The 72,089-nt window shown below is 47.3% G+C and overlaps 1 protein-coding gene across 1 annotated transcript; it reads right to left on the bottom strand.

The window, feature by feature from the left end:
• Window positions 1-24,130: 24,130 nt before the first annotated feature.
• LOC146796796 (uncharacterized) lies at window positions 24,131-28,528 on the bottom strand. The gene is made up of 2 exons (XM_085631373.1): window positions 28,243-28,528; window positions 24,131-24,747 (listed from the first exon to the last, which is right to left on the bottom strand). The coding sequence occupies exons 1-2, from the start codon at window positions 28,526-28,528 to the stop codon at window positions 24,131-24,133; spliced, it is 903 nt and encodes a 300-aa protein (XP_085487499.1).
• Between the last annotated feature and the right edge of the window lie 43,561 nt (window positions 28,529-72,089).

The following is a 72,089-nucleotide window of genomic DNA, read 5'->3' as shown; positions in this document are numbered from 1 at the left end:
CAAAGTATTGCTGCTGGTTGCACGGTTGTCCCTTGGGGACCTTTAGTTACCCAGCCTAGGCTCGCGGATACGCCCGAGATCACCCCCACACTTCACATGCAGATACAAGGCAGTCCCAAGTCAAGACCGTAGCCTCAGAAGAGTTCTTGATGAGTGTGTGCTAATCGCAGTGTGAATGCAACACAACCTCACTAACCCCATAAATTGAGCCACTTAAGTGAAAAGCTACTCCTACCACATAATTTTTGTGCATCGCTCAACTTTGTACATAGTGGAGGCGTGGCATGAGCATGGGTTATTCTGGTTTGCCACCTGTAGTCTCTTTTCTTCCACATCCTGTGCAACCAAACATGATGTCTATCAACATACTAGATGATGCAAGGGGCTCCCTGAAATATCAGACATGCATCTTACACTGAGGAGAACATGCACTCCTTGTCCCTTACATGCTTCTTCATCAACTCAAAAAACTATGTGCCCACAAGATGCTCCTGCTCATCTCCTATTACCACCACGGTTGAATGTCAGAGTTTCAAGGGCCCACGTGTGCACACGCGCACTCCCATAGCCTTCACATTACCCTGTGAAATGTCTAACTTCTGAAGCTGGTTCTATCCCCAGAAAGCTGCTGTTTACAGGTCCAGATTGGGGCAAACTCAACACCGTCACACACAGTTGTAGCTACTCGCCTGAATGGCGTCATCACCTCCGGCGCAGTCATGGTTCCTCAACATCCCAAAAATAGACTATTTTGTGAGCTGGTCACAAAGCTACCAGCACTTTTTACTCCTGTTCTATGGCAAACCTTTCAAGAAAGAGAGACTAAACACTTTAAAAAATGAAGACACCATCATTTTCAGCCTCAACTTGGCAGCTTAGAGGTCTGCCCAGATCTGATGCCCTGTTACCATCCAATCCACTTCTATCCCTGATCTCATGCACCTCCCTGAACATCAAGGCACCCAGGATCTTCTGCATGCACAATTCTCACCCATGACTCCACATCTCCCATGTGAACATCTTCACATGCATCACCATATTTATTGTGATTGCCTGTGGGTGCTTCACTGCAACCGCATCCATTGCATGCTTCCATGTCACTGGGATGGATTCTGACACTTTTAACGCAGCCGCAGATCTAGAAATGCTTCTCATGGGAAACGGGGTGATACCACCATCTACAAAAGATGTTCTTGGCCACATTCTAATTTCTATTTTTAGTGGCACTGCCAATTTAAAAGCCGAACCAATGTCTCTCCACAACTTTGCAGCCATTTGCCGATTAATGCTTCTGCTCAGATGCCTCCCATTTCATATCTGTCGAGTTGATGGAGGTCAACTTCACATCATTGAGAAGATGGGTGGCCCTACATTCTTGATGCCACAAAATAAGTTGCTCAAAAGTTAAAAACCAAATGGTCAGAGGAGCTATGGCTTTACATGGATGGGAAGTCCATGAGCAATAGGGGCAGAGGTTCTGGTACGATATCTGCACGCATTCAGGCCATCTCGGCAATGCCTCATTAGTGCTTAATTTGTAAAACAATGAGTACCAGGGCTCTTGTCAGGATGCCTCTACAACTTGCACCGCCTATTGCCCTGGGTTGCACTGCCAATGACAATACCAGTGCATCTACTATCACACTCTACAGGTGTGACAATTCAGACTATTCCAGGCCCCCTTAGGCTTGGGCAGCAGAAATTAGTCATGTTTTTAATGTATATTGTATAATTTTTAAACAACTGTTGTTGTGTTCATCTCTAATTTACCCAAACAGCACCGCCATGGGGCAGATTGTCATTAAGTGCCGGTGTTGAGAATTAAGTGCTGGTGCCGAGCACCAGAAACCAAGGCTCAAATTAAGCACTGTGCATCATGCAGGTATCAATTTTACTTTAAGGAGAGAGACTGGAGGGTGTGGAAGATAACCAGATCTATCAGAATATAGACCACCCACCTCAGCTTACTGAGAATGAACTTCTGGGTTGACCTATATGCTTCCAGGGTACTTTTAGAAGCTGCAACGTATACGCCCAACTCACCATGTGCTCCTTGCATTGTGATATGTTGTGTAATTGCGTTGGTTTTTGACTTTGATTACAGTTCACACACAGCTTCCGTACCATGCACCTTTGTTTGGTTCTTCCTATAGGTTCCCTCAGTTCCCATCTTCCTAGTTCCTTACCATCCACACTTGTATTGTTATCTGAGGCCTCCGCTCTTTTCTTCTCTGTATGCCTCTTGCAGTTGCTGCCGGTGTCCCATGGTTCCGTAGATGCTGGAAAGGCTCCCGATATTTTCAGCATTTGTCAGCTGCCTCCTCTATTTGGAGATTGGTAAGAGACAGTTCAATTGTCCTAATAATGCCTCTTTGAAATGCTGGTACCCTATTAATCCATTGTACCTCATTTAATGGGAAGACCTGCATCCTCTGTAGTGAAGCCCTGCACTGAATGAGAGAGATGCCTGTGACCATACCAGTACCATAAGCACGTTTTCCCTCACCCCCCCAAACACCCACCCCCAACCCTATTTTTACCTGGTTGTTTCTTCCAATGGCAGTTCAGTGTACTGCCAAGTTAGGAACCAGGGGACGGTGAGGAGACTCATCAGGTGTACTGATTGTCATCTAGAAACCTGACACCTCTTAACAAAACCATGAAACATCAACCCCACAAATCTTCAATAATTGACAATATAATTGTAGATGTTACCAGGGGCCAGGCATCTCCAAACTGAATTTCCGTGCTGGGCACCATCTGCTACTGCTTCTTCCACAATTATTCTATATTATGGTGTTAAAATGTTGACTTGAGCTCATAATCTAACTTCAGTTTTATACTCTCTTTGCTTTCCAAAAAATATGCAAAACCATCACAGAACTCTTAGATGTTGCTATCAACATAGGAGATGACATACTAAACCTCAGTGTTTCCTACAATGACCACTCCCGACAGCTTTCTTCCATAGTTTCTAGGAGTATGTCCTTCTGCTAACCAAGAACAAGTGTAAAATTCTTGCCAGTCACAATGTTTTGCCTACATTCTCATGGAGCAGTGTTCCCAAATCAAAAGTTAACCAATGCCCTCGTCAGAGAAGCACAGCTTCCTTGGTCTGCCCAAGAACAGTACACGTGTCATCGTCAGCCTGGCGACAATCTTTAAGTTATTATGGGGGCTCACCAAGGACTGCATCCAGTGTTACTGGATGCTGGAACACACACAATCCTTCTTGTCCTTCAAGTTCAAAGTGGTGGAACACACGAGCACAGTATAGTTTCACCCTTGGACAGGCACAGAACTTCTGGTCAATTCTACGAGATGTCTTTGATAGACTGACTTTATATCCGCTGAAGCGTAGATTAGCAGCACCCTCATGATAAGGTAGCAATGATTTTCCAACGTGTACATCACAGGCCACTCTTTTTGATGAAAACAGATCACATGCCTATTACACTCTTTTCAAATAGTGCTTCATGAATGTGATCTGTCAGGATTTACTAATGGATGCTTCAGCTCCAACATAACTGGTTTCATGTGCTGTACAGTTTTGTCAACACTCAACACTCCCCATCCAAGATGCCAGGAGACAATGATAACTCTGCTGTTATAGAAGAGAACATGGAGAGAATGTCTAATGCAATATGACCTTTCCACAGCTGTCATGTTGAGCCTGTGCCCAAGGACTGCGGCAATGGTGAAGTTTCACCGCATACGCTTCGTTCCTGCTGATTTAAATCATGGACCACTCTCAAATCCTCATCCTTGAAATGACAGCAGAAGCATTATGTGAGCCTTCAAACATGTACACCAACAGCACACAGTTGTGACACTATCTACCACTCAAGGGCAAACACAGTGCAACAAACAAATCCTGTGTTCTAAACCAAAGCTATATGGCTTGAGAAAATCTGATCCCGATCAATGGCCGAGGATAGCAAAATGTGAGCAGCAGCTCTCTATGCTAGGCCACAAATCATCAGGGCTACCACTAACAACAACAACAATTACGGGACCAGCTGGAGGAACTAGAGTGAAAGCAAAAATAAAACATTATATATCAGTAGTTTTGGTAAATGGAGTCTGGATACAGAGTCAGTCATTTGTAGTATTGTATGTAATTTGAACCCAAAGTTAGCAAATGAAAATCTTCGCAACCCCTGCAAATAGATGCATGTAGGGGCTTGGGGTCACGGTTACAAATATCCTAAAATCCACAAAACGATTAACACAATGGGCATGATTCACAGAGATAAACTTATACTTGTTGTAGTAATTTTACTTTTGTTTTGATATTCACAAATTACGATTGTAATTTTACTACTAGTAATTTTATGAGTGTAGTTTTACTACTAGTAAAATTACTAGTAGTAAATTACACTCATAGTTTGTGAGTAGTAAAACAGAAATAAAGTTACTACAGCAAACCCCAACTGCCCCGGATGAGGAGTATGTCCTCAGAGAGTTTCAGGAATTGCTGAGTGAGGTGGTAGATGTTATTGGGCAAAGCATAGGATTATGGCTCCAGGTCCAGATGGAGTCCCAGTTGGTTGAATTAAGCACAGGCCTGAGTTTTGGCTACCCCTATTGGTAAATGTTTTTAATGGTTTGTTCCATTCCCCATTCCCCAGCTCTTGTACTACTTTCATTATAGCGCCGATTTCCAAAAAGGGGAACCATGCTAAGTCTAGTTGCTACAAGCACATCTTTCTAATTGAAACCACGGTGCAGATACTTGGTAGGGTATTATATGACAGAATTAGAGAATGGGCTGAAGAAAAGTCCATTTTGTACCCATGCCAATAGGGCTTTAGGAATCGAGGTGGAACCATTGAACAATGCTTAAATTAAAGTCTTATTATTGGGAAATATACTGATGCTAAACAATCGCCTCTATACTTGGCTTTTAATTGATCTCAGCGATTGACTGCGTTAATCGCTAAAAGCTGTGGGCAACTCTTCTTGCACAGGGGCTGGATGAAACATTAGTGCACTTTATTGCCTATCTGCACAGAGATAAGCAGGCCAGGGTCCGATGAACTGCAGGTGGATCAGTTAAGTCAGATATAAGTGTTTCTCATGGAGTAAGACAAAGTGTTTTAGCGCAACTCTTCTTTTTCGTTATACACTAATAATCTCCATCCATTTTGAATAAATATCACATCAGATGTATAAAAAATTAAAGACTCCACATTACCATCACTTCTGTGTGCGGATGATGTGGTCTTGATGGCACGCACACCGAGAGCCCTGAGACTTTTATTTCAAGGCATTGAGGAATTTATGGGCTCACTTGGCCTGCAGACTAATTTTACTAAATCATATATTATGATCTGTGTCCCTAAGAAGCTTTGCTTATCTACCCTTTCAATAGGCAACGGCGCCTTCAACTGCACTAGCACATTTTCATATTTGGGTGTTACATTTGCGGCGACCAGCTCATGGTATCGCATATCGCACTTAGTAGGACAAAATTTACAAAGGCAATCGCCACTTTATCTAGTCTCCCTCAATCCAAGGGCAGGGGTGCTATATTTCCCCTACTACAAATTGATAAAACTCAATGCATTCCCACTGCAACGTATGGGGCCAAAGTTTGAGGCATTTGCTCCAGCGTGAAAGGGCAAATTTACATATTCTCCCTATATCACAGACTCGTCATCACACTAACTCATTCATACATTTATTCATTGGTGAGACCCATAACACCAACACTCATACGTCTCACTCGAATCTGTGTACAGGAGAAAAAGCACTGGACATGTGGGGGTACCTTGTTACCTATCGGGAGTAATTCCTTTACATTATATACATTATATACATCTGCACCTATAGAATCCTAACTTTGACATCAAGGCACTCCACCACTTGGTCGACGGACCAAGTAGTTGGACTGGTTGATGGTGCTTTAGAACCAGCTAAAACACATTTTAAAGCCTAGGAAACATTTGTTTAAATTACAGTACTCAGTTAAAGAATCACAAACTCATTTCTTATTAATCCAAATTTTGTTTATCTAATATTAGTTTGCTCTGCATTAGCATTTAGGCGCTACAGAATATAACATAATTCGATTTATTTCCAGAAAACGTCAAATCTTGAGAACATAAGCATAGATTTTGCATTGCATTATATTTACCAAAATCTCGAAATTGGCGACCTTTCGATCACACAGAGGATTATTCAAGTCTCTGCGAAAATCTCTAGGATAAACTGTCCAACCCACGGCAATAATCAAACCATGAGATGGAATCGCCCTCTCGAATTTAAAGAAACCCAAGTTAAACCATGGAAATCTTCATCAGCTCAACGTAGATTCAAAGCCATAGACGATCATCCCAGTGAACCACCCCCCTTTGCAGATCAGAGTCTTTTATACCCTTTTTCCCGCTGACTTCAGATCAATATGCAACAATTTTAGGGGTAAAACTGTTCCGATTGGCTAATCCAATTCAATTTGTAAGTTCTTCGAGTTTTCTCATGTTCGACTGGTTTCCCATGAGACCTGGCATGGCATAGAACAAATGTATATCCTTTTCTTTGTTTCACAGGCAAAAGTTCCAGAGTTATAATAAACTACTGTTCCCTTGGTAGTTCACACCGTTCATCACTTGGCAACCCTCCATGCTCCTATCCTTGACATGGGACATGCCGGTACGGGAACTAAGGTCACTTCGAGATCTCCCGAGCCATCCGATTCTGCACAGTAGACATCGCGCTCACATAACGGCGGCATCCTCGGAGCTCCATCTTAAGTACTGCGGCCTAGCAGGCCCAAATGCCAACTTAAGCAAAAACAGACATAATAGTAATTAGAATATGGAACTGAAGATTATAATGTTTAATCTCACACTAATCCCAATATATATTAGTATTTTCCTAGCTTGTAGCAACATTTAAAGCAATAATACTCACCATTCTGCATGTCTGAAAGCACAAAAACATCACAAAGCAACATGAATCATGCATTTCTCTATTTCACCACAATCTAAAGTTAGTTTGCGTACCATAGTTAATTAATTTAGTTGTTCTGCCATGCAATTAGCATTTTAGTCCCACGTGTATCTTGTGTTTATCAAGGTGTAAAGATTGGTTAGTTGTTCCACTGCAAACTAATTAGTACGAGTTAATGCTTAGAATGATTACGTAATTAATTTCATGCAAATACTGAGGAGGTATACAAAATTTTGTTGTACCTGCTCCATCACATTCATCAATGCAACATTATCCAGATTGAAGAAAACGGGTTCTCTAGAAAGGTGTTAATAGCACCTATTTCTCTTCCCATCGAATTTGTCATAGTGAGCTGGGCATTCGGTATATAGAAGATTATAGTAGAGCTTGCCCGCTATTATTATGGCTGGCTGGCTGGAAAAACAAGGCGGCGACCCTCAACAGAGATATCATTACAGACTGCTTCAGTTGCGATAAAGGTCTTAAGATCACTTGGGTTGCCAGCATGGAATCTAGTCTGTGCTCGGTTAATTTGCAACAGGTCTTCTCTGACCCCAAGAGGCATCTTAGTATTACCAAAAGAGAGTTACGGAAGGCTTTGTATGACTTAGCTATCACAGAACGAATGCCCATTGAGAGGCGGAGAACAATTGTTCACGCCAACACAGAATCTGTATCGTTTGGCCAGATAGCGGGATACATGACCAGGACAACAGGGCACTGGGAACAGAGTCTATTGTTCCGGTACAGATCTGGTACAATTAAATATATATTATGTTTTCCATTGGGTTTTAACACTAACCACGACTTCTTGCCATGCCCCTGTGATGGTATTTCTGGCCAAACAATGATGCATTTTACATTCTTTTGTGGATTTTATGTAATGTATAGAAGGCTTTTTATGATTCCCCCTTATGAGGAAATGAGGCTTTAATAATGTCAAAGAAGCTTCTATGGTTCTTTTCCAATTTACGATGATGTAATAATCCATGGAGGTGCTTTTCTGAGAGCGGCGGTCCGAGTTCCTGGTTCTATGAACACTGACTAGATTTGTTGTGATTTTAGAATACTGCCCTGAACGTGGTCTTCCGGGAAACGTTCCTAACTGTTTTATTGTTTTATTTATCTTGTTTCATCTTATTTTATTTTATTGAATATGCTTGTACGTTTATGGATACTTCTGATATTCGAATAACGTTTGTAATTGAATTGAATTACAGCAAGTGTAAACTTACACAAAAGTGTAACTTTACCTTTGTGAATCAGGCACACAGTGTGGAACAATCCGCAGTTACTGTCAACATCAGATGTATTCGCTGGCTCTACGCAATGTGCTGCTAGACCTCACACTGAAACCTGGCTGTCTGTGCCCAATCCCAGCCCATTCTTGATGAGTCAGCATTTTCATGCATCCCTTTGTCCCTTTGCCTCTGACCGAGGCAGGCTGCCTTGTCAGTAATCAGCAATGCAGCTTTGACATTTCAATGCCTCTGCTACTGCTCTTTCTCTGACAAGTGCTTTGTGGGAATCGCAGTAGGAAAGTTGTTTATTCCCTAAAGTTAAATCTACATACTGATGTATGTATAAAATACCTGTGCTTTAAATTGTTGTTGTTTTACAAGGACAGTTCATAAATCTTTACAGTCTCAAAGAATTGTTTGAAATATATTAGTGGAGTACAAAACACATCAGTGGTAGTGTGCTTGCTCCATGTTGAGGGTGTCAGCACATCAATGTGTTAGACTGTGTTATGTTAAATTTATGCACGCGGTTAAAACATACCCACTATGCAGAAAACAATAAAACTACCCAACTGCCCTAATCAACAATTACTAAAACTACTGGCTACTGGGTAAACTATCACATCTTTACCAGCTTACTGAGGCCTGAGCCTACTATGGAGGGTTTGGCACAGAGAGTAGGGAGAGCAGAGCTTCAGGCATCTGCTGCTGCTTCTGGGAAAGCCTGATTGGCTAATGTGACCCTCTGGAGAGAAAGGAGAATAAAGTGGACCTGCTGGACCAGGGAGAACCACTTGAAGATGTCTGCAAGGTCGTTGGGCGTGAAGTGGGAGATGGCTCAAGGGGCAATGACCTTGACATTGAAAAGCACTGTCTGGCTCACAAGGACCAGTGCAGGGCATACATGACAGGACAGGCATGGTTTCCGCTGGAAAGCTTGGTCAACACTGGACTGTGTGCTGGAAATGTGTTCAGCAATTCATGCAGTACACTCAAGTAAACTGAACTCTCCTAGTCAAAGCTGCACCGCATGAGCGCTTTCAGTACTGGTATCCAGCAGAAGGGTGGATGAAAGGAACTGTGCTTCTAAGTGAATTCAATTGTATGAAGGAAGTGGTATGTATTTTTTGTTGTGTTTAAATTTTTTATTGAATTTTATCATGAAATACAGAGTAACACAGAAGTATGTATTTTTACTAGCGTGTAAAAACATAGGAAGCGCATGTCTTTCACTTACCTGTTTCTTGGTATATTCTGAGAGACCTCTTTATAGGGTCCAAGCATGTCTTCCAGAGCACGCTGATCCCGCGTAGCAACTTTACTAGGAAGAGTAAATCTTTTGCAGTCCCAAACTCCATTGGTCCAAATGCTCAGTGAGGAGAACTTTTCCACAAGAAAAATGGTAATGGCCATGGAAACTGTCATCAGTGGAGACAGTAATGATCAGTTCAGAAGGGCTGCTCCCTGGAATGTGCATCGGAGCAGATGCTGAGATGGAAGGGAAGTAGCTTCCTTGGAATTTAGCCCAAAATATCAAGGAAGCACATGGTCGCTGTTTGCAGAGCCCTGGAATCTAAAGATAAACCTTTACAGGGCTAGATCTACAGTAGAGGAACTAAGAGGATGAGCAAATGATGACCGGGAGAAGAAAATCGATCAATAATATTTAAGTGTACCGGTTTGATGCACTGAGCAGTAACGTAAGATGCAAGCTGCAACATGCACGGCCATGTAATGGAATGTATGCATGTGTGTAGAAGCACTTGTAACACAAGCAACAGAACACTGGAAATGAGGCAGTAGAAAATAAAGTTGTGATGGAGCAAGGTTCGTGGTATCCTAACTGAATGAAATTGGGAACAAAATCAAGGCTTTTGGCTGGTCCGTCAGTGTAAAAGTGCAGCTGACAAGACCTGAAAGTTAGTCTGTGTTTGAGGAGAGGTTTGGCCAATCCAGTGAAAGGGTCAGTGGTGGCAAGAGAAGCAGCAGTGGCGGCTCCTCCGCTATGGCGCAGGAGCGTCGCCCCTGCTTTTTAGCAGTGCAAATAAAGGAAACATAAAATGAAAGTAACTTTGAGTTATTATCATTTTATGTTTCCGTACAGCTATGCGGGCGGGCGAGCGAGGCTGCTCTGCTCTCGGAGTAGGTCAGAGGAGGAGGGGTTTGCCTAGGAGACCAGCCAAACAGTCATGCACACTTCCCTGTTCTCCACGCAGGCTGCATTACATGTCCAGGCCCCCATTCCCTGGCTGAATGTCGAACCACGACGCTCAGACCAATCACAATGCTACATTGCAGTATTGTGATTGGTCGGGGGAGCCTGGGTGCTTACCAATCACGTGTGATTGTTCAGGGGAGCCTGGCTGTGCTTCCTGTTCCTGCTGACCGACGGAGTAGGAGCAGAGACGCGGGAGCCGACGGCAAAGTAAGTGTTTATTTTATTTATTTATTTATTTTATATTGCGCCCCGGACCCGCCCTACTACCCACGAGCCGTGCCGGACGCCACTGAGAAGCAGAGCGGGAAAACTGTAAACATGGCTTAAATGATGGAAATACAGCATGAACAGGAAGCCAGAGACAAGCATAGAACCCTAGAATCATACAGGTTTCAGGGGAAAGTCTCAAAGTCAATCAACACCTAGGAAGACATCCCAAGGCAGTCCCGTGTGGTGAGAGGTCCGAAGTCAATGTTGTGTACTGTGGTTTGATCCATGACAGATTTCAGCATAGGAAACATTTACATAAAATGAAACTAAATGGACATGATTTGCATATTCACTGGTGAACCTGAACGTCGGTCATTGATCCTTCTGCCATGGTCCTGGGTTGACAACCACTGTCTTAAATGAACTCATGACATGGCTTGTGCATATTGTTACCATCATGGGTGCTTCCCCAGGTCCAATCTGACTTATCCATTGGTTTCAGAATGGCGTTAAATCAAGGAACACAAAGCGGTGTGCCGGTCGAAGCAGAGCTGGAGACTGGATCCTTACAATGACCAGGGATATGGCCAGTGTGGTGTGCCTCATGGTCCTCGCCAGCTCTCCACTCCTCTTAATATGAGTGAGGGCAAGCAAGAGTCCAAGAGTGAGATCACCCCCTTTGCAATGGAGGGGAGCCAACAGTATCAAGAAAGGACAGTTAATGAGTCTAATTATGCATGTGCCTGGTGAACTGTGTCAACAAGAGGCGCTTGCAGAGAGACAGATGCCAGCGGATCACAGACAAGTGTTTTTCTAATTATGGAATAATTAGACGCTGCAACTTGATGCACAATGTGCCAAGTGTGACGCGCACAGAGGGTGCATTTTCTGTTAATGAGCACACAGTAATTATTGAAGGCTCGCATTGTTTATTCACCACATCATTAATGTAGATTACTCTTTGGCACTCTCAATGAGCCATCTGACACTGCTGTGCATGCCTGGGAGAGTAAAAAGTACTTTTTGTACATTGTTGAGAAGACATTGATGGAATGAACTGGGTCACGTGAGCAGTACCTGTCAGCCATTACTATATCACTGTGAAATGTAACTCAGCCACCCACTGCCTGGGTCTCAATGGCTTCCAAATGACACATCCTGTCATTTTTTGCAGTCTACTTGTCAAATATATATCACGCCTTCTGATATACCGTAGACCCATTGATTAAACAGTATAGTATACTTCTGGATGTGTGGAGCGCTTAAAAAACACATTCCCCAGTGCAAATGCCAGTGCCATTAAATTGTGCCTATATGGCTTTTTTCACTTCATGGTAAACATTTCTGCCTGCAGGGGGCAGAAGTGTGCTCACCCTTTCCCTCCACTACCTGTTCCATGGGGATCTAGAGAGCAGACTTCAACCTCTCTGGTTCAAGTCGTCCTCCTCATGAGACCACAACTGATGGAAGCCTAGTGACCTCCTGGGGCGAGCAGGTCCCAGAGCGCCTGATAACATCTGGGAAGCTCTCATTGGGGCTTCAGTTGATCTTACATCTGGATGGGTGGATCACAACTACACAACATCTGGCCTTGCTGTTCACCTCGGGAGCACTGCTGCTGGCTCTGTTATCAGTGGATTACTGGACTGGAGGTGGTAAATTACATTGTGCAAGGGGGAGGGGGTCTCAGCGGAGTTCGGCCCTCTCACCATAGCACTAATTCTGTACTGGACCAGATGCTGCCACTTGCGGTGATCTACCACCCACTGCTGGTTGTAACCAAGGACACATTACAAAGTGGGTCCCACTGTGTCTACATTCCAATTGTATTCTTCTTAGATCTCTTGCAAACCAGACTCCACGTCTGAGCATCCTCCTTTTGGGATTTATGATTCATTTCTCTTTTCTTGAGCGATATCCCTGGACAGGGAGAACGTTCATACCCCACCATGTTACTTGGATTCAAGTGTCACCAGTGTCCACTACATACCCGAGACCACTGTGAAGAACCCACATCTCATGTCTACTGTGAAATCTAGCTAAAATCAGTGTTGTCATGATGCTAGGCCTCAGCAGCCCCAAGGCTCACATTCTCTTCTTCCTAGTACCATCAGAGTAGACATACCTCACTAAAGCACTAAGTGAATTACTTCTTTAGAGGCTACTCATGTCCAGCTGCTAGATATGCCATTCACTGGCCTACGGGCAAGATGTTCATTTCTCTGGCATCGTTGTGGATTCTATGACTTTGGCCTCCTTCTGGTATGTGAACTTGCCCTGTTTCTAGTAGATCTTTGTACTGCCTTTTGTTATGTTGTACCACATTGTTTGACGTTGTATGTAGAGCTAACTTTCAAACTGAGTATCTAATCCTTCACAGAAATAGACTAGGAAACAATGTCCAATGTCTAACAAAAAATGTCCCAATGCAGTTAGAAGGATTCCTATTTTAAGGAACTTGTCCATGGTGCAAACATAAAAAGAGACAAAAGCATATTGCCCTCTCAGTGAAGAAAGCCAGTTGATTTCTGCTGTATTACCACATCTGTCATTTTTTGGGATAAACAAATCCAAGCCTGGCAGAGGTATTGGGCTGCTGTTAATCTATATCAAGAACTTAATGGGTCTGCTCCATTGACTTGGTGGAATTCTTGCTTGCGCTTTTGTCAAAATTCGTGTCAGTCCTCACAGTAGCGGCAGTGGAATTCTGATGGATGCATGACTTTCATTGCTAAACATTTGATATACAACTTTGATTTTAATTACTTATTTGTATCACACATTAAATCTCAAAACAAAATCTGGCAAGTGTGTGAGCTTGTTTACAGCCAGTGGAGATGGGAATCCATTGTCTATACGTTATTCCCTCAATGGGAAAATACCAAGTTTGATTGGAGAAGACTTGGGGCCTAGTCTCTGTGGCCCTGAGGAGGAACCCATGTGAAGGATTGCCTTGAAGCCCCAAAATGACTACCAACTTGTGGGCGATAAGATCCCAATAAGTATCCTCTAGTTACCTAACCACCTACCCCAATTACAGCTTTTGCTGAGCTATGCCTACAAATGCTAAGAGGATTTCCAGGACTAGTCTTTCTTGCTTTTGAACCCAGTTAGCAAGAACAATTTAGCCTTCTCTCAGCATTATATGGCTGATGGAAGCAATCTATCCTGTGGTGATGCCAAGAACCAGTGCTTGAGGAACATGGCAATCATCTTTCAAAGTCCTGTTTTTGGTTCCCTTGCAGGGCTTCACTTCAACCTGTCTCTTTCTTATCTCCGTTGTCTCTCTTACATGCCGAGTCGTCCTTCTGTGGGATGTCACTCATACTTCATGGATGCTGGATCACTCTCTTCTTCCTTGCCTCAATTTTGGCAGTCATTCTTATTGTGCAGAAAACTCTATGCCACCTCTCCCTCGTGGATGACATCTCTCGGTTTTACCTAGAGGAGATTACCTCCACATCCTCAGCATCCAGTCCCCAGGCTTCCTTCAGGGATGTAAAGGGCCGTCGACCCTCCCGCAGGAAGATCCCTCTCTGGGGCTGCCCACAGTGACATTTGATGCCTTTGACTGATAGAAAGTCTGTGGCAAGCTTAAAGGGTTTCCGGTTCATGAGACAGTGGAAAGATCTGGGAAGAGCTATATCTGAATTCCAATTAAGGAGACTGGGCTTCCCTGAACAGGTAAAGATGTTGGTTATATAATCTGAGAGCCAAACCCTGAAGGAAGATTTACACAGTGAGAATCTTTGTTCAGCCATTTTAGTAGGAGTTCTAGATTGTTTAGCTAATTTTGCCACTATGGCCTCCATTTCTGTGTAGAAATGTATCAACTGCAGCTGATCTAGAAGCAAGCCCCTTTACTGAGCCCTTGAGGCCACTCTGTGCAGCCTATGCAATTTGATTGGTTCTCTTTCTGGCCTTTCAAATATGGCATCAGACCGATGTGAAATACACTGGTGCAACTTGCTCTGGACAATTTCAAGGGGGATCCCAGGGATGCGAATGTTGTTTCATCAAGTGTGATTCTCTAGGGCTTCAAATTTCCTTTAAAGTATTTTATTTTTTATCGTCCAGTGGTAGCATACATCTTTGGAGATGTTCACAGTCATCAACTCGCTCGTCCATATCACACTCTGGCTCGTCCACCCTGTCTTCCAGGTCACTGATGTCCTTCTGCATCTCCTTAAAACCCTCTTATAGATCCATTTTTTCTACCTTTATCTCCTCCTTCATTTCATGAAATGCATTCATTGGAAAGTATTTCGTGATGGACTGACTTATCCCACTTTGGAGGTCTATGTCTGCTTCGAGGTCCATCGTGCCTTTTCCTCCTTTACTGTTCACTGTTCTACAAATGTCCACATGCTAGAAAATATTAGGGGTGGGTGGAATTACCGGAAGTGCCTTTCGCCAAATATCGCGAAACGGCACAAAATCTCCGCGATCTCGCGATATTTCGCGTGATCGCGGAGATTTTGCTTCCGGTTGGGGTTTCATAGTGGGGGAAAGGGCGGGAAGACGTTGCCCGCCGCTGGTGTGTGGGGCGGGACTTCCATGCAGTTCACATGCCTCTTGTTTAGGGCCAGAGACCGATCAGAGCAGCAGACGAGGAGACAGAACCTCCTGGTGTCAGGAACTACACGGGGATTGCGCTCGAGAAAGTCATGGCTGCACAGCGCTCAATCAAGGACCACAGCTAATTTGTGACGGTAGATATGGAGAGAAAAGCACAGCACACCACGGCGCCGACGGGCCCCTCGAGTCAGCTGTCCATCAGTGGGGGAAAGGTCTGGAAGACGTTGCCCACCGCTGGTGTGTGGGGCCCGGCTTCCATGCAGTTCACATGCCTCATGTTTATAAAGGGCCAGAGACCGATCAGAGCAGCAGACGAGGCGACAGAACCTCCTGGTGTCAGGAACTACACGGGGATTGCGCTCGAGAAAGTCATGGCTGCACAGAGGCCGAGCTCCATCAAGGTAAGGACAGCTAATTTTTGACGGTAGATATGGGGAGAAAAGCACACCTGCCCAGCCTCGACCTAGCTCCCGAATGTTTTGTGCTGCTGATTAATGCTTTACTGAATTTATTTTGTTCAACTTACTCGACGACAATTTCCGTTCCCTCGCGGAAATCGCGACAATTTGACATTTTCGCGTTCTGCGCGGAACGCGAAAATTTCAAATTGTCGCAATTTCTGCGGGCGGAACGGAAACTGTCGCCCACCCCTAGAAAATATCCTTTATGCGTGAGTGTTTTTTGTCCCCGCTCATGACACTGTTGGGCCGTTAGGTAATGCCAGGACAATGCAACTGCCTCCCTTCTCTTCCCCGCTAGCTTTGATTCTACTCAGTGGCCCGATGGTTTATCTCTGACCACCAGTCCCGCTTGTGGTCTCAATGTCCAGCTCAAATACCCATCCCAGGCCTGCAGCACTTACTCTGTGTCTAGTGCGGCTGGTGGAGGACCCAGCAAACTCCTATTCTGGTGACTTCCCGAATTGAATAAAGGGGGGAGTTCTAACCCATTTCCCTTGCATGGTCTATGGGTGAGCTCACTTCCTCCTCCTTCCTGGCGCTCCCTTTACCGTCAGCCATCCCTTAGAGGTAGCCCAGGTCTCATTCTGCTGCAGTTATTAATAGAGGCGTCTCTCCTAAATCCTCTCTGCCCTCGCTGGATCTGGAGTGACGGCCCCCTGTTCAATCCCCGCAGTTGAATGTCACCCACTCAGGTCACCAGTTTTGTGCGAAGAAGTCTGGGTGTCATTAGCGAACCCCAATGACGGGGAGGTTGGGGGGTGCTAGTGAGAAGCACTGCTGTGCCGCTGTTTTCAGCCCTGCTGGCGGCTGCTTTAGCCCTGCTGCTGCTTTTGTTACAGGGGCCGATATTGCAGCACTGCTGCAAAACCAACCCCAGTAACAAAACCAGCCCCCACTGCTTGAAAACCAGGCCCCACCCTTCCAGCCCACCGGGAAAATGCCTGGTGCCCTCTACGGCCAGTCCGGCCCTGCCTACAACAGATGCTCACAAATTTAATATAAATTAAAAATGACCAATACCTGCCACCAGGAGCGGCCCGTGCAGGTAAGAGTGGTGGTTGTGGTGGGGGGGGGAGGGATTCGACAGACAACGCCGAGGGAAAATTAAAAAAATAATTAATTCCCCTCGTAGTCATCTGTCGAATACCCCACCCTCCCCCAACCCGCCTCACCACTCTTACCTGCACGGGCCGCGCCTGCCTGCCACCCAAGGTATTCCTATAGCTTTGGGGGCCAGGAACAGCCTGAATTGTCACTCTTGCGTGTTGTCTAGTGTGTGAGGTACTGTCATTGGAAGCGCTGCAAGGGGCAGTGTGTGGTGCAAGCTGCAGTGGCCTTTTGACGAGGGCCCTGGCGCTTATGTTTTCACAAATTAAGCACTGAATCCAGCCTCGTGGTGACTCACGTGTTGTATATGGTGTAGCTCCGTCACTTGAGCATGCTTTATGATTTGCAGCTGGTGTAGATGACGCTGTTAGCAGCCCCTCTGCGGAGAGGACATCGCTCACACATTAGGGGTGATTTACGCCACGGAGTAAACAGATGTGACTCATTACTTACCGTCTGCTAATGCGCCTCGGCGTCAGCTGTCGCGCTGACACATTTGCACAACTGAGTGACCATCGACGGCCCATTCACCGCTGCCCATTAATCTTCATTGGTGATGACATCACGCGCCGGGGGGGGGGGGAGGAGCGACGACCGGACGGAGAGCGCTCGCATTCCGCGCACTCTGTTTTGTGTACCTATCACGGCTCGCGCCAAGCGCAGCCCCGTGTGAATGGTGCCGGAGGTCACACGCTGCGCCGCCCCCGAGCTCGAAGAAAAGCTAACGGGAAAATGAGGATGCAGGCGCGGGCGAATTATGCCTCGCATTCACTCGCATATTTTCCGACAGATTACGGTTTATGCGAGTAATAATAGATCATCAGATGCATTTGTAGCCACCTGCTGTTTCTTTTAAGGGAACGCTGAAAGGAAATATGCATGTACTTAGGCGCTCTGTAAAGAGCGGTTTCGTGAAATAAGCGAATCCGCTGTGTTAATGTTGTAGCCATTAATGTGAAAGGAGGAAAACGCTTGTGGGGTTTAGCGAGACACGTTCGAGGGCATCTCTGCGACAAACGCGCGTGATTCGTAGATAAAAAGTGGGCCTTGAAGGCCACTAATGTCTCGATCCAAGAAGCTGCTATCTCTACTGGCGCTGTTGCTGTCGCTGTGGTCCAATCGGGTTGATCCATGAAGTGTTTGACGTCATAGAAACACGCAAAAGGGGATATTTGCTAAAATGTTACCGGTGTGATGCAAATCAGTGCAAAATCCTTCTATTCTGATTTACTTTCCAGTGCTTAGGCGCTAAGGGGTGTACCATGGGTGGTGCATGGGCGTTTCCATGCAACCACCCAAGTTTTCTGACCTAAACCCTATTTACTAATTAAAGCAGCAGGGCCGTTTCTACCATTAGGCAAGCCTAGGCGACCGCCTAGGGTGACAAAAGGGCTAGGGCGGCAAAAGGGGGGAAAAATTGTAGCGCCTTCTATCATTCAACATCACCTGACGTCACGTTCGGTGCCACGGGCGGGGCCGTGCGCGCCGTGTCTGTGCGGCCGCAGCGCCAGCATGGCTGCTCCTGCCATCAATCATGCGTGGTCAAAAGCCGGCGCTTGTTTCTCCGTGTCCTACCAAGCCTTTGTGCGTGAGACGGTCCATCTGGAAGTGTGGATGTGAAAGGTAACAGGCCAGAACCCCCTCGGCACCGGTGCTTGCTGCGCTCCATGAGATGCGTGGCTGTTTTATCCGTGTTCGTGAGGTGCGTGTAATGCCTCACGTGCTTCAGCTACGTCAAGTAGAAACAACACTTTTGTACTAGTGAATTGGAATTTACGCAGGTTGTAAATCTGTGTGCGCAGCAAACCTTCATCTTGTGTGGCAGGAGCTTCCGACTTTACGAGTCTTCTGTATGTATATTTTATGCTCCTATCTGGACATTGTGTGATGTGAAGGGGGGTGGGGGGACCAAGGGGGTGGGGGGGGGGTGGGGGGAGGCATTTGTGTTTGCACCCCCTTATGCTGTTGAGAGTGAGACCTCCTTTCTCACCACTGGTTTGGCAAAGTTGTCATGGGCTCTAATGCAAGCAAAGATAACCGTCCTCATTCCATGGTTTGGTAGTTTAAAAAACACACAGCTATGTTTGGGGTGTATTGGGCTCCTCTCGACCCTGACCTCCACCTGCCATATTACAGATTGCTACATCCCTGGCTCTCACAGGCGTAGGCAGTCTAGACCATTTACGAACCTTGCTTTTAATGCCGCTGACGGGCCCAGGATCTTATTTTGCCTACCTAAGCACTGAAACTTCTCATCTGTGTGTACATCACACAAGGGACGGGAGGGGCATACTGACACGGACCCCTAGCTCTCAGCCAAGCATTTTTACCCAACTCTTCATCCCCCCTGCCCGCCCTCTGCCCCCTGTGGAGCGGAGTCCAATATGCGCAGATAACGCGCACCTTGCAGATGGCAAAGATCGTTCACTTGCGGACTCTCCTGGGCAGTTTCACTTCTCTGTCACTTGTTTTTCAAAGCTCTTGTGCTCCGGGTGGTGGGTGCCTGGGATGCTGTTGTTGGAGGAAGCCCTTCCTAAAACTTCAGAAATCGCCCCTCCTCAAGAAAAGGGCCTGAGTTTGTATAATGTGTGTGTCCATGCCCCCTCAAGATAAGTCACAGCCCCTAGTGTTAATATATTTACATGCATGCCGCGTGTCGACTCTGAACGGGGAAAGGCCAGGGTCCTCCTGGGATGCACAGCTGTGATTCGCAAGCTAAGCCTCTCAGCATCTATCTGGGGCTATCTGGGGCTGAACACGGTACCCTGTCTTGCAGGGTAACCAAGATCTTGCTGTAGGTGGGGGATACTTGACCTGCAGATTACATCTCAGGAATTTACAATAGCCTTAAAATGATTTTTCTTGGAGTTGAATATGTCACCAGTCTCTGCAGCACGTGCATGCTCCCTTGTACCGGTCTCACTGGCACATATCTCTGCAGCAGGTACATTTACTCGACACGCTATACAATTCCAGATTATACGTGTCTGCAGCTGGTGCATTAGCCAGACAAGCAATATAACTGATCTTGAAACATATGAAGGGCTGATTAAGATTTCCCCAGCGGGGGCCCAGCCCGATGAGGTATGCTCGTGAGACCTTTAAGTGGGTTTGAAACTTATAACCTTCATTGTATCGCCTTTAAACTACTTTTTAACCTTCATTTCTTAAACTTATAGGCAAAATGAGTTGAGACTCCATGTGTACAGCCCATTGAAAGCAGATTACATTGGTGCAGTTATTAGCATTTTGTTTAGCCTATTACTCTGTTGAGAAATGCTAATTTTGTCGATCGGAAGGATACAAATCCTAGTTGATGCCCCGAAAATTGGAAACTGAGTGTGCAGGTTAAGCTCTCCGATGTGTTAACTGGACTAACTGTGCGACCACAAAGAGGGACTCCCCTGTGCAATCTGTTATACCATTTGCATTTACGTGCACGGTGAACATATCAGAACAGACACCTGTCACTGTGTAAGATCTTCAGTACGGAAGGGTATTGCGCGAGTCGAGGTTAAGTGGCTCTGTGGATGGGTCAGTTGCGTTGTAGAGACTCATCCTTGAGCTGGAGTTGGGGTGCTTTCCAAGAGCGCCGGGTGTTTTGGTTCTTGGAGAGTTGGATGAAATAATTAGCATCGGTGGTGGATCCCGGTCCCAGGCACATGTGACTCGCCCAGTCTCTGTGGTCAATGGTAACTTGATGACTATATCCATGTAATAGGTTAGCTTTATACCTGTCGGACAGTACCAAAGAACTAGTGCATACACAGCTAAGAAAATACCTGTAATACAATACACATGAATCTGTATAACAATACTAATTAGCTATATGTCACATAATTGTATATCATCACCTACGGAACTGTATGAGTAGATGTAGCTACGGTAACTATGGATCTTTACTGTGTAACTATACTGTCTATGCACATTATAATTAACTGTATATTGATACTAACTATGCCACTATACTCCAACTCATTATACTCTGTGTAACTGTCGAACAACACAAACAATGTAACTATATTAGTTATGTGACAACAGTAAAAAAAAACAAATCAACATTGCTAGAGTAACTGTGTAAGGTAAATTACACAGGCCAAGCTGGCTTCAGTTATGGCAGTTGATGACCACTATCATGATGAAGTGTGCTGGAATATAGTTTGCAACTGCTGATGTGGCTTTTTGGATTTTTCTTTTATTCTCGGATATAGAGTGAGCCTGGTTAGGTCTGACCAAGATCAAATGATGTTAGTGAGGCAGCGACAAACAATTGTTTTTGCATTAGTCCGCTAAGGCACCTTGTTTGTCTCATTTCTTTCTCATTGTAGTGCTCTGCAGGCCACAATTCTTCTAGCCTGGATGACAGGGGGGAGAGAGTGATGGTAGTAAAAGGGAGGGGGTGGCATTTTTCAATTCTCGCCTAGGGCAGCAAAACACCTAGAAACGGCCCTGTAAAGCAGACAGGGGTTAGCGTCAGAAAACGGCTCCCTTTTGAAGTAGGTGCAAAAGGAGGGAGAAATGCTTTCATTTCTCCATCCTTTTCCGACTTTGTACGTGTGCTGCACTTTAAAGCGCACATACACAGAGGGGAAAGGGTTGAAGTTAGTCTAAGCATGGCATTCTGTACTAGAAGGCTATCCTCACAGTACAAAACTTATGCTACACTCACGGGGACACCCTTGCACTATGGCACAAAGGTGTGTGTGTGGCGCACGGCAGCTGATTTCAGCAGCAGCGCTAGGGAAAGGGGAGGACAGAGCCATATTTCTGTAAATATGTCGCTGTCCTTTTCCCGCAGCGCAGCATTTGCTTCTGCTGCACTGCGTGAATAAGTGTTCAATCCTGCCCTAAGTATTTCCCTTTCCTGAGTGGTTGTGACTTCTGCTCCCTCAACCCACGGTCAAGGCTACTGGAAGCAACTGAGAGATGACCAGTTAACCTTTGCGAAGGGCCTTGGACTGTGCGGGAACACATGTCGCCACGCTTTTAGGACATTTTGATCCGTTTGAAGTAGAAACATCTTTTTGTTAAAATCTCCAGATTGTGCAACACATGATGGATTATGTGCCAAATGCGGCGAATCTGTTAATATGCGGAAAAAAGCCGCAGTTGCAAAATCGCATAATTCCAGTGGCCCTACCCGTGGTATACTGTGTCTGACGAGGAGGGCAGTGTGATTCTAGAGCAGCAATGCAGGCCCTTGTGCATTTCTTGCAAAGGGCCTAATATACTGGAATACCTGTGTGAAGACACCTCGAGTCTGCCCAAGAGCCACGAAAGGCCCGCAGTGCAGCCGTCTGGGTGGAAACAAAAACATTTTGATTAGCATCATCTACCATCCTTCACTCCTTTCACCCACTCCACACTCCCCTTCTGTACCACTCCATGCCCCTTCCGTTCCTCACCATTCCACAAACCTCCTTGCATCCTCCCGGCTCTCCTCGGCCATTTCACTCACGCCTCCAATACCCCCACCTCGTTCACTCTTCCCCCCCCCCCCGAGGGATGGGTGTGCCCGCTAATGACTCCCCCCACCCCTCCAAAGTACCGCCACCCCCGCAGCCTGTCCTAAACTGGCACGCTTTAGCCAACCCCGAACCCCAACCCTCAACTGCAGGGCGGGTGGGTGGCCTTTGCTAAACCCTCCCGATGGTGCCGAGCGCAGGAAGAGGAAGTCGCCTTCCTCCCCTGCGCTCATATACCCACCCCCTAACTCCACCCCTTGACCCTACCTGGTCCTACCCTCGCGCGAATGACCCCGGGGGAAGACTAGTCTGCGACTCTGCTTCCCCCGGGGCCCGGCATCGCGCAATAAACAGACCACACCGTGTCTTTAGCGTAAAAGGCCATTTATTAGGACCAGGCTGCACAACATTAAACAATAACCAAACATTATCTGAATAAAACTTTCCCACAACACTCTACCATCCTTCACTCCTTTCACCCACTCCACACTCCCCTTTTGTACCACTCCATGCCCCTTCCGTTCCTCACCATTCCACAAACCTCCTTGCATCCTCCCGGCTCTCCTCGGCTATTTCACTCATGCCTCCAATACCCCCACCTCGTTCACTCTTCCCCCCCGAGGGATGGGTGTGCCCGCTAATGACTCCCCCCACCCCTCCAAAGTACCGCCACCCCCGCAGCCTGTCCTAAACTGGCACGCTTTAGCCAACCCCGAACCCCAACCCTCAACTGCAGGGCGGGTGGGTGGCCTTTGCTAAACCCTCCCGATGGTGCCGAGCGCAGGAAGAGGAAGTCGCCTTCCTCCCCTGCGCTCATATACCCACCCCCTAACTCCACCCCTTGACCCTACCTGGTCCTACCCTCGCGCGAATGACCCCGGGGGAAGACTAGTCTGCGACTCTGCTTCCCCCGGGGCCCGGCATCGCGCAATAAACAGACCACACCGTGTCTTTAGCGTAAAAGGCCATTTATTAGGACCAGGCTGCACAACATTAAACAATAACCAAACATTATCTGAATAAAACTTTCCCACAACACTCTACCATCCTTCACTCCTTTCACCCACTCCACACCCCCCTTTTGTACCACTCCATGCCCCTTCCGTTTCTCACCATTCCACAAACCTCCTTGCATACTCCCGGCTCTCCTCGGCCATTTCACTCACGCCTCCAATACCCCCACCTCGTTCACTCTTCCCCCCCCGAGGGATGGGTGTGCCCGCTAATGACTCCCCCCACCCCACCAAAGTACCGCCACCCCCGCAGCCTGTCCTAAACTGGCATGCTTTAGCCAACCCCGAACACCAACCCTCAACTGCAGGGCAGGTGGGTGGCCTTTGCTAAACCCTCCCGATGGTGCCGAGCGCAGGAAGAGGAAGTCGCCTTCCTCCCCTGTGCTCATATACCCACCCCCTAACTCCACCCCTTGACCCTACCTGGTCCTACCCTCGCGCGAATGACCCCGGGGGAAGACTAGTCTGCGACTCTGCTTCACCCGGGGCCCGGCATCGCACAATAAACAGACCACACCGTGTCTTTAGCGTAAAAGGCCATTTATTAGGACCAGGCTGCACAACATTAAACAATAACCAAACATTATCTGAATAAAACTTTCCCACAACACTCTACCATCCTTCACTCCTTTCACCCACTCCACACTCCCCTTTTGTACCACTCCATGCCCCTTCCGTTCCTCACCATTCCACAAACCTCCTTGCATCCTCCCGGCTCTCCTCGGCCATTTCACTCACGCCTCCAATACCCCCACCTCGTTCACTCTCCCCCCCCCGAGGGATGGGTGTGCCCGCTAATGACTCCCCCACCCCTCCAAAGTACTGCCAACCAGGTAGCCCCCTGTAGGGCGGATACCTGCCCCACCCCCTCGGCCAGGACCCATCACACATCCCTGCAACACCAGATTGCCTCATTCCAGAGCTTGCTGACCACATCCCTCATCTCCATCATATAGTAGGCGTTCCCCAGTCTAGACAGATGCACCCCGTCATCCCTAAATAACAGTGGTTCCTCCAGTCGTAGTCCCGGGTGACTGATCACCTTAATGTCTTTCTCCCCACAAAAAACTCGCATAGCTCTGTTCAGTTTCCGTCGCGCCTTTTCAATTGCCCCATGCTTAACAGCTCCCCTCCAGATCCTCCTCGGAACAAACTCAGTCCAGGCAATGCAAGCCCCTGCCAGTCTGTGCTTTAGTACCTCCAAGTCTCTCTGCATCAGCTGTAAGAGCGCCAAACCCGACAGCCGAACCAAATCATTCTCCCCCAAGTGTATAATCAACAGGTCCGGGCAACCCTTCTGTGGGACCATCTTCGCGAGCCAGGGCAGTAGTGCCCCCCATCGCATTCCCCTTTTACCCCACCAGTGCACTTCGTGATGTTGTCCTTTGAGTCCCAGGTTACGGCCGTACACCTGTTGCTCCGCGTATTTTGACGCCCAGTGCACAAAGGAATGCCCCACGATCCATGTGACCGTCTTGGCCCCAGGGCCTCCCACGCAACCTAAGAGAGAAACATAGGTTAGAGACACACAAAGAAAGCCACTCCCATCCCCATCCGACCCCCCACTCCCTGCACCCCACCCTATCACCTCCGCACATACCGCTCACAACACCTTGACCTCCATCTCCCAATCTGACGGATCCTATCCCAGGACCACCCCAGCCGGGCTGCCGCTGTCGCCGCCCCAATCCGAAATGAGTGAGTTCCAAAACCCGCCGGCTCCAAACCCACACGCACCAATGCCATGCGCAACACCACCAACAACTGGCCAGCCGTCACCCGTGCCCCTGACCTGTGACAAAATATTTCCCCTACCCCAAGCTGCATCACACTCACAAACGCCCGCCACTCAGCCACCGGGCACACACCCCCTCCCTGAATCTCATTCAACCAAACCCACTTACCCCGGCCCAACTGGTCTGTCTTCGACCGACCGAGCCAAATCCCCAGACGCACCGCATCCAATCTGATTTCCTCATACCTCCGCCCCTCCCCTGCACGCGTGCCCAGTAATTCAGAAACCCGAAATGCCCCAAAAAACATCCAGACCATACACAAGCGAAAAATCCGAACCTCAAACTCATCATAACAACAGAGCGGCAACGCCGCAACCAACCGGACCAACACCTCAAACGTTATGGCCTCCCTCGGCACAGTGCCCCCCGCTCTCTCCCTGCCCCAACCCCGCAACACCCTACGAACAATCACACTTTTTGTAGGGTCAAAACCAAAAAACAAACAGCAATAAAAGGACACCCCTGCCAACTTTCCTGAAATGGTTGCAGCCGACAACCCCTTATCCACGCAGTGCAGTACAAACTGTAACACTCCACGCTCCACCACCACCTGTTCCCCAGCCTCAGAAACCTCGCTCCAACCCATAAAGGCGACAAACTCTGCCCACGCCAGTCTGTAGGTCCGCCTGGTGGTAACAGCAACAGAATTCTCCACTAGGCCTACCACCCTCACTCCCCCAGGGCCCAAATGCCATCCGGCAGCCCCGTCTTGCACAGATCTGCTCCAGGTGCCAGTCGCCGGAATCGCTGCCACTGCGAACGAGACAAAGCATCCGCAATGTCATTATTCGCCCCCGGAACATGCTTGGCTCGAAAAATCACATTCAGACGCAAACACTTCAGCATGAAACTTCTCAACAAACGCAACACCCTCAGGTCCCTTGCCCTCTGCCAGTTGACCAACTCGACCACCGTCATGTTGTCTACATGGAACAACACCGCCCTGTTTTGAAACTCAGAACCCCACACTTCCAGCACCACCAACAAAGGAAAGAATTCCAAAAATGCAATGCTTCTCCCCTGCTTCCTCTAGTGCTCCGGCCAGGTCTCTGCGCACCACCTCCCGTCCCAGAAAATACCAAAGCCATCCGCCCCAGCTGCATCAGAGTAAATTTGGATTTGCCAAACCGTGTTTTCCTCCACAAAGTCCAAGGAGACCCCATTGAAATCCATCAAGAACAACAACCATGTCCGCAGATCCGCCCTCACTCCCATGGAGATCCTGACCCTGTGGTGTGGAAGCACTGCCCCCGACATGGCCATGCCGAGCCGTCTGCAGAACGTCCGCCCGCCCTGACCACCCTGCACGCAAAGTTCAAGAACCCCAGCAGCCGCTGCACCGCCCGCAACGCGATTCGTTTCTCACCAATCGCCCATTGGAGGCACTCCTGAATTTCCACTACCTTCGCGACCGGGAGCCTCGCTGTCCATTGGATGGAATCCAGCTCAATGCCCAAGAATGTCAAAACGCAACCCGGCCCACTCGTCTTTTCGGGCGCCAAAGGAACCCCAAATCCCTTCGCCAACTCCTGGAACCCTGACAGAGCCCTGTCACAGTCCCCCGAACCTGCCCTCCCAAGGAAGAGGAAATCGTCCAGATAGTGCGTGACATCCCGGTGCCCACTCCGCTGCGTGAAGGCCCACTGCAGGAAGGTGCTAAACATCTCGAACAATGCGCACGAAATCGCACACCCCATGGGCAGGACTTTGTCCACGAAGATGGCCCCCCCGAACTGCATCCCGAGGAGCGCAAAATCCGCCGGGTGTATAGGCAGCAAGCGGAAAGCCGACTTCACGTCACATTTCGCCAATTCCGCCCCCGGCCCACACACCCGCACAAGGCGGATCGCATCATCCACCGACGCATACAGCACCCGGGAATCCTCCTCCGAGATGAAATCATTCACTGACTGTCCCTCCGGCCACGATAGGTGATGAATCATGCGAAACTCACCCTCCTCCTTTTTGGGCACCACCCCCAGTGGAGAAATGATCAAATCCTCCATCGGCCAGTCATAAAAGGGGCCCGCAATCCTGCCTTCCTCCACCTCCTTCAAGAGTTTGGCCGCCACCACCCCCGGCAACTCCTTCGCCGATTTGAGATTGTCGGCCCATCTCCGTGATCTGGGACCTTGATACCCGACCCGAAAACCTTCCGTAAAGCCCCATTGAATATTTAAGGCAGTCTCCCTGTCCGGGTAACGGGAGAGCCACGGGGCCATCGCCTTCACCTTAACCGGTGTAGGGGCCCTTCTGTCCAGCCTGCCCCCTCCCCTTGGAATTCCGCCATTGCTCGGAAGGAGTGGCGAGCGTAAGACATTGCGTAAGGGCGTGCTTCCCCCCGCACTTAGAACACTCGTGCTTGAACTTGCACGGGTACCTGGAACAATATCCCCGATTGTAACTCCAACAGGCCCCCGTATTGTAAGTGCCGGGCTTGCTAGCCTGTCCGGCCCCACTTGTAGTTGCTGTGGACCCCCCCGCCTCAGTGTGGGCGGGACACGACTGAAAAGACCGGTACGTGACCGGTAAACCACTCGCCGTGTGAGTCGATGCGGAGGAATGCGTGGACGCCATCCATTGCATCCATAATTCCTGGTCTACCTCACCCCAGTGCTTCTCGGGGTTCGCACTGATCCGTGCCCTGAATTCCTCATCGTAACTCAGCCAGGCAAAACCCCCAAACTGCATCTGAGCCTTCCTTATTATGTCCATATATTTCAACAATGCGATTGCCCTGTCGGGATGCTTCTCGCAATATATACTCGCATAAATGAGAAAGGCCGAGGTCCAATTCTCCATGTTCACCGGTACCCTCGGCCGCCTAGTCAGCTCCCACTCCTCCTCCTTGAAGCCCTCCTTCGCCTGCACCTCCCTATGGAGTAGTTTAAACACGTCCACGTACTCATGTTTCCAGATCTTCCCCTTAATTTTTTTCGACAAGTGCGACCCCAACGGCATAGCCAGGCCCATGTAGGGCAGCTTTTTCGGGAGCTTACTCCCTGACGCCTCCTCTTTGCCCCCATCCTTCTCCGTCTGCACCCCCGCTGAAGTCACCGCTTTGCTCCCGACCGATTTATCCTCACTCGTGAGCCCGCCCTTAGGAGCCACCAACCCTCTCCCACCCCTACCGACCTACAAGCCTTCTTCCTCCCACCCTTGGGACCCCCGTCCCACACCGACCACCACGCCCGCTCACCTGTCAAAGTCGGATGTCGCTCGCTGAGCCGTCCTCCGGAGGGGGCCGCCCGTCGCGTCTCTACCGTCTCTTTGTCCACCGGTCTCTGGGGCACCTGTAACACACCAACCTCTCTGTTGTCCTCGCCTGCGCCCGTCCTGTCACCGTCATCCCGCACCTCCCCCTCCTCAAGCTCATCACTGTCCGCCTCATAATCCAACTCCACATCTGCCTCCACACTGTCAGGCACCCACAGCACCTCTCTCACCGCTCTCTTCACACCCTTGTCACTCACAGCGCCAGACATGCGTGACCCCTTCCCCCCGCTGCCGATGCCCGCTCCCGCGCTGGAGTGATGGCCGCCGCGGACCGCCCTACTGCTTCGTGACGGCGGCAAGGGGCCGTCTTGCGCCCCACCGTACTCCCCCGAATTCTGCCGACAGCCGCCGGCTTGGATCCCCCCCGACCCCCCAGGTCGCTCGAACCTGAGTGGGCCCCGGCACCATCGGGCCTCAAAGCCGTCCTGGCCGTCCCTGCCTGCTTCCGCGATCCCCTGACAGCCCCCCGCCCGCGACATCGCCTCCTCCACCCTCGCTAACTCCTCTTGCTCCGCCCACCTCTCCTCCTCCGACGTGGGTGACGGGGGCCCCACAGCTGCGGCCTCCCACACCGCCCCCCGCCCGTCCTGCTCTGCCCGCCTCGCGTCAGCCATTAGCGCCAAAATGCGCTGTTCCCGGAGCCTGTCCTCCCACGTCCAAGCGCCCCAACCCGAAAGCGGAGGGGGGGGGCAGGAGTCCAAAAACCCCCCTTCAGGCGGCCTAAAACCAACATGGGTGGACCCCACCAGAGGCGGAACCCCCCCGGACGGAACCGCGACCGCCCCCCCCTCCCTGTCTCCCCACGCCTAAACCTGCCACGCCTGGGGTAGAAGCCCGAGACCCCCGGGACAAATCAAGGGGCACATCAACCGCCGCCCCCACTGCCCCCCACCCCCTCCGCGCCAACCAATGCGCCCTCCTCCCCTCCCGGAGCCCCCGACCCCCCTTCTCCCCCCACCTCCCCAGCCTCAGGCTCCCCGCCCTCTCCAGCAACCAGCAGTCCCTCCCCGGGCCCCCCCGCTCCCAGGCCCGCCGCACCCACCGAATCGCCAGCCCGCCCAGCCTCCGACAAAGCCCCCGGGAGCCGCTCCTCTGCGGACCCAGCCGAAGACACGCCCCCTTCAGCCTCGTGGGCCTGGAAGGTCAGCGGGGGGAAACGAAGATGCGGAGGCAGGCTCCTGCGCCGGCCTCCGCGCGCCTGACTCGCTCGGCCCGCGCCCTGCCCCCTCCCACGCAGACCCAAGGGAACCAGCGGTGGTGGCGGCTCCTCCTGACATGCCAATACCGCCGCCGCCACCCCCGCCGAGGCCGCCCGCGGGGCCCTCTCGAAGCCCACCCACGCCTACACTCACGGGGACACCCTTGCACTATGGCACAAAGGTGTGAGCGTGGCGCACGGCAGCTGATTTCAGCACCAGCGCTAGGGAAAGGGGAGGACAGAGCCATATTTCTGTAAATATGTCGCTGTCCTTTTCCCGCAGCGCAGTGTTCAATCCTGCCCTAAGTATTTCCCTTTCCTGAGTGGTTGTGACTTCTGCTCCCTCAACCCACGGTCAAGGCTACTGGAAGCAACTGAGAGATGACCAGTTAACCTTTGCGAAGGGCCTTGGACTGTGCGGGAACACATGTCGCCACGCTTTTAGGACATTTTGATCCGTTTGAAGTAGAAACATCTTTTTGTTAAAATCTGCAGATTGTGCAACACATGATGGATTATGTGCCAAATGCGGCAAATCTGTTAATATGCGGAAAAAAGCCGCAGTTGCAAAATCGCATCATTCTAGTGGCCCTACCCGTGGTATACTGTGCCTGACGGGGGGGGCAGTGTGATTCTAGAGCAGCAATGCAGGCCCTTGTGTATTTCTTGCAAAGGGCCTAATATACTGGAAAACCTGTGTGAAGACACCTCGATGGGGTGAGCCTGCCCAAGAGCCACGAAAGGCCCGCAGTGTAGCCGTCTGGGTGGAAACAAAAACATTTTGATTAGCATCATCAGGCTCAAAGAGCTGCTCCATTGCCCTTCGACAACGAGATATGTGGGTCTCCCCCATCCCTCACCGATGCCATGCCCGCACGGGACCTGTATCCCTGCTCTTTCTGGTTGCAAAGGGCCAGGAGGTGTCAGATTTTATAGCTCTGACCTGGAGCCTCGTCTTGATGGCTGGAATAATGCACCCTGATCCCAGTGCTGATGCAGTTGTCTTCCTAACCCTTACAGTTGTGGAGATGTAGTTATTTCTATCTAAGGTCATCAGCTAATTCTAAAGAATTAGGTCCTGGTTTGTTCTGGTGGGACCAGTCAGTCTCGTCAGTATCCTTGGTTCTGTGAGTGTGCTGTGAACTGGAGTAAATTTACTCTATTCTTTTTTCAGATACAGGTATCCAAAGAAAAAGGTACTCTGAGGGCAAGCTTTATAATAGCTTACTAGTCTACCTGTCCTACTCATGACCAGTTGGGATCTTAACTGATCGTTGGACTCCAGTGCCTTATGACTTAGGAGTGTGTCCCTCAGTTAACACCAATGACCGGGTGCTAGGAGTCATCCGAACAACATTCCAAGGGTCAGCAGTAGCAGTGGCGGCTTTGCTTGTGTGTGGTTGTAGTTGCTTGGGTATCTGATTTATGGGATACTCAATTCTGGAGGTAATTCTGGTCCATGCTTATTTTTATACGGTGACACGATTTACACTGATTGTGATGCTCGGTTGGTACCCAAGGCCGGTCCAGCACCAGGCTTGAGCCCAGAGTCTGTGTATCTGTATCCCTTGCCCACCGCTGAGGCTCATTTGTAAGGTTCCCCCTACGGACTAGAGACCAGAGCACTTTTGAAGATCTCAGAGTTGATACTCATCAATCCCAGAAACAGATCCAGAGGCTTGGCACTTGCGTACATCACTCCTAAAGTGTGGAATGACTTCCTACCACGTATCAGTGCATTCTCATCCTTTCTTGAGTTCCACAAGAAGCTGAAGACCTGTCTCTTCAAACAAGCCCTACCGTACGTTTGGGTAGGTAAGCATACCTGCTCAGCATAATGAGCTCTACAAATACATTTGCCATAACAGAACATCTCCATAGGATAACATTGGCCAATTAACCCATGCTATTAGAAATCAAGCGCCTAGTTAACATGCTATAATAACATTTGGGGCCCTATCTCATCCCCATAAAGATGCGATCACCTTCTGGCTTTCTTTGAATGTCTTATTCACCTACCCATTCACTTGCATGCTAAATGCAATATTGTTCAAGCAAAGCAAAGCACTGACTGGACACTGACGTTATTTAGTGCTATTTACTGTGTCACATCTAATCAGTTTCTACCCTCTACTTCCAAAGGGGTAAGCCTAAGAGAGTAAAGTGCACAAAAGGAGTAACTTTGATATCCACTTAGTGTGTGTGAGTGTTGTAGTCGTGTTGTAGTCGTGGGAGTACTGCTCAGCAATCACTTACTTCCCCGGAGGAGGCCTCACGGTATATACAAGCATTTTTAACAAAGAAAAGGGAGGATGTTTCAGATTTCAACCAACTGCTTATTATCATTAGCATGAATGCAATATCAACAGACATAACATGGCATGGCCTTTGGCACAATAATAACAACACTTCATTGCTAGGCATTGTTCAGGAGAAACCCAGGTTACATCTTGAGAGCTTCAAACTCAGGTCACATCATGAGTAATAAATACCATGACATAAGAGGTTATAGGTCAGACCAGTTTCAACTAGTAAATGAATTTTTTGATCCAAATCACACAGAGGTCAAGAGCAGGGATATGTTTCTAGGCGACAGCAGCAAAGTAAGAAGGGTAGGGGTGGGTTTTATTGAAGCAAGGGAACTACTGATGAAAGAAAGGGGTTAGAAATCTCTCTCCCACTTAGGGTGTTGGACTGCGTGTGGGCAGGTGGCCCTAAGCCCCCAAGCATAGGGATATGCAGTCTGTTATATTTTTCCTTAACAAAAGTTAACAACAGAGGAACCACAGGCATGCACATGCTGTCCAAGTGGACACCAACATTCACTTATTGAAGTGAAAACACATATATTAACTTTATATGTCCCACACATTAGGATAGGAAATTGACACAGTTACAGGTTATCGGACAGACCTTTACCAATGAGAACCAGTAGGCAGTCTCCCCACGAGGGTGCACGCATAAAGACAATACCTGTAGACTTTATTTCATTATCGGGGCAAGCAGTCACCTCCTATCCTGTAATGAGAAGGCAGAAGCCACCATCGCTTAATTGGGGTGTTCACCAGAGCCAAAGGGTAGGTGAAAATGTAATTAGTAGCCATGTTGCTCATAACACGGCACCCTTTCTGATGCTTCATAGTTTTCAAAAGTTTTTCCTCAAACTTGGCTGTGGTGGTCCCACAATCCTGAAGACACATGACCCTCTTCGCATCCACAAAGTCAAAAAACGATGAACTGGTGTGTGTTGAGAGACCAAAATAAATTATAAGGGAGAGAGAAGCAGAGATTCATTCAGCTTCCAACTTGACAGTCTTGTAATCATTGAAGAATGAATTACTTGTGACAACAATCCAGGGTCTCAAGAATATTATATCGGAGACCCACAACCACACTTTCACAGTGCGCGGTATATGTTCTTTGTCCACTCATGTGGTAAGGTGGATTATTCCTACGTATCAGGCGCAATTGTACCTCCACGAATGACTACAAACTAGAAGCCTCCTCTTTAGCTCACAACCTTAAGACTAGAGGCTACCCACAGAAGGTGATAACAAACTCAATTAAGAGAGCCTTAAATTGTCCAAGGGAGGCACTATTAGAAGTACATGATAAACAACCTGAGGACATCATCACGTGTGTAAGTTCGTTCACACCCAATTCCACGTCCACCAAAAAGATCATCTTGAAACATTGGGGCATTCTAAACACAGGCGACCTGCAGATACCTACACCCAGGTTTGCCTATACCAGAACCAGTAACCTGAGAGACATCTTGATCCAAACGAGACCAAGAAAGCACACTACCCCATCACAAACCACCTTATGGGGCCTCCCACCGGTCAAAGGACACTTTCCCTGCGGTACGTGTACAGTGTGTAAATTTACAACAGCCACCAAAGAAATTGCGTTAAGACCTAATTTCAAGTGGAACATACTAAAACACACGAACTGTAACACTAAACAGTGTATTTACCTGATTACTTGCCCCTGTGAGTTACAGTACATAGGGATGACCATGCGTCCAGTTAAAACTCGCATAACGGAACACAGGAGCAACATACGTTGCCAACGAACAACGACAAAACTATACAGACATTTCATGGAGACACAACATACTTCTGACTCACTACATTGGGTCATATTAGAATCCCATGCCCAGATATCCAAATCCTCCCTTTTCAGACTCGAACAAAGATGGGTACATAGACTTTCTAGTCATATCGATGGCCTCAATGATGACATACCCTGGAGCACATTATTGTAACTGGGTACTGTTTACTCCACTTGCCTGAACCTATTCCAATCTGAGCTCTGGCCTATTTTATGTCCATGATTCATGAAATTTATTGTCCTCGGGGCAGGATACGAGGTTCTTTGTGGTCCCTGTGTGACCTTAGTGCTCATGATCACACTGAGTACAGGACCACTCCTTCACTACTTTTTTATACTTGTTATATTTTTATATATCAATGGACCATTCCACGTATTGTGTGATTATTGACACACCCTCCATACACATGGCCCCTAGGAAGTTGAACTTAGTGAGGACGACAACATTGACACTCACATTATATGTCCATGTTGGAGAAACACGTAGAGTTACATGACATAGCCCTCAAGCCAAGTGCTAACCGTACGTCATTTATAATGAGCCACCACTGTCATGATCGATTTACGACTGTCATGAATCTCACAAGCACATATTGTGTTCTACATCTGACGCCATTCGGGAGTGATGCATTAACCTGAGGCATTCTACAGTGCATGATTATCTCCGTTGTAACGCCCCATTCCCGTTTATGTGTACTCCTACCGTAAACATTACTCTGGTCACGCGTCCTCTTAACCTTGTGCCAGTAGCGCTACATATTGCTATACGCATGGCCATACCATCATTGAGAGACATCATCAGTCCGTGAGACGACGTCATGTAGTCACTTTGTGACAACGACGCTTCACTTTACCTGTGAGTAGACACTTGCTCTTTTAATTAACACGTCACACTAAGGCGGACAGCATAATATATTTTTTTCACTTCACAACTCTACAGCGAGGCACTTCAATTGGCCGAGAGAGAACTTCACTGGGTTACCTAGCAACGTTCACGCTCCCGTTAACCTGGGACCAATCATTTGATTGCATTGCCATACCATCATTGAGAGACATCATCAGTCCGTGAGACGACGTGATGTAGTCATTTTGTGACAACGAGGCTTCACTATACCTGTGAGTAGACACTTGCTCTTTGAATTAACACGTCACACTAAGACGGGCAGCATACTATAATTTTTTCACCTCACAACTCTACAGCGAGGCACTTCAATTGGCCGAGAGAGAACGTCACTGGGTTACCTAGCAACGATCACGCTCCCGTTGACCTGGGACCAATCATTTGATTGCATTCCCCGAACGCGCCTCGTCATGACGCGCCACACACGCGATGACGTACCCGGAATTGATGCATATCTTCTCTCACTCCCCGTCGGAACCTACCACCCCGGTTCCTGGCGGTTTGGGTAGGTCGCTTTCTTGAACGTGCATTCACGTCGGTGAGTACAGATTTTATTGTCCTAATTATATTGCCCTGCTACACTCGAGGAGCCACATCTGCCCATTGTCTACCGGAGCCCTCCGGGTCTATTCCTACGGACTCGTTGTACCGAGGCCAGCGCCACCTGACTCGACCTTGTGTCCGCACCGGATGGATCGGGTCGGGACCTGGTAACTAAGGCTCTGCCTGGCTGCCTTTTCGAATTTACACCTCCTAATTGGTGGCTCTCTCTCTTTTTTAATATAGATGGTGTTATTTATATTTCCTTCAATACACAGATACTAATAAAATGGTGTTCTGGCAACTTCTTGTCCCCTTCTTTAGGACCCAACTGGGTTCCTTTTTAACCGCCAGCACCGTTGCTAACAATAGTAGCAACCTTTGTAGGTGAGTCCTTTCTTTCCATATAAATTCCTTCCCTTCTTGGATATTAATTCATCCTGCTTACCCTGCACTCCCGAATGGCGTTCGAAACACCACTAGACAATGATATTGCGTGTTGCACGCCCGAGCACGGTGATCACTCTTGACACTATATTAATAGCTATGTACAGTATGAATATCTAATTTTATTTGTTATAAAAAGTCTCTTTTTTCCCCAACAGGAACAAACCTTAAGAAGTGGTATGTAGTAATCACCTTACCACGAATAATTTTGTAGACAGTAGTATTTTGATCCTGATGAATTGCCCTGATCCTCCTGACTCCAGCGGCATGAAACATGTTGATCACATAGAGTAGAGCTCTTGTCTAGATACCTTATTCCTAGCAAATTAGCCACTCTACACATTTTTAATAGGGTAGTTGACCTTTGGAATAAAGTTGAAGTAGGACCAACTGACCCGTTTTAAATTCCACTTTTCTGCTACATCTTCTTACACTAGGCCCCTCACCCCCAAGCACCCTCGGCAGGAACAAAAGATCCCCGACAAAGAGCCCCGATTTCGGGAGCCCGTCAAGGATTGCAGCGCCGACTTGACGAGGGGCAGTGCTCATATGATGAAGCATGACACCTAGCTTGCTGGGTGTGTGAGAGCACTAGTTCAAATTAAAGGAATTTCCCTTGCCTTCATCTGGGTGGTCTTTTATAGTTTTGACCACCTGTGATAAATTTGTTACTCGCTCTTCTCCGTCACTGTACATGAGGAACTTTGTACCCTTCTTTGTTACTAGTCACATGGGGTATGTACACTGGACCTCTCTAAATAACAACACCCCTAGTCCCTACCTTTGATATAAGATTGTGCACGGGTCTTCCCGTGGGGCTTCGATAAAGGATACCAGCGGTCTAGAAATTTCTAGCCAGTCTGGACCACACCCGGGTCAACTACTGACTCCTGCTATCACCTCCCCCAACCCCCTTCTCCCCTATGGATAACCAAGGACTCAGCTTCGGGGACGAAGTAGTGTCTGACATACTGGAAAGAACACCCTCACTTCTAGGCCATGATGGTAATGCCGCATCAGGTTCCCAGTCAGATGACTGGACCTCACTGACATTATTAAAAAGGGAATGGCTGAAGATCACACTCCATGGCGCCCTTATGACAGAATATTTACGTGCCAATATCGCTCCTGCAGGGCTGATTGTTAATAATTTCCCCAGACTATTCTTGGACGATGCAACCTTCAAAAAGGAATGGTCGCTCATCGCATGGAAATGCACCAGAGACCTGCTGGTCCTCATCATTAACACAGCGAAACGCCTAGCAGATGCTCTCCTCATTAGGATACAGATTGCGGAGGGCGCATTGAAATCCACCATTCAGATTACAGTTTACAAGAACAAACTCGCTGAGATCAACGCTGAGATTACCGATAACAAAGAATACCTCATGAAACAAAAGATCACAAAACTGCAAAGAGACATCGATAAATTCGATAAAGAAAAGGTATATCCCTATTTAAAGGCTGACTATACATCGGTTAAGAACAGTTACTCTTCTGATGAAAATTCCGACAGAAGAAGTTCTGCCGACAGTAATTCCAGCACGGGGAGTTGGGGCAGTCTTAGCGGTCGCCGCAACCCACGCGCCAATTATAATTACAATGTACCAGCCTTTCACGGTCCTCCCATGTTTCAAGGACCGCCTCCGCCACCCCCCTATTGGCAATACCAACCATTTCCCCAGGGACCTCCCCAGTTCTTCAACAACGGTCCTCCGCCTACTTTTTTAGACAGAGGATGGGGCAGAGGAAGAGGTCGAAACAGAAGGAACGCACGGAAACAGGTTCATTGGCAAGACCAACCCCCCACTGGGATGGACACGAGGAGCAAAACATTGAACAAAAGAAATTAGTTGTAAATTTATCATCACGTGTCCTTACGGACCCTGAGATATCAATATTACAAAAAGGACTAGGTTTTGTACCTACACCTAAAGTGGATAAATTCAGGGAGGTCTGCGAGGTCCAAAAACTTTTTCGCAAGATAAGACTACGGTCTTACTTTATGAATGAACCACCCACACCTGTGGATGGTTCCGGACTCAGCAAACCATCCACCTTCACTCCTCACAACGGGATGACCCCGGTTGAGGTTCTAACATTTGAGAAGGCAGTTCTTAAAGATCTGGCATCATTACCGTCCCCTAGACCGTTTTACAATTTGTCGAAATCAGAGACAGAAACAGCAAATGCTCTCGCAAGAGATGATTCAATAATCATTAAACAAGCCGATAAAGGCGGGGCGACTGTCATACAGTCAATTGTTGATTATGATGGGGAATGTAAACGACAATTGAATAACAACCGTTACTATGCCCCCATTGCCACTGATCCCACCCCTCGCCTATCTAACACTATTTCCATGTTAGTCAATGAGGCATTAACCAACGGGTGGATTAACAAAAAAGAGGCAGATTTCCTGATCGCCACAGAGCCAAGGACACCCTACTTTTACACTCTACCTAAGATACACAAAGGCACAACACCGGTCCCTGGGCGCCCAATAGTGTCGGGGATCGGCTCGATTCTGGAACCACTTTCCAAATTCGTAGACCATTTCCTACAGCCTTTAGTAAGAGATATCCCGTCCTTCATCAGGGATACTACTGACGTCCTAAGAATCATAGACTCTATAGAAGATTCATCCTGTATCGACCTCCTCATCACACTTGACGTTGAGGCGTTATATACTAACATTCCTCAAGGAGATACACTGACAGTCGTTGAAGCAGCTTTGAACGCATTAGAGTGGAATTCACCTACACCAGTTACATTCATCATGGAGTGTGCGTCCCTAGCCCTAACTGAGAACTTCTTCGAGTATAATGGGCAACTATACCATCAATGCCAAGGCACGTCGATGGGCAGCACCTTTGCGCCAAGCCTAGCCTGCCTCTATATGGCAACATTTGAGAAAGAAGTCATCAACACTGCACATAACCCGTTCCAACAACACCTTATTTTTTGGAAGAGGTTTATTGATGATATTTTGATTTTTTGGCATGGCCCCATCGACACTTGCAACAGATTTGTTCAGTGGATTAATCAACAAAATCCATTTCTGAAATTCTCTCATACCATTTCAGACACACACATTGCCTTCCTCGATCTGAATATTAAACTATCAGGCGAACAACTGTCTACAAGCCTCTATAAAAAATCCACAGATCGTAATAGCCTTCTCCTGTACCAGAGCCATCACCCCAGAGCGCTAAAAGATAACCTTCCCGTGGGACAATTCCTACGTATCAGGCGCAATTGTACCTCCACGAATGACTACAAACTAGAAGCCTCCTCTTTAGCTCACAACCTTAAGACTAGAGGCTACCCACAGAAGGTGATAACAAACTCAATTAAGAGAGCCTTAAATTGTCCAAGGGAGGCACTATTAGAAGTACATGATAAACAACCTGAGGACATCATCACGTGTGTAAGTTCGTTCACACCCAATTCCACGTCCACCAAAAAGATCATCTTGAAACATTGGGGCATTCTAAACACAGGCGACCTGCAGATACCTACACCCAGGTTTGCCTATACCAGAACCAGTAACCTGAGAGACATCTTGATCCAAACGAGACCAAGAAAGCACACTACCCCATCACAAACCACCTTATGGGGCCTCCCACCGGTCAAAGGACACTTTCCCTGCGGTACGTGTACAGTGTGTAAATTTACAACAGCCACCAAAGAAATTGCGTTAAGACCTAATTTCAAGTGGAACATACTAAAACACACGAACTGTAACACTAAACAGTGTATTTACCTGATTACTTGCCCCTGTTGTGGAAATTTAGCTCGCAAACTGAACATTATCTGCGCCATCTTGCCCCTCCCCAGCACCACGCGCAACGAATGCACGGCCGCCATTTTAGACACCCCACTCATTGTCAATCGCCAGCGCGGTCCCCTTGGCGCTGCGAGCATCCCCCGCGCGCTGGCCACCCCCGCTCTCTCATACAGGCCATAAACCCTCTCCTTCTGCGCGACCCTGCTACGGAACCACTTCCGACCGACAAACCCATACATGGTCATGCCTCTCCTTTGATAACCCCCTTCCTCTGCGCCCCATTGACCGAACTGGTCCCAGGCCATCACCTAGCCCTGCGGATGCAGTTTATTGCCCCTACTGTAAAGGAAACACCCCACATCAAAGGGATTACAGTAGAATCAAAGCCCCTACCCCCTGAGACCCGGCCAGTTGCACACACCCCCGGGAATTAGCGGAATTCCCTGCTGCGCGATAGCCATCTCCCACTGCGGGTAGGGTGGGAACTTCTACTGTATCTATGTGTGGGATCGGATCTGAACCGGGGCTTCAGGGGATATTTCCCCGCACATCAAGGGAATCACAAGAATGTACTATGTGTAATAAAGCAATAAACCAGTGTATAAGAGACCAGGTCTCAGAGATGCAGTTAGAGCACCTCGTGACGATACCTTGCTGTCTGATCTGATGTGTTCTGCTCCGACGGAATAAAACCTTGTTTCCTGCCTTCCAGTCTCCGGCGCCTGCCTCTTTTATTGGTAAATTATCGAGTGGTATGAGAGGCGATTATCGCCGGGCAAAATACTTGGAAGATATCGACTGAAACTGCCGCTACCATTTAACAATTGGCGTCCCAAACGTGGGGCCCATCAGCGACACGTGGATCCAGTGGGAGAGGTCCCGACGACAGAGTGAACGACTGCAACGATCGGGAGAGCTCCTGCCCAATAGACCCTCGTCTGGCAGCCGATCATCCGAACTTCACTGGTTCCGAGCAGACCTCTCTCGAGTGATCCACGGTCCTGACTGGGAACCATCAGGAGTGCCGCGGCAAATACGGAGAATAGAGGACGATCGGGCGCTGGAGGCGGAAGACGAGAAACTGTCCATGCGGTCCGGGTAAGGTCGTGAAACACGACAAAAGTGCGAAATAATTGATTGATTGATTGAATACTAGTATTGCTCATTGATTGTGCTCATTGATTGTTCTCTTTTGAGATATTCGCTGTCTACAAACGGGGAGGAGTAGAAATACTCTCTCTCTCTCTCCCTTTGCAGATAGTGAAGGGTAGGTAACGCAGACTTTTGTCCCCGTTGAAACCCGTCGTGCCTATCTTTATCTCCCCATTGATTGATTGTCCGAACATTGATTGTTTTGAAGAATAGTGCTTTTTGAGATATTCTCTGTTTGCAAATAACGTAGAATAGGAATATTCTGTCTAGTCTTTGCAAATAGTGAAGGGTAGGTAACGCAGACTTTTGTCCCCATTGAAACCCGTCGTGCCTATCTTTATCTCCCCATTGATTGATTGATTGATTGTCCGAACACTAGTTGTTCGATATTGGTTCTTTGGAGGTATTCTCTGCTTACAAATAACGAGGAATAGAGATATTCTGTCTAGTCTTTGCAAGCAGTGAAAAGATAGGTAGTGCTGACTTTTGTCCCCGTTGAAACCCGTCATGCCTATCTTCTCCCCACTGATTGGTAGTTGGTTCTGCCCGGACCGCTTATTAGAGGTGAACCACCCGGCTCCACTGGAAGGCACCCCTAATAAGGACATGTTCACTAAATATGGACTAGTCGCCGTGGCTTATAGCAAGCTGTGGCATAAATATACCAAGAAGGAGCCCGAAAGTCAGTGGCCACTGATGGGATCCTTCGACGATCGCAAGATAGAAGCGCTAGAAGTAGCTCTGCGTAGCAATAAGACGACGCCTACTATGCTTGACAGTATTGGCATGTGGCGTAAAGAAGCGACGCAACGGAAAAAGAGGGAAGAAGTAAAAGCAGAAAAGGAATTACGAAAGGCAGCTCACCTTGCCGCTAAAAAGTTAGAAGAAGACATAAAAGAGAGAAGGGAAACTAAGCTAAGCCAGGAGCCCGAAACCTCAGGCCAGTACGCTGTTAGGTCCCCTTCTTTGCTCTACCCTGTGTTGTCCTCCAGGCAGCAAACGAATGACGAATTACTGTTAGGTCCCCCGACCATTTACATGCCCCCTCCGTATGCACCCTCCCAATCAGTAGTGCAACACCCACAACCCCCGAACACGAACGAAAGCAGTACAGGGGCCTCGGCCCTCACGGCCTCCGCGCCGGCTGAACCTCTTGTACTGAACCTAACGTCGACTACAACGCTAGACGACCATGAGATAGGAAAGAAAGAGTCCACCAGAATGAATCGGTTAACTAAAGATGAACGAGCAGGAATTGACAAGATAGTAGGGACGCTGGTGGAGCGAAAAGAAAGTGAGGAGTATATAACGGACGTGTATAAATCGTATGCCGACAGCCGCAGACGACACTTCGTCGTACGGCTCTGTTATCGCACCCTGAATACATATGAGAATAGGTACCACGATAAAGGTCCCGAAGGCCTAGCGGCCCTATATAGGAAGGTAGACATTGGGGAAGAAAGAGAGGGCGATGTAACGAACCTCTTCACTCGTACACTCGAGGTCTACCGACACCTTAAAGAACATGGACAGACAACCACAACGGAAACCCCCATGGCAACTAAGCCCCAGGGAGGAAGGGCCGAGGCCATGATGCCCATTAAAGAAGCTGCCCCCTACTGGGTCCCCCCACGGGGTCAGGGAACACACGACGACATCAACCACCAAGATGCGAAGGGAAGGGTTGTATATAACTGGGTCTACCAGCCGTGGGACCGGCAAGATATTTTGACCTTTAGAAAGACCCTACCCGACTTGAGAAAGAACCCGACTGCCTTCTACACTGAATTAGGTACAGCCTTAGGCTCAACGATAATGACGTTAGCAGATATCGACTTGTTCTTTGGGCTATGTCTGCCGGCTGATGTGTGGAAACAAATCCGGAAAGTTGACCACGCTGAGCCGTTCGGATATACCTGGGTACAACTCGATACCATAGGTAAACAGCGAGAACCAGGACAAAAACCCCCTAGAGACCATGCATCTACACCCTACAACGGACGGAGAGACTTAGATGGAAATCAATGTGCATTCTGTAGAGGGTTCGGACACTGGAAATCCCAGTGCCCGGTCCATTTGGAACTGAACAAAAATAGGGACCCCAATAGACACAACCGGAAGTTTGTTGATACCCACCATCAACGTCACCACACTTGATTAGGATCACGTGCAATCGAGCAAATGCCATTTTTTTCCGAATACGCTAACCAGATCACTGATACGTACAACGCTCCAGCGAAATAGTATGGTCAAACATTTTTTAATAAATTACAAGTATAACAACATTCCGGCAAAATGAACAGGATAAAACACGTTTTAAAAAACAACTATTTACATAACAGTCTGCTGCAACCTCCATCCCAAAGCCTTAACGTCCACGTGACACCGTCCTCGCCTCTCCTTCCTCGAAATTGCAACATTGGCCTGTTTTGGGCGGTCCCTCTTAGTTGACTTTGGGCTATAAAAACCATGCAAAAATCCATTGACATCAGTGGCGAGCGATTGTGCGAATAGGCCGGAGGCTATACGAAGCGCCGAAGTTCTGGCAAATACCAAGGCGAAGCCCGCCACGCTGTGCGGACCTTCCCGTTTTCTTTCTTTCTTCAATTATGGCTGCTGCCCTGGCGGGGGGAGGCGACGCGAACGGACCTCCCCCACCTCCCCAGGTGGAGGCTTGCCAGGCATCCCAACCGCCTTTAACTCTCCGGCCAGCTGAGCTGCACCCAGCCATCTTTTTCATCGGCCTGCTGAATTTCACCCTGGCACGCTGTGCGGGTCTTCCCAGTCACTTCTTCCTTCAATAACGGAGGGTGCCCTGGCGGGGGGAGGCGACGCGAACGGACCTCCCCCACCTCCCCAGGTGGAGGCTCGCCATCAGATGAGGGCACCCCAAACCACGCCTTTCACACGTCGGCCAGCTGAGTTGCGCCCTGCCACTTCATTCGCCGTTCGGCTGAGCCGGCACCCCTGCACGCGGCCGCCAGGCAACCACCCAAGGACAGGGTTCACCAGGACTACCGCTAGCACCCGACGCGGGGAGTGGGCCCCCGCAGCCAAGTAAGTAGGGGCCCACTCCGATGATGATGTCCTCCGGATTGCTGTTGTCGCTGCAACTGATGCCACTCCGGTGGCAGCACCACCCGATCTGCTACTGTTACTGCTGCTGGCTCCTCTCCGGTGACTGTACCGAGGAGCTGCTGCTACTGCTGCCCTTGAACTCCGGCGGCCGACCCCTCCGGTTCCAGGCCTGGCCCACCGTGAGACAATTCTAGACTCAAAAGCTTGTTTGCTAGGGCATGGGCCCCACCCTTGACAGAACGCTCCCCTCAGCCTTGCAGAATTGGTTGGAGTCATTTGACATTCGACTCCTGCGGACTTCCAGTAAGGACAAAACCACCGCCATTGCTCTTTTTTCCCCGGGCGGCAGCCGCCTTGCCTCCGCTTGGTGCAGTGAGAAAGTAAAGCGTCGGCGGAAGAACCCGCCTGCTGCCCCCGCCCTAAGAACGAACCATGGCATTGCTACAAGGTTGCAGTGACGCCATGCTGACGCAAAGCTTGACGCTAACGAAGGTTCTCGAACCACCGAAAGGAATTCTGGTTCAACTGCTAAATTCATGGAAAGACTTAGACTGTGCACTGGCCCGACCCCGCCCCAAGATGGCGCTGATGTAGGAGTGGCCTATAACTCCTTGTGGCGTTCCAGCCACGTGACATTTGTGTTAAAAAGACATATATATATGTATGCGATACTTTCACACATGATGGTGGGGGAAAGGGGGGAACCAAATTTTTTATATTAATCTAGTGTTGCTCATGTTGCTCGACGCCTCTCACACCGTGGCCGATCTATGGCGGCTGTAGGCCCGTATTTCCATACTGACATTGTTTTAAATAAAGGGCTTCTTAAAAAAAAAAAAGGAATTACGAAATCAGTGTCATGACTAATCATCTAGGTTGTTGAAAGTTTTTTCCTTTTTGAACAAATGATTGTTACTCCTAAGCGAAAGCATGCCGATAATACAAACTCGATTTGCCTAACACATTTTTGTTTTACGGAATTTGTACCCACCATGCCTGTCCTTTTCAAAGAGTTGTCAAATCAATGATCAACTATAAGGTATATACCGAACGCAAGGTATGATATCTTGCACCACAATATACGACCAATTGAGAAATACATGTACGACCAGGGAACCCGAATTCAGGAAATGAATGAACTAGAACATCTTCGCATCGACCTAGAGAATAATAAGTCCGTGGTATCACACACTCCTGCGGCTAGCCTGGTACATGGTAGGTAGAACTTTTTCGTGTCTACACGCGCTAAGGTATTTTTACTACTGCACCTCCCCTCCCCTCTTATTTTCCCCTCTATAGGTCACGACGAAGTTCCGACTGAAAAGTGGAGTGGACACGGACCGCACCAAGTTCAATATCAGGGAAACCATAGACAAATGTTGCGAGATAGTGCGAAAAATTACAGATCATCATTGGAAACGTGGAAAACTGTATGACATGATTGTGCGTGTATACTACGACTATACGATATGAATGTGTATGCATTTCATGTTTGGGTCACTTGAAGAGAGCGTCATTGTATGATTGAAGTGTGCGTCTACCGATCAAAGGGAGGAGAATAAAAGGGTCAGACAACCCATAAGATAAACTACAAAATACTAAAGGTACGCAGCGTGCATAGGAATAGAGGACAGGAAAGGAGAGGTCCCCGTGCTCGACGCAACCCTGAGTCTCCATCTTGTTGCATGTGCTGTCATACCCTATCCGACATTTGTGTGTACATGATCACCGAATTTATGTCTTTTCCCCGCTTGTGTTTTCTTACATGGAACAGACCCATGCTACCCCATGTTGTATGTGCACCAAGTGGCCTATTATCTTACTCATCTCTCTCTCTCTCGTTTTATGTCGTGTGTATGCCAAAATAGCCTACTTGATGCACATCTCTCTCCCTCTCTCTCTCTCTCTCTCTCTCTCTCTCTCTCTCTCTCTCTCTCTCTCTCTCTCTCTCTCTCTCTCCCCCTCCCTCGCAAAAGGCTCTCTCTCTCTCTCTCGCCCTCTTTTCTTCTTGAATAAATTAAACGACATACACCCCTTTGGTAAGTGTATAATTGGCCTGAACACAGTGGTGTTCGAACAAATTGACAGAAACAAAAACGACCATACTTTACCACGTTACTACCTCTCCTTTTTACAAACATTAAGCCTAATCGGCTGAGAAGGAAAGGACAGGTAAGACGACTGATGTCCCCCAATCTGACCCACAACACGGGGACTATATGTCAGTGGTTTTTGTTCTTAAAGGACACCATCTCCACCACCCAGAATTACTCCCGCCCAATTACCCCGAAGTAATATGTCTAAAGCACCCTGTTCTCCCAAAGATAACCCCAGCCCTATACTAGCCGCCTCAGAGTATTTCGAACGACACAGCTGATGACCTTATTCACTAATAAAACCTCGCCTAAACTGATAAAGGGTTATCTATTGTCACCAGCAAAAATAATGCTTAGCTTATGTTCCTCCCCGAAATGGATACTCGTGAACCCGTGACAGTAGCACCTCGCACTTTCTTTTTATAAACTTAGCAGTCCTCGGAAAGAAATATGTAGTAACAAAACTTGTGTTGGGACGAACGAGCCTCTGCCGGAGAAGCCGGTTCGAATTTCTTTTTTTATATACTAGGAGGTTGACCGATGTCAGGCTTCCTACAACCAGTATCAGGCGCAGGAATCGACACCTAGGGGGCCAGACGATGGACAGGGACACCCACAGAAACTTGCACCACAACAATAATTGATAAGATTAGTAACGCACACACTATCATCAGAGTTAAGAGACACCAATCATGCAGCAACCGATAAAAACATGTCCGCGACTACTCGGTGGTTGGGAGAGAGGATGAAGTATGTAAATGTCTTCCCTGCCAACTCTCTAAGACTTTTGTTTCTTGTACCCATTTAAAGATAACGTGCTGCCATCGGAAGGGAGGGGTCGGACGTGACGCACAGCCTGGCTGCAGACCTTGGAACATCTATGACATCGACCAAGGGGGAGGCTACGAAGCAAAAGGGGCATGGGACGAGACACCTTTTTCAGGACGATAAGCGCGAGGGGCTACCTCGAGGCCCCCTGCTCACCGACCAGCGCGCCTGAAGTCTCAACCCGTCGGGCCCGATTGATGGGCCCAGTGCTGGAAGATTCTGCTCCCCTTGGTCCACATATTTGATCTGATCCCACTCCACCCCCTCTTCCCTCGGCGTCCCGAAGCACGTCACACCCTTCTCTCTCTCACCATCTTTTATATGGATTATGAATCTGACCCACCCACAGAAGAACAAAAGGCAGGTACCCTGTCTCAAAGTACCTATGGTGAACTGTGTTAAGGAACAGGGCTGTGATCGGAGAACAATGAATGATCACACCCTGCAACGTGAGAAATTGGATTTGAGCTGGACCTTAGCTCCGCCGCCGGTGCTCAACAGTGCCAACGAAAGAAGAACAACAATGAGAGCTTACCAGTGATAGCTCTTTATAAAAAGGACACTGGAAAGAAGAACCCATGTCAAAGTCGAAAATCCTCTCCCAACCACCTTTTTATATTAACTATCTTCTTATCAAGTTTTCATGGTGTTGCATCAATCACTTCCGACTGTACACTGAGAAGTTAAGAAAATGTAACTTTGTATAGTAACATTCATACAACACCAGCCATGTACACAACTATACTGCAACTTTGAATGTACTTCCTCCTCGCCTGCTTCATCAAACTGTATGAGACAATGTACAAATGTGTCAGATTACTCCTGCCTACCCTAAAGACTCTGTATCTTTAAAATGTGTGACGAACATTGACGATACTGTAACTGAAAGGCTAACAAAGGCAAATATTGGCCGGACAAGCTGGCGAGATATGTTAAAAGGGAGGACTGTGGAAATTTAGCTCGCAAACTGAACATTATCTGCGCCATCTTGCCCCTCCCCAGCACCACGCGCAACGAATGCACGGCCGCCATTTTAGACACCCCACTCATTGTCAATCGCCAGCGCGGTCCCCTTGGCGCTGCGAGCATCCCCCGCGCGCTGGCCACCCCCGCTCTCTCATACAGGCCATAAACCCTCTCCTTCTGCGCGACCCTGCTACGGAACCACTTCCGACCGACAAACCCATACATGGTCATGCCTCTCCTTTGATAACCCCCTTCCTCTGCGCCCCATTGACCGAACTGGTCCCAGGCCATCACCTAGCCCTGCGGATGCAGTTTATTGCCCCTACTGTAAAGGAAACACCCCACATCAAAGGGATTACAGTAGAATCAAAGCCCCTACCCCCTGAGACCCGGCCAGTTGCACACACCCCCGGGAATTAGCGGAATTCCCTGCTGCGCGATAGCCATCTCCCACTGCGGGTAGGGTGGGAACTTCTACTGTATCTATGTGTGGGATCGGATCTGAACCGGGGCTTCAGGGGATATTTCCCCGCACATCAAGGGAATCACAAGAATGTACTATGTGTAATAAAGCAATAAACCAGTGTATAAGAGACCAGGTCTCAGAGATGCAGTTAGAGCACCTCGTGACGATACCTTGCTGTCTGATCTGATGTGTTCTGCTCCGACGGAATAAAACCTTGTTTCCTGCCTTCCAGTCTCCGGCGCCTGCCTCTTTTATTGGTAAATTATCGAGTGGTATGAGAGGCGATTATCGCCGGGCAAAATACTTGGAAGATATCGACTGAAACTGCCGCTACCATTTAACACTGTGAGTTACAGTACATAGGGATGACCATGCGTCCAGTTAAAACTCGCATAACGGAACACAGGAGCAACATACGTTGCCAACGAACAACGACAAAACTATACAGACATTTCATGGAGACACAACATACTTCTGACTCACTACATTGGGTCATATTAGAATCCCATGCCCAGATATCCAAATCCTCCCTTTTCAGACTCGAACAAAGATGGGTACATAGACTTTCTAGTCATATCGATAGCCTCAATGATGACATACCCTGGAGCACATTATTGTAACTGGGTACTGTTTACTCCACTTGCCTGAACCTATTCCAATCTGAGCTCTGGCCTATTTTATGTCCCTGATTCATGAAATTTATTGTCCTCGGGGCAGGATACGAGGTTCTTTGTGGTCCCTGTGTGACCTTAGTGCTCATGATCACACTGAGTACAGGACCACTCCTTCACTACTTTTTTATACTTGTTATATTTTTATATATCAATGGACCATTCCACGTATTGTGTGATTATTGACACACCCTCCATACACATGGCCCCTAGGAAGTTGAACTTAGTGAGGACGACAACATTGACACTCACATTATATGTCCATGTTGGAGAAACACGTAGAGTTACATGACATAGCCCTCAAGCCAAGTGCTAACCGTACGTCATTTATAATGAGCCACCACTGTCATGATCGATTTACGACTGTCATGAATCTCACAAGCACATATTGTGTTCTACATCTGACGCCATTCGGGAGTGATGCATTAACCTGAGGCATTCTACAGTGCATGATTATCTCCGTTGTAACGCCCCATTCCCGTTTATGTGTACTCCTACCGTAAACATTACTCTGGTCACGCGTCCTCTTAACCTTGTGCCAGTAGCGCTACATATTGCTATACGCATGGCCATACCATCATTGAGAGACATCATCAGTCCGTGAGACGACGTCATGTAGTCACTTTGTGACAACGACGCTTCACTTTACCTGTGAGTAGACACTTGCTCTTTTAATTAACACGTCACACTAAGGCGGACAGCATAATATATTTTTTTCACTTCACAACTCTACAGCGAGGCACTTCAATTGGCCGAGAGAGAACTTCACTGGGTTACCTAGCAACGTTCACGCTCCCGTTAACCTGGGACCAATCATTTGATTGCATTGCCATACCATCATTGAGAGACATCATCAGTCCGTGAGACGACGTGATGTAGTCATTTTGTGACAACGAGGCTTCACTATACCTGTGAGTAGACACTTGCTCTTTGAATTAACACGTCACACTAAGACGGGCAGCATACTATAATTTTTTCACCTCACAACTCTACAGCGAGGCACTTCAATTGGCCGAGAGAGAACGTCACTGGGTTACCTAGCAACGATCACGCTCCCGTTGACCTGGGACCAATCATTTGATTGCATTCCCCGAACGCGCCTCGTCATGACGCGCCACACACGCGATGACGTACCCGGAATTGATGCATATCTTCTCTCACTCCCCGTCGGAACCTACCACCCCGGTTCCTGGCGGTTTGGGTAGGTCGCTTTCTTGAACGTGCATTCACGTCGGTGAGTACAGATTTTATTGTCCTAATTATATTGCCCTGCTACACTCGAGGAGCCACATCTGCCCATTGTCTACCGGAGCCCTCCGGGTCTATTCCTACGGACTCGTTGTACCGAGGCCAGCGCCACCTGACTCGACCTTGTGTCCGCACCGGATGGATCGGGTCGGGACCTGGTAACTAAGGCTCTGCCTGGCTGCCTTTTCGAATTTACACCTCCTAATTGGTGGCTCTCTCTCTTTTTTAATATAGATGGTGTTATTTATATTTCCTTCAATACACAGATACTAATAAAATGGTGTTCTGGCAACTTCTTGTCCCCTTCTTTAGGACCCAACTGGGTTCCTTTTTAACCGCCAGCACCGTTGCTAACAATAGTAGCAACCTTTGTAGGTGAGTCCTTTCTTTCCATATAAATTCCTTCCCTTCTTGGATATTAATTCATCCTGCTTACCCTGCACTCCCGAATGGCGTTCGAAACACCACTAGACAATGATATTGCGTGTTGCACGCCCGAGCACGGTGATCACTCTTGACACTATATTAATAGCTATGTACAGTATGAATATCTAATTTTATTTGTTATAAAAAGTCTCTTTTTTCCCCAACAGGAACAAACCTTAAGAAGTGGTATGTAGTAATCACCTTACCACGAATAATTTTGTAGACAGTAGTATTTTGATCCTGATGAATTGCCCTGATCCTCCTGACTCCAGCGGCATGAAACATGTTGATCACATAGAGTAGAGCTCTTGTCTAGATACCTTATTCCTAGCAAATTAGCCACTCTACACATTTTTAATAGGGTAGTTGACCTTTGGAATAAAGTTGAAGTAGGACCAACTGACCCGTTTTAAATTCCACTTTTCTGCTACATCTTCTTACACTAGGCCCCTCACCCCCAAGCACCCTCGGCAGGAACAAAAGATCCCCGACAAAGAGCCCCGATTTCGGGAGCCCGTCAAGGATTGCAGCGCCGACTTGACGAGGGGCAGTGCTCATATGATGAAGCATGACACCTAGCTTGCTGGGTGTGTGAGAGCACTAGTTCAAATTAAAGGAATTTCCCTTGCCTTCATCTGGGTGGTCTTTTATAGTTTTGACCACCTGTGATAAATTTGTTACTCGCTCTTCTCCGTCACTGTACATGAGGAACTTTGTACCCTTCTTTGTTACTAGTAAGGTGGATTATGTCATCATCGGGTTGTAATCACTTGAGGGTTGCCCTCTCCAAGTGATTAACCAATGTCCACCAAAAGGGAGACTTTATGGGAGGTGATAGTCATGAGAAGTTAGTAGTGATTAAAAATATCTCCTTTTTCTGTAACAGACGTTTATTGATCAGAAGAGGGATATGATTAAAAGAAATAATGATGTTTGAGTAGGTTAATTATTGGTCCACAATACCTCGTGGGGGGGTCGACATGTTTCGGCCCAAAAATTGCTCATGCAAGTCAGGTGGCCTTTATCAGGACCGTAGTGTGTGTGTAGGTGCTCTTTCTTCAGAAAACAACACAGTGTTTAGGGTGAGTGGATTCACTTATCCTTCTTCGTCAGTGAGCATAGTGACTCGTGGCTGACATGATCATAGGTGCAGCCTTTGCCTATGACTTTAGAAGGAGGCTGAAGTTCGCAGTTGGGCGCAGGAGAGGTTGACAGTCCTCGATTGTCCGCCGTCTCAGCAGATGCTGCTGCCGTTATCCCGATCCCAAATGTTGAGAGACACCTTTGTTAAGGTTTTTCCCTACAATGCTCATGCATAACACATATATTATACACATATGTCCAACACTTGAGAAAAGGAGAGGTGCAGCAAGTATGCTGCCCTTGATGGACTCTTACCAGGGAGTGAGACTCTCTACTGGAAAGAAAGTAGAAAGGCCTGTGCTTCTCGACTATATTCAGCTGCTATCACCACCAGCCACCGCAAAGCTTTTGATGATAAAGCAGGAGTTACCATCAATTCGGGTGGTGGTTTTCTTTTGGGGCCCCCTTATCAGCAGTGCCTAGCTCTCATGGACAACTGCACAAAAAATGTGTCTCACCTCCTGTGGACTCATGGATGTGGGGTTTACTAGTGGAAAACGTAAAACATTCAAATAAACAGGACAAAATAGTACAGACTTTCAAAGCCAATCCGATGACTTTTGGCCCAACAGTGTGTTAACAATAAAACAACATGTTGGGAATCCTAAAGTCCAACTAGCGTTTAATCTGAAACAGCAAGTAGCAAAGCAAACGATCAAAGACATTTGTCTTATCATTGACCAAGGCTCTCCGTAGAAAATGGTCAGTCAGAGATAAGAGCTAAAATTCATATCGAATCAACCTGGTAGTTTAACATTTTCTCTCAATACAAGTTAATGAAGCATAATCACGTGACAGAAACTTTTTGGTCTAGGCAAAAAGTTAAATAACTTGCAGGTATCGGGAGCTTCTGCTCAAAGAAGTGCAAAAAGTCCTTCAGGGAAAGATTCCATGCAATACTAGCCCTCGTAGTGTCATAAAATCCTGCTACTATTGCCAAGTTTGAAAATGAGGTTATGATGTTGTAAAATGTGCAAGGTATAATGCTGAGCACTATGGCTTCTGCGCCTGCTAGAGCCATGAAAGTCTGCAAGCATATTCAACGTCACATGATGCTTCAAGCCAAATGAAAACAACATACATATTTGACGAAATGGTTTATACATTCAGGATTACGTATGCGGTTGCTAACATTACACTTCATAGGTGTACGTGAACTTGATACAGGCAGATTTTACATTTGTTTTCACAAGTGCAACCATCCTTAAAATTTAGTTATTTAACGATTTAAAGTCATTCTTTGTGTGTTTCACCTCCTGTATCGATGTAGGTTTTGAGAGGTCCCCACATTATGGTGTAAAGTTGCATGAACAGTAATTTGAATATGTTACATAATAAGCGTAAGAGATATTGGAGATGTATTACTACTCTGTCCTCAAGTGTCTGCCATTTTGAAACTCATGGTTGGGATAGGCAGAGCATCACTCCTATTTGGTCCACTATCAGCCACTAGGCCTCCTTCAATCATTTCAAAAGTCATCCTATAGATAATCCTGCTAGGTGAGTACATGATACCTCCATTAGTTCACCCCTATTTGAGTAAATACTTGCCACTACCTCCAAGCCTATTGCTCATCTAAGTGTGGTGGAGGAGTTTTCTGCATGTATACATCACTCAAAAAGACTCCTCACCCTGAACTGAAGCACATTGTAATGTGAGATGCAACCAGCATCCAGCAGATGATGGGAGACAGCCCTCTTCCCAAGACTGTCCCCACCAACAAAATGCTCATAGAGTCTATAGCCTATGGATGTTGGAGGAGTAAATTGGCTGGAACGGGGGGAGTTAGCCGAAGGCAGGGAAAACCATGTTTCTTTTTCATAGCCAGCAGTAAGATCACTCACATTCAGTAACTTGTAGACATGAAATGAATTGACCACAGGTCAAGGACACAGATCTGTAACTTGGATGTAGATTGTCCATGCCCAATATTTAGCTTTCGAATATTTTAGTTACTATCTAATCACTTTAAAAAAGCCTTTGTGGATGTTGTCAAATTTGTTTGATTTTGCTCTAATTCCTAATCTCTGGAAGGATTAAGCACCCCTATTGCATTACTACATACAAAGTTGTTGCACTGTGGTGTGTATACCCTTCTCAATGGGAGAATGGGTAGGTGCAATATTTTTACTCATTAAATCAAAAGGATCCACCATATAGATTGGACAGTGTCCAAGGGAAATGTTGCTAGGAAATGTGTCGCTCATCCAGATGAGGAGGCACACAGTGTTTGCTTAAATATCCCTCACACACCAAAAGGGCCCTTGGTGTCATGCTTCATCATAGGGGTCTTCCTGCCCCGCTGCGGGACGGGGCGTGCTACGACCAACGACTACGCGGGAGCACTGTTGAACAACACTATGTGTGGTGATTGGGTAGTGAGAGGAGAGGTCGGGAGTGAGTTAGGTTTAAAGTGATTAAAAAGGACCTGGTCTCATTGACGTAAAAAACTTTAATAGGTCGTCGAGGCTGGACCTGTTAAAAAAGTGATGCGGAGGTGTCCTGCCTATAATGTGCGGATACTCCTATAAAGTCAACATGCTTCGAAGCAAAGGCTTCTTCATCAGGACTGAAAGATCCCCTCAGTACTCGGGAAGGGAAGGAAATCGCCAAAACGTGATCACGGAGCCGCGGGTTGGCGTTATTTTTAGGCGACGCTACATCGACCGAAACAACTACGTATTGGCTATTTCCTTCTCTCCCCGTTACGAGAGGCTCATGGGGTATTTACACTTTGCTTGGTCAACATAGTAATTTTCTGTTATTCTGCCAACATGCTTGCTCCACAAATGGCACATGCAGTACTGTGTGGAGCAGGAATCGATTGTGATGTGGGTATCACTCATGTGTGCACACAGGCATGCCCTTCCAAAAGTTGAATTCATTGTACATATGCGGTCTATGAGCTCAGCATCTTTTCTTCAATGTCATGTGGCTACATATGTATAATTGTATGCAGCACTGTGGATTTTCCACTGGCTTCACTTAAATAGTGTAACACGCGTGTAGCTTATGTGAGTGCAGCACAGTGTTATGCTTGATTTCCTCAGCCTTGCCATCTATGCTTATATTATATAATGTACTGCACTAGATATATGTTACGCAGGGCTCCCGGTTTTATGGTATTTTATTTTTATTTTTAACATTTATCCATATTTATTTTTTGTCCATTTTATTGTTATTTCTCCATATTTATTTCATGTTTTGAGAATAAATGAAATTGTAAATTGGTATATGTCCACACATATTTAACTGATAAACATGCACTCATACTTTGATGCCTGTCAATTATTAGCAAGTTAAGAAGTCAAATATAACAAAACACTGCACCAATAGGTAAATATAAGCATTATATACAAATATATGTTAACATGCCTGTATTTAAGGGAGTCTCATCCTGATTTTAAATCCCCATGATGTCTATCTGCTTAGCAGTTGGTCTGGAATTCATGAAGGACAATAAGGAGAGTCACTCACAAGAAGCATAATTTTCTGTATTTTTCCGCTTTTAAAAATAAATACTTGCCTGTCGTGGTCTATTGCTGGGGAGAACTCCGTTGTGCTTGCCGTTGCCTGCTGCCTGTCGCTTGCCGGGGAGTGCTGAGTGCTGTGTCTGGGCTGCCCCCGCCGCCGTGCCGCTGCCGCTGCACGGCCGCGAAGAGGGCCGGACTACATCTCCCAGCAAGCTCAGCATCACCGCCCACCACCCGGTTCCCGCGCCTGGAGGCGTACAAAGGAAGGCAGCTCCCTTCGGGGAGCGGGAAACACTTGCCTGTCGTGGTCTATTGCTGGGGAGGACTCCGTTGTGCTTGCCGTTGCCTGCTGCCTGTTGCTTGCCGGGGAGTGCTGAGTGCTGTGTCTGGGCTGCCCCCGCCGCCGTGCCGCTGCGCGGCCGCGAAGAGGGCCGGACTACATCTCCCAGCAAGCTCAGCATCACCGCCCACCATCCGGTTCCCGCGCCTGGAGGCGTACAAAGGAAGGCAACTCCCTCCGCCTCGCGGACGCGCGCGGGCGGCCCCGGGCTAAGCCCGGGCAAAGGGCGGGCCGTCTGTAGCCGTCAGGGGCCGGAGTAGGCCGGGCTGGGCCACCCCTCTTGGACTTGGTCTTCATCGCCCAGCCGTAAGGAGTAGTTCGGCGCCATAAGGTGACTACACATTGTGCCCAGAGACTCTGCCCTGCTGTCCCTCCTAATTTAAAGGTCGTGTGTTGATATGGGCAAGAGAAAGTTAGCTGATAACTCTGGGGGTTCAGGGGGTTGTGGTTCCTTGCCCAAAGTGCGGAAACTTAAGAAGTCTCGACGTGCTACTAAACAGCCCGACCCGATAGGGACTCTGTCGCGCATTGACGTTTTGGTGGGGGAGTGTGAGGCAATATTGGAGTGTAATCAGCCATTGGTGGCTGATAACTGGGTTGTTGTTCCCCCATCCCCCTCTATTGTCCCTGGGCATGTAATTCCTGCGCCAGTTCTTGTTGTCCCGGAAATGTTTCGACCTAAGCCCGCATTAGGTGCAAACAGAACGTCTGTCCCCGAGGTTCTGGTTGTTGAGGATAATTCTCCATTGTCTCATGCAGCTGTTCCCGGGGGATGTGCTCCTACTGTACCTTGCCATAATAGGTTTTCTCCATTGCTCCACGTGCAGGAAGACAGTTTTGTGGCCACACCTGACCCTCTGTCATGTTCCTCTAACACCCCCTTTGTTATCTCCGCTGAGTTTCCCAATAACATTGTACACGACCTTATTAATATGGTTAAGTCGTTGAGGGATGAAATTAGCTCATTGAAATCAGTGGTAGAGTCTTTGACTAGTAAAGTTGGGCTGTGTCTTGCTGTTCCATCTTCTACCCCTGGCTCCACATTAAGTTCTACTTTACCTGTTCTAATAGACCCACTAAGTTCCCAGGGTGTTTGTCTAGGTCCCCCCAACTCCTGCCACAAAGGCATTGACTTATATAGCAATGCTGTTAAGTCTGGAACGAAGCAACCTTTAGGTCGTTCTATAACTAATGGTAATAGTACGCTGCATGCACAGTCAAGCTGCACTAAGAGGCTGGGGGTGGGTAATGACCCCGCTAAAGTAGACCAGGGATTTTTGGCTGGCCGGGGTGTCCATACTATCCAACCTATTGTCCAGCCCAAGGGTAATGCAATGGACTGTTCTAATAAATTTTTTATGACTAACGTCCCCAAACTGACTTCATTTAGTGACACCGAGTCTCCAGAGTCACTTACCAACAAAGCGATCCATTGGCTGAGACATGTCAGGGGTTGTCGTTCAGTCATCAGGGAAGATATTTCCAGAGCCATTAGACTTTCTTCACCTAGGGCCTCCGTGGATTGTATTGAACTAACCCTCAATAACACCTATCTTGCTGAAAATCTTCTACTCATGGAGTTTAGATCCAGCCCGCCGGAAAGTTCTTCCATCCAATTGCGAAGTTGCCCCCCGCACGATCTAGGTGGGCTTAAGAGGGGATATTGTAGCACCAGGGGGCTGGCTGGTTCTTCCTTGGATAATATAGACTGACTTTATGATGAGGGGATTGCTGGCCAGTGGACCAGAGGTGCCCGGGCCGGGACCAGTGACCAAGTGCCTAGTATGGCCGGCCTTTGTTTTGATCCCAATTCCCGTCCTGTGTGCCCCGTTATTTTAGCCCCTAATACTTTCCATCATACTTCTGATTTAGACCTAAGTCAGGGGTCGGTCCAACCCCTTGGTGGTCTTTCATCAGATGTGCTGCCTATTACTCCTGATTCAGTTGGCCATGTCTCGCTCCGTGGCTCCCTATGCTCTTGGAATATTGCTGGGTTAAATTCGAAGTTAGCTATTGCCGATTGGGTCTCATTTATTAATACAATGGACATTTGTTTATTCCAGGAGACATGGCTTTTAGAGCCTCGCTTCTGTGTGGGTTATTTAAATTTCCACATCCCGGCAATTAAGGGATCTCATGGGCGGCCATCAGGGGGCCTAACTATTTGGATAAGAAGTCACTTGTCCCTGACCACTAAGCTTCTTCATACGGGTAATAGTGATATCCAATTGTTGAGACTTGATTTGGGTCCAATAGGTAAAATTGATATTTACAATGTGTATATAAGAAGTTGTAGGGGCGCTAAGTCCAAGGTCATTGACGATCTATTTAGCTTACTGGATCTGTACTCAGCTGATACCTTTGTCATCATAGCAGGTGATTTTAATATAACGTTTGAACCTCTTCTTGAAAATAAATGGGACAAGCAGGATATTGAAGAGTCAAGTTGGGGTATCCCATCTTTGGAGATATCCCCTCTATCTAGATGGCCAGAAGTGGCCATTCAGCTTAATTCCCTTTGTATGGATAGAGGTTTGAGGGCTCTGAATGGCAGAATGCCTAGTGACCGCGAGGGTGCTTGTACTTTTAATAATGGAGTATCCAGGAGCAGAATAGATTATATTTTGGCCGATATGAAATTATGGCACTCCCTTGTTGATATGAAGATCGTTCCTCTGCCGGAGAGTGACCACAACCCACTCTGCTTATGGCATAGATGGTGGAAGACTGATAGTGGCACTGACATGGTTGGGGAGCCGAGCCCCCACGAGGTGGTCCCTTCTAATGATATGCGTCGCCTGAAATGGTCTGGACTCATGGGAAAACCAGCTACTTTAGCTCAAATCCAGGAAGAGGTGGATGGTTCCATTCTTATTATGGAGTCAGTTCTAGCCTCCAATGGTAATCTATGAGACGTAACATCTGTGCATAATAGCTTATTTACGCACCTGAAGTCCCATTTTCTCATTAAAGCTAGACCAGGATCAAGAGGTGTCACCCATCAAACATCATGGTACAACAAGGATTGTAGGGAAGCTAGACTTCTACTTGGGAGCGCTCTGAAGGGTGGGGATGTCTCCCTAGCTCGCCACAGAATAATTATTTACAAGAACTGTGTAGCTAGAGCCAAACGCCTGTGGGATGGAAAAAAATGGGAGGACCTCCTTGAAGCAAGCCTCCAGAACAATTGCAAATTGTTTTGGAGTATTGTAAAGTGGGGTTCCGGTGGATATCCAGAGGGCCCCCAAAACAATGTTTCCCAAGAGAAATGGGTCAAGTATTTTAAACCCCAATATGCTGCACCCATTGACCCCTTCGAAAGTTCGGGGTCTTACCAGTTGTTCAATCATGAGGACGATTTTACTAGTTCTGAGGTGAACTCAGCATTGTTGGGGGTGGCATCCGGAAAAGCACCCGGACCGGATGGTGTACCTGCGGATATCTTCCTGTATGATAAGCCTAGATGGGGGAGATACATCCAGCTGATTGTTAATGCGCTGGCGCACGGTGCTCCCATCCCTAATTCTTGGAAAGCCGCGGAAATAATCCCGGTGTACAAAAAGGGGGATCGTTCACTCCCGGAGAATTACCGGCCTATTAGTCTGATTGATCACAGGTAGGTTGATCCTTAACCGTGTCCATCTCTGGATGGCGTCAAACAATATTTTATCTTCTTTCCAGGCAGGTTTCCGCCAGTACACTAGTACTATCGACTAAGTATTCCGCTTCGTACTCCTCTATTGGAAGACGGTTGTTCTGGGCAAGGGGAGTTTGTATGCGGTGTTTGTGGATCTCAGGGCTGCCTTCGATCTGGTACCCCGGCCCAAACTTTGGTCGATTTTGAAAGATTTAGGGATCCATGGCGGCTTGTTGTCCTTGATCCAGAGGATCCATGCGGACAACTCTGCCAGAATCAGATGGGGAGGGCAGGGTATAACTACTGAGGATTTTCCCGTCCAAAGAGGCGTCAGGCAAGGCTGTGCTATGGCCCCAACGCTATTTTCATTATTTATTAATAATATAGCGGAGCGACTTTTGGAAGCCCACGTAGACGCACCCATTCTTGGCAACACTAAGGTCCCTATCCTAATGTTCGCTGACGACACGCTTTTAATTGCTAACACACCTTGCGGCCTTCAGCGTTCATTGGATATATTTGAGACCTTTTGTGCTGATCGAGCCCTTGAGGTGAACATTAAAAAAACCAAGCTTATGGTATTCAGGCCTCACAAACTTTTTAAAAATAGTTTTGTTTTATCTAAAAATCCAATTGAACAAGTACAGGCTTTTAATTACTTAGGTGTTAACATCCAAAATAATTTTTCGTGGAAACTACAGCGTGATATGTCTACCTTAAAACTCAGGCAAATTGCTGGAGCTCTTGTTGGTGAATTTAAAAAGTCCCCATCAAAGCCTATCCGCCTATGTGCTCCAGGTGTATAGTGCAAAAGCTGTGAGCTCGGCTCTCTACGGAGCTGAGCTGTGGGGTTATGAGAACCTGTCTCCTTTAGTTACCTCGGAAAACAGGTTCCTGCGTAGCATCACTTCCCTCCCCCAGAGCACGCCCATTGTTCCTTTAAGATACGACCTTGGGAAAAATTCAATAGCCGATATAGCCAGGCTTCGTCCTATTTTATATTGGCGTCGCCTGTGGACTACCCCGGAGTTAGCCCATTATGCGGAGGGTTTTCTGGATATAATGTCTTTGGTGGGCTCCCGGAAGATTGCTTGGCTCAATGAGACTAGAAAATCCCTCGTGGCACTTGGGATGAGCGATCTCTGGGAGAACCCCTCGGCTGCTACCTTTCCATCTAAAGTACACATGAAAGAAAAATATTGGGAGTTGGTAAATGCCAAGGTTTTTTATGAAACTAAATCCCTCTCATTAACTGATGAATTTCTGAGTATTAAACCAGTTCCAAGGTTAGAACACTTTTGGGATCTGGTTACTAAAGTGCTCGATAGGAAATTATTTTTCCAGATGCGGGTGGGAGTGTTGCCTTTAAAATGCTTTTCAGCTAGATGGAAGCCTATAAGTTCCAACCTATGTTCTTTCTGTGAATCTCAGGTAGAAACCCTTGCACACATGTTTTTTGCCTGCCCTGCTTACGCGGCCCCGAGGCGTGTATGGTTGAGACCCGTTTGCAAACTATTGGGCACAAGACGGAGTGTAGAAGCTTTAAGACTCCTTCGCACCTGCACAGACCCAGTCATTGTTGTGGTCTTGGCCAAATTTCTGGGGTGGGCATGGGTAATCAGATTTAAGCACTTTAGCTAGTAGCATTAGACACTTTGGATGTTACCCTTAATGATTTCTGTGTATATTAATTGTTTTTTAAAAAATATGTATATATTTTAATAGTATCATTTTTAGACTGTTTTAATGTGTATTGTGTACCTGTGCTGTTTGTATCGCTTTTATGACTTTTGTCGAATAAAGCTGTTTGGATTGGATTGGAAATTGTAAATTGGTATATGTCCACACATATTTAACTGATAAACATGCACTCATACTTTGATGCCTGTCAATTATTAGCAAGTTAAGAAGTCAAATATAACAAAACACTACACCAATAGGTAAATATAAGCATTATATACAAATATATGTTAACATGCCTGTATTTAAGGGAATCTCATCCTGATTTTAAATCCCCATGATGTCTATCTGCTTAGCAGTTGGTCTGGAATTCATGAAGGACAATAAGGAGAGTCACTCACAAGAAGCATAATTTTCTGTATTTTTCCACTTTTAAAAATAAATACAGACAGGAAATAGATTGTTTTCTTTCTGTATTTATCTGTAAAAATCAGTAAAAACGGAAAACTGGAAGCCTTAATGTTAATATAGTATTGCGTGGGCTACTTGTGTTTGGAACTTCCACTGTGTTTTTGATTAAAGGACAGTTTCTCAAAATGTCCGGACATAGTGCAACCTTGCATCACATAGACAGGTCATAGCATCTACCTCACTGGGGGCTTTCCAGCTCTCCATCTCTGTAGTGGAACACAGGATGCATTACCCTCTCATCTCTGGTACTCCACCATAACAGGGAAACAACCAACCAGAAGGCACGTGCACAAGTTGGCAGGAATAGAATTCCACACAGACAGTGCTTGAAATGCAAATGTGCAGGTAGTCACTATCCCAGGATCCCTTTTTGCTACTGAGAAGTGCTGGTACTCCCCCATTTAAAGGAATGCACCCCTGTAAAGAAGTACAAGTACTCTGCCGTTAAAATTAAAAAGTGCACGTACTTAGTACCTGTGAGTACCTTCCCATTTAGAGCACAGCATGGAGAAAGTTCCTCCACATCAAAGAGTGACATGGCTAAGCTTATGCAAACATTATAGCACTTCTCCAACAGACTTTTGATCTGCCCCCTGTCTGATATCAGGGTCATTGATTCATCTTCAGAGATTTTCCCTTCCTCCTACCTTTGGTGTTTTATCCCCTTTAAGCATTTCCAAATGACTTTCAGGCTGCTCAAGCTTTATATCAACGGAATAAACAAAATGAAAAAGGAAAAATATGACCAATTTTAAATAATTCATAGCAGGCTCTGGGCCACAACTTACACCCTTGCATTAAGATTCAAAGCACAAACTCAGATAAGCTTTGAAATGTTTTCAAGAGTCTGGAGCTGAGTTATAAACCTTTCTTAAGCACGCTGTACACCTATGCCTCTCAATGAGAAATTCTAAGTCCAATGACTTGTAATAAGGACTTCTTTCGGCCTCCTCTGTTCCTGAAGTAGAATATCAGGATGACAGAGTGACTGCGCTCTGACTATGTATTGAACACGTTCTGAGTGGTCCCTACTTTCCGTTTCAGCTAGTATTGTGAGTTATGGACCAAAATGGAAATTACAAGTAATGCTGGAAAAGTACAGTGCCTGCTTTTTAGGTTTCATCTGTGACATCTTACGTAAACATAAAATAGAAAGAAAAGCTTAAAACAGGCTTAGAGCCCGCCTATTACTTACCATTTTTTAACATTAGTTGGCTTCAATGTCACTCTGTTTACCTTGCTTCTTATTGGCTAGTGCCTCCTGCTCGCCTTCTGCTTCCTTCAGGCACTTTGAGTGGTTGTCCCGGCTGTGGAGCATGGACCATGTACAGCTTCCTGTCTGCAGACAGTGTCCTTCCACTGGCTATGTTCTCCTGCAGATACTTTTTTCTATTTTCTACTTCGTGTCTGCAGTCCATCCAGTCTCTCACCACTTTCTGTCATTTTGCTTGCTCCCCCCTCCTCTCACATCTGCCCTTTTTGCCTAAACCTCCTTGCTCCACCTCTCCCTTGTGTTGCCTGCCCCCACCCTCCTCCCACTGTCTGCTGTGTTGTTCTTCCCTCACTCCACCCCTGCACCTTCCTTGTGTTGCTTGCTCTCCTCCATTTGTCTGTAGTGTTGTTGCTCCTTCCTTCCTTCTCCACACCTTCCTTGTGTTGCTTCCCTCTGCCCTTGCTGCTGTGCAATATGTCTAAAGAACGCATTGACAAAGCCTATAGATCGAACATGCGCAAAACATATTGGCTTTGCCAATGATTGCTTTTTTTTAAACCGAATGATTGTGTTTTTTTAAAGCCCATACGTTTAATTTAGTGCACGCAGGTGAAATGTATGAGTGAAAGAAGGTACGGTAATGCCCCAAAACACTTGAGAATAAGTGTGTTTGCATTGCTGTTAATCCTCATTGTTCTGGGGAAACTTGCAATCTGCTGGTATTCTTGCATCCTAGAAGTTCCAATTCCTACTGTAGCAACACTTCCAGGTGCCGGAAAACCAATGCCAGAGTCCTGCATCATTTGGAATCTGGTCCCAAGTGAGGTTGCCAACAACATTTATACATTGAACAAAAAGGAGGGACTGGGGTTAAAAGAGGTCCATATGTGCTCCTTCAACTAACTTGTCAAAAAGAGGTATGCAGTTCCTGTAGAGAAGTCAAGGTCTACCAGTAGAGATGGTTGGGGAGTTCTCCCATAGAAGCAAAGGCCCTCACACACCCCAAGGGGTGTCATGCTTCATCTTCAGGCAGCTACTCAATGGCCCGGCTCTGCAATGCCCAACGGCCCCAGGAGGGGGCTCTTTGCCGGAGTTCTTTTCTTTTTGCCAATCTGAAGAGGGAGGTGTGGTGGTGAAATGTGTGAATAAGTGTGAGTGGACTGGAAAGAATGTGCAATAAAAATAACCAAAGGAGCCCAAAATGCTATTTAATCACTGGGTTCCTTTGTTATGGTTAAAAATGTGGGTTCTGGCGAGAGATGGATCTAATGGTCCACTCCAGCACTAGATAGTTCTTTTTAGGAAATAGAGGGTCAACATGTTTCATGCCTGTTGCTGTCTAAAAGATCATGGCATTTCATCAGGACCAAAAATCCTTATCTACTCATGTAGGGATGGTGAACCAGTGCACATAAATAGTACCATACCCTATGTAAATCACACAGACATAAAATATACCTTCAAGTGGGGGGGAGACCTGGAGAGGGAAGAGGTAATGGGGGAACAGAACGTTAAAATGCAGAATCATCATGCTGTGCCATTTGTAAACAGAGACATGCAGGTCGCCATCCCCATTAACCCGTTGTATGCTCATGACCAGCCCAGCTCGTCATGAGGCACAGTGGAGCTGTGCTCATGATGAACTGGGCTCGTCATAACGGTCGCGCCACTCCCACGCGTAATTGATTCCCCGCCTGTGCGGGAGAATCAATTAGTGGGTGGAGACATGAGGAGCCCAGCTCGTCATGAGCACAGCTTCACTGTGCAGCATGACGAGCTGGGCTCGTAACGAGCACAGCACCGTCACCCCCCCCGCCGCGGGGGGGTTACCCCCGCTGCAAAGGGGTTAATACAGGTGTGGGATGTAAAACCTCAATATTTAAAACCACACAAATAGCCAAGAATACACAGCACATGTAGAGTGTGTCCAATAATAGAGCACAAAGTAGGTGGAGGCAATTGCCTGATGGTCCCATTAACAGGACTTAACAAATCGCGAGGGATGAGGGACCACATCGTGTGGGCCAGAATGGACACTCACTGGCGTACCAAAGGTTCTATATAAGAGAATCAAATAAGATAATAAGAGGAAAGATTGTTGCAATGCTCCAGTCCAGATTGGAGCACAGGTTAAGGGGTCGGTCGTGGAGGAAGCACAGGTTACTTACAGTTGTCGGTGATCGCGTCTAACGGTTGACCTACCCCTCGTTCTGCCAATACAGGAGTGGTACTCCCACGGCGTGTGAGTATTTAAATGGACTTCTGATCCTTGAAGACCGGAAGCTGCAACAGGTAATGTGGATGGAAGAATCCCATGATGGGAATCAGATTGGGTGTCGCGGGGCCTGTTGGGCACTGCAGTGCTGGCCCAAAGAGGAGATGCCCTATGATGAAGCATCATAAGGCATCGCACAATTAAGCGGATACGTACGAACGAGGACGTCTCTCCTAAACCTTCCCAATCACTTGATCGCCTTGGCGACCCCACACTAATATTTTCCACCGGCAGGTGAAGAAAGATCTTTATGACTTAAACAGAACCACAATCTATGGATGTGAGTTGGAGGTGCCGGCTGACACCTCCCTGAATATTGCTGCAAAGTTGGATGTGCAGAATATAGGACTTCAAATTGTTCTGCTGTCACCCTTTCCCCCCCTGTCCTGATGAAGACCCGCCTCTGATGCTTGCTAATCTGCACTACTGTTAAGGGTCGAACCGTCGACGTTGTTGTCTTAATTAGTCCACGCAATTCCCTGACCTGAAAAGAAAATCATATCTTCGGTTGGGATTTATGCAATGAGTTGTGGACTTACATGCTAAAGATTGTTTGTGTGTAAATATATATGTTATTTATGTCACCCATGTACAGCACTTTGTCACATATCACTACCAGTCACTAATTGTACCACACAGCCATTGGCTCATTCGCCGTATGTGTTTCTTGTCACAGACAGCCTTTTTCATTGATTTGCATACATACAAGTACAAAGTAAAGAAATTCGTTCTTTGGCACAAATTGGTTGTTTTCTCTTGGTGTGTTACTTTGTTATATGACTAAAGCATATTTCCTTAAATGTACTAAGTACCTGGTGCAAATCAGTTGATCTCCCCGACGGAGCCATTGCTTTTCTTTAGCTTACTATGATGAAGCATGACACCCCTTGGGTGTGTGAGGGTCCTTATTCCTAACAGAGCCTCCCCACCCAACACATGTATGCTGCATGCTTTATTGCTATCATGGCAGTGTGTAAAACTTTAATATTAAACAGTAATTTAGAACTATCACACAGTCGTGAAATGTGTTTATGCATGCGTGCAGTGAAACTGAAAAACCATTTCATTTTTGGCCATTTCAAACTTAATGCAACAAAGTTATTATAGTAATACTACATGTTTTTCCTTATTCAGAGATACATACCTCAAAATGGTGCAGAATCTTCCTACACATAATTCACCATGTTTTACCTGCAAGTGTGCACATTACTTTGAGCATTATTAATTACATCTATGGCCATATTTGTAAAATAATAGCTTTGCAAACCATGTTTTTTTTTGCACTACTTGTACAATAGTGAAAAATGCAGCAAAACACCTAGCGCAATATATTATGCCCATATTTACTAAGTGTTGTTGCAATGCAGGGCAGCAAGCAAAGTTGCTGCGAAGAGCTGTATGAACTTAAGAGGGCAGAACTGCATCATATCTTCTAAGAAATGGCGCACTTCTGCTCTCTCCCTGCACTGGTGCCCTTCGGACTGCCTAGCACCAACGCTGGCACCCCTGCTCCATAATGCATGTGTCATTGTATTATGGTCACAATAGTTTTTGTGCAGGAACTAACACCTTCTTACTCAAACACCTACCATGGAGGCTTATTCCTCTTCGTATGTGTGCTGCAGAATGCAGCACACATACAAAGAGCAAATAACAAGCAAATAACAAGGAGAAATAAAGATATTCCTCCTGTTGTGATACTGATTGCATAATATGAGTTATGTTGCAGGATATAATGCTGAGTACAGTGTTCGCCAGTCATTACTGATTGTGTTCTACATTTACTGTTTTCACTTATATGCGCCATCGTTGCAGCTGCCCTCTATCAGGCGGGGCAGCTGTGAAATGAACCAAAAAGAAGGAAGGCATGGGCACCACTGTGCCCTTCGGACCCCCACTGGGGCCCCACGAACAAACATGGCAAAACATTGCAGCTGCCCACGCTGGTGCGGTGCAGCTTTAGTGGGAACAGGCAGTGGCGCTCTGGGGCCCTGCTCTGGGGATCTATAAATTAAACTTGCCCCCCAAGTCCCACTCCGGGACGTCTAAGCAGGATGTGGATGTGGCCCAAAATGCTGCAGCTGCCGCCACGGCAGTACAACTGTAGAAACCAACAGCCTTTGGAGGAGCCCCTCTCTGGGACTCTTACGTATCGAAATGCCCCCAACCATGAATGTGGCACTGGCAATGTGCCAAACGGCAGCCCCACTCACCGGGGTTCAGGCGTAGGTCCCAGGCACCGGCACTGTGCCTTGGTGGGACGGCGCTCACCGGGACCTCTCTGCTCCTGTCTGCAGCGGGCGGAAGGGGCCGAAATGGAGCCCTCGAGGCTCTGGCTCCGTTATGCACGCTGGCTCCGCCCACAGTCAGGCGTGGGTGCCTGACTTCCGTTTTCCGCGCTCTCCTCTTGGCGGCTTGGGTCGCGGCGGTGATTCTCTCCACAAGTGCGGGGTGGGCTCCCGTTCAAATTAAAGATAATGGCGGGGTGAGCATCTGCCACAACAAGCACATAAGTGGGGTGGGCACCCACCATCAAATAAAAGCAAAAGGCGGGGTGGGCACCCGCTCGGCGCGCAAAAATGTGGGGTGGGCACTTGCTCCAGGCAGCATCACGGGGGAATCCCTATGACGGGGATTTCCCCTGACAAAACAGGCAGCTCAGCACTGCGAAGCCAACGCACCCCTCTTCTTTCAGGGCCATTAGAGTATAATGCTCACGAGGCTCTAGATGCAGCAAAAAGTCTTTGTGGTCCTGGAGGAATAAAAGAAAAGGGCTCACAGGGTGCAAGAGTCTTCCAGGGTCCATGGGGCATAGCTGGGCCAGCACACAGGGCCCTCCAGCAGGGAGGCAAGCCCCTGTGACGGCTCCTCCTGGGCCCCCAGCAGCAGCAAGCCCCCAGCAGTCCAGAAACAGCACACCAAACATGGGGTCACAGCCCCTACATTTATACCACACAGTCCATTGTCTGCGGTACAGGGTTTGGGGGAACCAGATGCAACTGGTTCAGGGGGGAATTGGAGCACTTTGTTTACCAGGCTCTTCTTCCCCTTTGTCAGGTGGGGGCTCGGTGATCAGAGACACCACAGGGGGCGGAGCCAGCATTGTACAGGGCAGGCACAATCCTATTCGGGGTCAGGGGACTACTCCTCCCACTACTCCAAATGTAGATGTTCCATTCAGCCTAGTGCTGACTCCCCCTGCCCCTCCTGGAGGCACACACACCTCACCAGCCCCTGTCACTCAAAAGCCAGACATGCAATTCACATCAGGCAGGCAGACACATAGCAAAGAGAAATGCCAACTTCTAAAAGTGGCATTTCTAAAATAGTTATAATAAATCTGCGCACACCATTGCGCAGCATTTATTATTACAATTCCAAATATACTAAACTTGACCACGCTGCTCCTCCCATATCAGGAATTACCACTGAAGACCTTATCAGGGAATCCCCAAAGCATTCCTATGGCAGGGCAGCCCCACAGTAGTGAGAAACCAAAATGGCTGTTTGTCACTACCAGAACATGTCACACACTTAAGGTACATGTCCTATCTTTTACCTACAATGCACCTTGCCCATAGGGGTAGCTAGGGCCTACCCTAGGGGTGACTCACATGCAGGAAATGGGGAGCGGTCACAGACATGGCACACACTTTAGGTGCCACGTCACTGCGGCAGTAACACTGTGCGCACAGGCCCTGCAATGGCAGAGGCCTGAGACAGGTTTGCAAGGCTACTTTGGTGGGTGGCGCAATCAGCGCTGCAAGCCCACCAGTAGCGTTTAATTTACCAGCCCTGGGTATATGTGATACCACTTTACAAGGGACTGGCAGGTAAATTAATTATGCCAAACATGTGTAGACCAATCTTATCATATGTAATACACAGCGTGCACGCACTTTACACTGGACAGCAGTGCTAAAGTGCCCAGAGGCCTAAAACCAACAACACCATGTCAGAGAAAAGGCTAGGAGAAAGGCAAAAAGTTCAGGGATGCCCCTGCAAAAAGGGCCAAGTCCAACACTCTTCATTAAGCCAGCCTCAGGCAGGCTCACCACAAAACAATGTATGCAACCCATGTCTACAACTCTCTGTAAATATGGGTTTGTGTCAAAATCCATGGGTGGGTGCACAGCAACTCCCATACACCACCACATGGAACACCTTCCTGACCAGATGTGCATTGCTTTGCAAATACTATAATGAATTTTGCCTAAAAAAGTGACGCAAAGCTGACGCAAAATCTTTGAGCATCTGGGCCATTACAGAGCCCCAATAAGTCAAAAAACTATATCTAAGATCAAAAATCAATTCCAGTTTGATGCATTCCCACCTTGATTGATGGGACAGGGGCCTCAGATCAATATGTTTTTGGCAAAATATTATCACACGTTTTTTTTTTTAATCAAGTATAATCATTTGGCGGGGGTGTAAAAGAAACGTATGACGCTATTTTAGATGCAAACAAAACCACCTTCTGCCACACAAAACCTTAACCCACCTCCTGCCTGGCACCATTTTAGAACTCCTTCCGAGTGAGCGTAACCGGCGCGCGGGAGGCCGGGCATCCGGCAGCCATCACCAGTCCGCGCACGTGAAATCTGAGTTGAGACAAAATTGATTCTTATTTTTCTTCAAAATTGAAAAAAGCAATAACCTTATACCGAAATATTATGATAGCGCTCCAGAAGTTCTCGCGACCCCGCGGAAGCTGTCGGGTGGCGGGCGCGAGGACGCCTGCTCGCCCCTTTTCATATTAAATCTTGCGTATTAAATGTCAGACGGCGTGTTTGGCTCTTATTTCAGTCTCTTACGATTTTATCAGTAACCTATAAAAGGGCTCCGGTATTTTGCATGGGAGGCGACGCGCAATAAAAGCTCTGCTCTTTAATTTTATCGCACGCGCCCAGAATGTCCTAGTTTCAAGGGGAGCGCTTACTTACCCCTTTGGTGTGTCTACCCTCAGTCGTGTGCGAAACGAATATGCACATTAGCCAAGGAATGAGGAAGCGCTTCAGCGCCTCGAACAGGATACTAGGCGCTATGCAAACGTCCCAATACAACATTATTCCTTATATGTGGTACACGAACAGTTGCATTACAATAAAACACACCTTTTCAAAACAACAAAAACAGCATGGGCCTGAATGTGTAGCAGAGGGCTGAGATACAAGCAATTACAAGCACACATTTCTGCATGCACAAACACATTCAATAGAGCTCTAATAAAAATTGACTTCTGTGCCAGTGTTCAGGAAATAAAATTGACTTAGAGGTTTAATGACTTACTTGGTGAAGCACAATGTTTGTAATGCAATGCGCTGCAGTTTCCTGCCCTGTAACACCCTCTACTGATTTCATAAAGCTCTTAAGCTAGCCTGGTGATAATATTGATTATGTGAGAAATCAAACAGCCATTTGCAGCAGACAAAGCGCAGTTTATGTGCAGGTGCTTGTTTGTTCCCATTTCTCAGTGGGAGGTGTGGCCACGCCTCCCCGAGCTGAAGCCCCGGATGAGTCATGACAGGGGCGAGGTATCAGGGGTGCAGCCGCTGCAGGGGCACCAGTGGTTAATTTGTAAAAAAGAAAAAAAAAGTAAGTGCCAGGGCTCTTCTGGGAAAGCCATTGTAGCCTGCACCACTCATTGCCCCTGCCAACGCTGCCAGTGGCAGTACCAACACAGCTACTGACCATTGCACCCTACAAGGGATGTATGACGTTACAACGCATACTTTTACAACGCATGCACTTACAATGCAATTTTTACAACGCAACATCCACTACAACGCATTCCATTACATCGCATGACACTACAACGCATTTTAAAAAACTACCTTTACAACGCATTCCATTACATCGCATACTACCTTTACAACGCATACCATTACAACGCATAATGTTACATTGCATTTAAGGTAAGTATTGGATAGTATAGGGGTAAAAATTACTGTTCTTACTCCAGGGGGTGCAACAGTAGGGTAAGTGTTGGATAGTATAGGGGTAAAAATTACTATTCTTACTCCAGGGGGTGCAACAGTAGGGTAAGTGTTGGATAGTATAGGGGTAAAAATTACTATTCTAACTCCAGGGGGTGCAACAGTAGGGTAAGTGTTGGATAGTATAGGGGTAAAAATTACTATTCTAACTCCAGGGGGTGCAACAGTAGGGTAAGTGTTGGATAGCATAGGGGTAAAAATTACTATTCTAACTCCAGGGGGTGCAACAGTAGGGTAAGTGTTGGATAGTGTAGGGGTTAAAAATTACTATTCTAACTCCACGGGGTGCAACAGTAGGGTAAGTGTTGGATAGTGTAGGGGTTAAAAATTAATATTCTAACTCCAATGGTATGCATTGTAATGGTATGCGTTGTAATGGTATGCGTTGTAATGCCTGCGTTGTAGTGACATGCGATGTAGTGTCTGCGTTGTAATGGTATGCGTTGTAATGGTATGCATTGTAGTGTCATGCGTTGTAAAGGATGTTGCGTTGTAATGCCTGCTTTGTAAGTGTAGTGCGATGTAATAGTTGCGTTATAAAGGTTGTTTCCCCCCTACAAGTGTGACAATTCAGGCTATTCGAGGTCACCCGAAGATATAATAAGGTATTATTCATTTTTAATGTATATTAACTTATTGAACACTGTTGCTGGGTTCATCTCAAAATTAATTTATAAAGATAGGGATGCACACCTTGCTTATGCGTTTTGTTCTTTTATGTATATCCATCTCAAAACTGAATGCGTGCAGTTTATCTGGTGCCATGCCCAAAGGGCACCTGGATAAATAACGTTCACTACTCGGAGGCACTATCTCCCTCGTCCAAACGCACAGCTGAAGTCGCCTGCTAAGCCATCATCTAGTCATTCCAATTTTTTCATGTAATCCATAGTAATCCATATAATAAACTTTTTAAATTCATCTTAATTTCAACCTTATTCCTCCACACGCGGAGTGATATTGCCAATTTTCACAGTTTCTAATGTTTAAGCTGGGCCATCCGTACCTCTTGCGAAAAACACGAAAAATGCAAATTCATCTTAGGCCGTGCTGTTTATTTTAAAACCCAATGCATTTTGGGCCGCTGGTGCCCTTCGTCAGGGGTCACTACAATGACAAGTAAAGTAGAACAACTATTAGTATTTAAACTGCTAACATAATCACTTTTTCATAAGTAGTTATACATTTATTCAAAATATTCCATACGATGTGACATATTTACTAATGTGACGCTTTTACAAAATATAGCTGCCGAAATTCTCAACCATTACACAAACGTATTCTATTTCCCACCCACGTGCTACCCCAAAACCCATTGTTTATCATCTCCCCTTTCTCTATGTAACCGTGTTCGCAATGTGGCTTCTAGTTCATTCACTATGCTTTAATGCTTAATCCACCTGACACAAAACTCTCTCACTCTCTCTCCCCACAATCCTCATGCACTCACACAAGCCGAACCCCTCTTAACCCAAATACCATCCGCACTATGGATTACATGAAAAAATTGGAATGACTAGACGATAGCTTAGCAGGCGACTTCATCTCAAAATTAGCCAGACAGCATCACAATATGGTGGACTGTCACAATTAAGTGCCGGTGCCTAGCACCGGAAACCAC

The sequence above is a fragment of the Triturus cristatus genome, chromosome 10, assembly GCF_964204655.1.
Source record: "Triturus cristatus chromosome 10, aTriCri1.1, whole genome shotgun sequence".
NCBI lineage: Eukaryota > Metazoa > Chordata > Amphibia > Caudata > Salamandridae > Triturus > Triturus cristatus.
Note: the sequence above shows the minus strand (reverse complement) of the source record. Positions and strands in the feature narration are given on the sequence as shown.

Coding starts and splice junctions, on each gene's coding strand:
- LOC146796796 (XM_085631373.1), bottom strand. CDS start 28,528: ATGTCTGGCGCTGTGAGTGACAAGGGTGTGAAGAGAGCGGTGAGAGAG. Junction 24,748..28,242: donor GCGACATCCGACTTTGACAG/GTGAGCGGGCGT, acceptor TTTCTCTCTTAG/GTTGCGTGGGAGGCCCTGGG.